The sequence below is a fragment of the Acomys russatus genome, chromosome X (assembly GCF_903995435.1).
Source record: "Acomys russatus chromosome X, mAcoRus1.1, whole genome shotgun sequence".
NCBI lineage: Eukaryota > Metazoa > Chordata > Mammalia > Rodentia > Muridae > Acomys > Acomys russatus.
The window spans coordinates 67,546,959-67,619,047 of record NC_067169.1 but is presented as its reverse complement, the minus strand read 5'-3'; the positions used below and the strand labels follow the sequence as shown (position 1 = coordinate 67,619,047).

Sequence of the window (72,089 nt, the reverse complement as noted above, 5' to 3'; positions counted from 1 at the left end):
TAATATAAAATGAGATTTTATTATAATGTTGAAGTAACTTTGTGCAATCAGTGAATTTAATAAACTGCCAATAATTTCTTTTTCTTACTGTTTGTTATTTGTTTTGACAACATACTTGCCATGAATTCACTATGCATCCAACACGAATCTTGAATGACTCATCTCCTTTCCTCTAACTCAAAGTGTTGGATTTACTGACTTACGCCACTAAATCTACTTGAAATTGCAAAATAGGACTTAAGAGATTGTTTAATAGCTAAAATCATGTACTCAAGTCCTGAGTTCAGTTCCAGTCACTTGCATAAGGTCATTGATAGCCCTCTGTTGCATCATATGTCACTCCGTTTTCTGGCTTCCATGAGCAGCAAATAAAAATTGTCATGCACGCTCATAGGCACAGATACACAAAGATTAAAAACTAATAAAATAAAATAGACTTGTAAGTTCATGGTTTGAGACAATGAACATGGATATGTGTTTTTTAACACTTTTATTATTTACTACAAAGCACACAAAGAAAGCAGATTTGTTTAATTTAATATATTGTTATAAAACTATATCTTATAGCTATAATTATGGTAAGAATATAAGGCATCTCCATTTCTAAGAATTTAGGACATGAATACACTGTGCTATTATTATATTTTACCTCTCATTTTACCTCTCTAATTTTCTGATACCTACAACAGGCTTTCCTATCAACTTCATAGTCCCCAATTAATGAAACTAAGAAATACTAAGAGGTATGACCTTGTTGATTACAATTGTTTCAGGGATGCAGGCTTTAAATTTTCAAAAGAGTCATGTAATTCCTATAGTGTTCTCTCTCCCTTCCCTACTTGAAGATCAAAATCTGAGTTCTGATATTTTCCATCTGCCATTCCTGAAACCATAGCACAATTAAAGGCTTTTGTTTATATTACTTTCTCAGTCATCATGTTTTGTCACAGCAGTGCAAAAGTAAATCAGACAAAAGTTGATTCCAGGATATTGCTGTGACTGATCTAACAAGGCTGTTCTTTGGAGGAATGTAGAAAACATTAGGACTTTGGTCTAAAGAAGTCGTTGAACTATGCAAGCAGAATTTAATGGGCCATCCTAATAGAATCCTGGAAGACAATGATACTGAAAGCTATACAGATTAGGCCAGTTACTGGATGTTTCAGAGGAAAAATAATTTTAGCAACCTAGAAATAATTTCTTTATTTTGGTAATGATTGTGGTACCTTTTGTCATTGTCCTAAGAATTTTCTGAGACTGAACTGTAAAGTGATGGAGTGATTTCCACAATGCAGATTTCCAAACAGCATAATGTTGATGCTGTTGTATGATTATTATTACATATTAAAGCTTACAACAAAAACTAGCAAGCAGAGCAAAGAGAAATATAAAATGTAGGTTAGGAAAAAATGGCACCAGGACATTTAATATTCGATTTAAGCTTTTTGCTGAAAGAGATAAGGAGATTAGGAACAGGCCTAACCCAATTTGGGCCAAAGATAAGGGTGCCCTCAGGAAAACACCTCACCCAGATAACAAAAAAAGAAAAAGGAAAAAAACAAAAAAGGGGTAAATAAATTTCTGCCTGTAAAATGCAACAACACAGTAATAGCTCTGCAATTGTAATTCAATGAGGCTGGGCTCCACTTCACTTGGGCAGATGAGTTTGGCAATGTTTTTGGAGTTATTCTGGATTTGTTGTAATTAGATATATATAGTCATATTTTAATATAGTGTATGTAGTTATATTTTATATATCTAGTTATATTATGTATATATACATATATTATATAGTTAGTTTTAATATGTGTACTTATATGTTGAAATAGCATTATTAAGGAAGTTCTGATTCTTAATGAAAATTTTATGTCTCATGCTTCTCTAAATAATAGTTTTATCAAGTATAGCCTTTTAAGAAGTGATTATATCATGGGAGTAGAAACTTCATAAATGAGGTTAGGCCCTCCTAATAATAAAGGGATTTAATTTCACTATTTCACATATGAAAATGGAATGAAAGGACAGAGATCATAGACTATGCCCTCATCAAACACTTATTTTTATCAGAACCTTGATTTTATAGTCTCGCACCTATAGAGCTGAGAGGAATATTAATTTTTGTTAATAAACTCTCCTGGGTATATTCTTTAATATAGCAACATGAATGTACCAAGACTAACTTTCCAACAAGTGTTTCTAGATCAGAGGTTGGAAATTTGCAATTTATAAGCCAATACTCTGTTGCTATTTCCACTTGGCTTTTCTATAAATACAAGCTTTATAATGTGTTCCTTTTTTTATAATTTGAAAATATTTGTAACCAATTTGATGACTGAAACACTAAACTTGAAGACTTGTTAAGTGAATTGTAACCTCTCAAAATAAAATTTTATTACAAATGATTTTTACTGCTATTATTGTCAATGTGTATGTTATCTAATCAAAACTTATCTAAAGAAGAATGGTTGGCTAGTAAACTATCTGTATAATATGTTTGAGGCTCCCCAAAACTGCTTTAAATATATGCTATCAGGTACATTAGCAAGATATTTGTTAACTTCTTTTATAGCTATTAATATAAATGATCATAAGAATCTCCTGGAGATTAGAAAAATATAGATTTTGTCTTCACTCATCCATCAGTGTGGCAAGATTGATTATGGTTCAGTAATCTGTAGATGAGTTCTAGTAAGGTCAATTTTTTCAGAAAGAGCGAAGGCTAACATTTTGAAATAGTTCAACACTGCCTTTAAATTAGAGTCACATTTATTTATCAAGAAATTACCTCCAAGGAGATTCATATTTCTGTGAGTTGTGTGGATGTGTGAGCATTATAGACTAAGCTTATGCATGCTAAGATTGGTAATAATTTAGTAAAAATATACAGTGTTGCTATAGTATACAATGTTAATGATTGAGAAAAATATTGCTATACAGCTCATAACTTTGCATGGGAGCCAGTGATTCCCAAACAAGACCATGTAAATAATCATTTTAAAGCCTTCTATGATTAATTGAAAAGGGGATTCAACTTATCTAGGGTTCTTTTCAGTATTCATTTCATTAATCACCTTTCTTTGGACCACAACTTTTTGTAAAAAACAAAGATTTATTTTAAGTTTGAGAAACTGATGATTACTCATTTGCAACATTATGATAAAGAATAAATTATTCTTGTGTTTCATGTATTTGTTCTTTAGTTTATTTTTATGTCCTCTTTATTATGATTTATCTATCATATAAAGGTATGCATTTCAAGTATGTGTCTGCCAACTGGTACACTCTTCAATTTATATGCCCACCTATTTTTTAAATGTATCTTAAATATACTATACTGTCTTTGATTCCAAATATCATATAAATTTCAAATTGCTATAGGCATAAGATACAATTTTTGCCATCATATATTTAGACATTTACCAATGTACCTTGGAAAAAGCAAGTAAGATTTATCCGGTTACAAAAAAAACAAAACATTAGAGTATTCTTAATTTAAAAAATAATATGATAGCACATTTCAGAATTATCATTAGAAATCACGTGCAGACCAATTCAATAATAATTCCAGGCAGCATCGGATGAAGAAATAATCCTTTTTCTAAGGAAAGTTCTAACATAAAATATTGGTTTTCTTTAGTGAAGTTTCAAATGGCAGTCTTATGTTTATGTTTTTAACGACCTAATATTTATATTTTTCTATAATTTTCTACATGTTTTCACCATTACATCTATACTGATGTTACAACAAATTCAAATAATATTTTCTTAGAGTTATGAAATATTTTTTGTGAAATATTCTATGAGTGCTCTCCATATGGAGGCAATATATCAACTATTATTTTACAAAGGTATGTTTTACATTTTCTAAACTGCTAAAATTATGCTTTGGGATTTCAAAATATGTATATTAAATTTATCTAGGATGCCTCTCTTTTTATTAATACATCAATATATTGATTTAAGTCACTTATATGGTGTACTTAGTAAAGCAACTGTTTTTTTTTTTTTGTTTGTTTGTTTTTTTTTTACTTTTAGAGACAGATTCCATTCGTTTTGTGTATTTAATAGCATTTTCAATTCCTTTTGGAAACCTGCATGAAACATACAGTTCACATATTATGAAAGATAAACATCTTTAACAAAGATTAAAACACCTAATATAGTTCAAGTTCACTTATAGTATTAATAACAACTCCAAGTTCTTGGCCCAATTATTAAAATAAGATTTCAACTAACCAATTACTTGTCTCTTGTAAACTCAGTCTAAATTATCTTTGTGATTCAATCTGCTTTTAGAGAGTTATGTTACTCTTCTTCAACTTATATGAACTATTAAAAGTAGTATGGAGAAATATTTCCATGTCAGCATTAAAATAGATAACATATAGGTAAGCATCAGAACTCATAATTAGTGGACATGACCCAGTGTTCTATGGAAGTTGTACAATCTAAAGTAAAAATATTTTATTTTGGATATTCAATGAAGAGACATACGTATTGTGTATGTGGCTTTCTTTCCTTTTAGGTATTCTTAAATTAAAACAAAATGAAATAGAAGTTTCAAAATAATATCTCCCATATGCATTTTTATTCTTTGACTGTGTGGATCACATTAGTATGCTATGCCATTATAAAACAAATAAAGCATAGGTAGGTAAGTCCATTGTCTAGTTATTACATCAGAAAACTTGAATACTTTGTTAGTAGTAGTATATAGTCTTTGGTATTCAGGTATCCTATCCCATGTGTGCATTATGAAAACACAATACTAAGCAGATCCCTTAAATTAAGTGTTTCTTTAATTAGCATTACTATTAAGTATACATCCTTCAAAAGTACATCTTTAGTTCAATACATTCATTCACATAAAACAGTAGACATGTTTCCCACCATCTACTGTTTCTTAACATGCAAATCTTAAAACATCATCTCAGCAAAGTTGCACTGTATCACATTCATGCTACAAGGTAAAAAATGAGATCATGTTTAAAAAAACTGCAGAAACTGGAAAATTTCTATATAATCTCGAGAATTTTCAAGAGTTGACTAAGGTTAGGTAAATAGAGGTAAAGAGGGTAGAGACAAGTAGATTAGCACCAGTCATTTTAAAAGGAACATTCATTTAGAAAAGAATACTCCTGAAGTTGGAAATCACTGTTAGTAGTCACATGAAGAATAGCTAAAGAAATTGAATGGAAGCTCTTCTTGATGTTTGACTTTCAATGTCAAACAAGGCAGAATTTAAATGTCTTTACAATATCCATTTACATTTATAACATTCGAATGACTCTTTATGCCTTTTATTTATTGTCAGTTAGCAAATCTCTCATTTGTCCTCTATATAAAGTAAAGAAACACATTACTGGGCTTTCTTTCTTTTCTTGTTTGGAAACAAGTTATCTTGACTTACATTGAATATTTGAATATTCTTACAACAATGTATTTAGCCCAACCTTAGTCTTAATTACAACAATAAAGTATTTTTTTAAATAACACTAAAATACAACATTGAATAATATATCTATTAATTTAAATACATGGGTTTTTTTGTAACAAAGAAGAGAAAATTATTAAATTCCTCAGTGCTTTATTCAAGGATTTCAAATGTGCAAATTTCTCAAAGATAGTTGACTTTAATGTGTTTCTTGCCACTCTATATATATTTACTTAAAATTTATTTTATATAGTATCAGATATTGATTTGTTAACTCCTTTATTTCTCAAAAGCAAAATATTCCCTTTGGAAATATAAAGTTATTCCCTAAAGGTGTAATTTTTTAAAAATATTTTATTAAATGATTAGTTCTACATAAAAAACTAGTATGATAATTAAGAAAATAATGCCAGATAATATCAGCAATCACTCTGTTTTACTAGAGATCCAATAAAAATTAAGTACATTTTTTAAAAAGGCTCCAAATTTCATATTGGAAATTTAATGAGAAAAACTTTTCTCTATCAAGTAAGACATATATTAAAATTGACTGTGATTTTTGAGAGTCAAAGTACATGAAGTCATGTTTTCACTCTATAAGAACTGGAAGGCCAGTTATGGTGGTGCATACCTCTAATCTTAGCACCCAGGAGACAGAGGCAGGTGGATCTATGTGAGTTCAAGGCCAACCTGCTATACAAAAGCCGTTCAGAAATATGAGATACTAACAAAACAAAACAAAACAAACAGACAATAACAACAACAATAACAAAACAAAACAAACTGGAGGCCTGGAGAGATAGGTCAGTACATAATACCAATTGCTGTTCTTGAGGAGGACTTGGGTTCAGTTAATAGCACCCATATAATGGTTTATAACCATATATAATTAAGGTCCCAGAGGATCCAATGTCCTCTTCTGACCCATACAGGCACTAGTGATATAAAGGGTGCACATATACCTATGCAGAAAAAGCATTCATATATATAAATTAAAAGTAAATCTTTGAAAAGCAAGAATCATTAGTATTAGTACATTGATTGCATTAGGTCCTTTTATTTTCATATTTGCTTTCATAGATAGAGTATTTCAAAATATTGATGACAAAAGGTTGTTTTTTTAATGTGGTAGTTATCATGTTTGCCTAACACATCAAAGATAAAGGACCTAGATGTGACAAGAGCTCCACAAGAAGACCAACAGAGCCAACTAACCACGGTCAGAGGGGCTTGTGGAGACTTAAGTACTAACGAAGTACTATGCATAGACTGGAACTTGGGCCCCTACATAGATGTAATCCTTGGGTGGCTCAGTCTTCATGTGGGTCCCCTAGTAAGTGGAGCAAGGGCAGCCTCTGAAATGGAATCTGTTGCCTGTCTTTTGATCACTTCCTCCACAGGCTACAGAGGAAAGAGGAAGAACTCAATCCTGATGTGACTTCAAGAGCTGGTGTGAATGGGTAGAGGGGATCCACTTTTCTGAAGAATAGGAGAGGAAGGAGGAGGAAGGTAGAGTGGGACCGAGAGGAGAGGAGGGAGAGGACTATGCTTGGGATGAAAATGAATCAATAAATTAATTAAATTAAAAATATTGATGATGATCTACTGAAGCTATATGGGATATATTAACTTTCCTGAGTGTCTAAGAAACCATTTGTTCGGGCATGTTTCAGAGTAGTAAACAATACTCATATTTTAAATGCAAAATATCCCCTTGGGAAATCTAAAGGTTAATTCATAAAGGTGTAAATTTTTTATTATACATTATATTTAATTGAGTGATTAATTCTACATAAAAAATTAGTCTGACTACTAAGAAAATAATTCCATATAGTATCTGCACTCACTGTTTTACTAGAGATACCAAAAGAGCTAAGTACATTTTTAAAAGGCCCTAAATTTCATATTAGAAATTTAATTACTGTATACGAATCAAATAATTTCAGATGAGCAAGCATTATTTACTCAGGAATTACTGTGATTATACACTTCAACACAGAAGTAAGACTTTGTGGCGTCTGGTTGGTCTTCATTATAAAAAAAAGTCACTGCTCTACAAATTTTTTAAGTTATGCCAGTTATTACAGGCTTTGTATTCAGGATATGTTTATCAGTCAAATGGTAAATAATCATGGAAATATTGTAAGATGATTGAGATTATTAATAAAACCTTAACCCTAAAAAATTTTTCAACATCAAATCCACTATTAATCAAAGTAGTGTTTTTGTCAGTTCTCAATAACGTTTCCATATGCTACTAAAAATTTCATTTATTTCATTAAAACTGAAGAATAACTGAAAAGTAACCAAATGGATGATATGTCTTGTTTACTAATGTATTCATTAACTGTTTATGGCATACTGTACTTTAGATATTATTATAGAAGTTAAACACTTCTATCATCTATAATCAGCCATGTATTGACACATTTCTAATTGTTCTCTTATATTTAGGCAATTTACTGGTAAGGAAAATGGTATTAACCCATTTTCAACTTTCTAATTTAAAAGTATCTATTATTGCTCTGTCAGCCAAAGCTAAAAAATTTTACTTTCATGTATAACATTTTTTCTTTTTCTTTAATCCTTGGTAATACATAAACAAGAGTATGTGTAAAATATCTTGTACAAAAGATTATTGTCCCTCCCACAAATTTTCATGATGATAGCTTGTAATCAGAAAGGATTATTCTTAATTTCCTTTTCCATGAGCATATATAAAATTTGCAAAAATGACTACTTTGAAACCATAAGCACAGCAAAACTTGAATTAGAATGTCAATTATTAACCAAACTTTAACAGTATACTTTTTACTAATTATATTTTCTTCACAGATTCTAGACAATAAGCTTTACAAAATTCTTTACCACTGATTTAAATTACTTCCTTTTATTGTTCCTTTTTGGAAATCTCTTATAATTTGCTAAAATATAAGCACAAGATTGAAAAACTACTCAAATGAGTTTATTCAATTAGAGATTTACTTTAATTTTTTATTTTCCTCAAGTGTTTCAGCTATTGAATTTTTAATTTTTCAAATGGTTAGCTAGATCCCTAAGATGTGTATTTTACCTTTGCCTGGGAATTTTTATTTTACCTGAAATTAAAGGCTGATCTTTAGAATATAGTAACCTGTAAATATGAAGTTCCAAAATCATGCATTGAATGGCTGTAGTTGATATATTTTTACTTTCTTAAACTATTCTTAGAATCCAATTTGAACTTAAAAGTCATATTTAATCCTTATAACTATAATTTTAAAATTATGGTATTTAAAATGAATATAGTAAATGATATGTAATTGTCATTTTATCTATTTTATCTATTTTATAGTTTTAATAATATAAAGTAGGTTAATCAAACATGAAGGTTATTTTCTGTTGATTTTTGTTTTCTATATAAATTTTTATGCAGAACACATGTTCAAAGGTTTCCAATATTTGGAACATATCTAACTATTGTGTGTTTTAATGTTTCCAGGAAAAGATATCAAGCACAGTATAGTTTACAAAATTTTAAAATATGCAATAAAAATCTTATTCAATATGTACATCCATATTAAGGAAAATTATGAAGTCTCTAAAATCATGATATATCAACATCAATATTGATTGGTATAAAAGGATAGCTATGGTTCAATTCAAAACAAAAATATGAAACTATACATAATGTATTTTTGTAAATATGTGTGTATACCTAAGGCAAAGATATAGAAGTATACACACATACTAAAATTAAGAATGAGTTCCTTCCATAGTGTTTACAAATTTTATGATTATGAATATGTATTTTAATTGTAACCAACCAATCAGTGATTTTCATTTTGAAAATACTTGACTATGTATATATACAAAATTGAAGATAATTACATAGAAATACCGTATTTCAATTTTATGGTCAAAGAGCAAACAGAAGTTGTAACATTGTATAATTACTTTGTATTATCTATAAAAAGATTTCTCTGTAAAGTAATAAAAAGTAATCAACTGATAAGAGATACCAAACCTGTTATTTTAATGGGATCCACCTATGAGCGAATCATATATTCTAAGAATGTTATTCAAGTTTCCAAAATTTACTTTTTAAGTTTCAAATATGTTTGTGCTGGTGTTAAGTGTTACATGAATTGACACTAAAAAGTGTTTACTGTATGTGAAACATGGAGAAATTACAGTTTAAAAATTACATGGTAGATGGAATAGCTGCAAAACAATTTGTTCCTTCGTGTTCTGAAACAGCATATTTTCTTTACGTGTTCTAAGTTAGCAAAGGAGAATTATTTTGCAGTTAATAATTCTCATATAAGAAATGGAAGAGTATGACATAATTAAGGGATAACCTGTTCCTTTTAAAACACCTGTCAATGTTTGCACATGATTATGCTCTAGGTTGACAAGAAAGTTTTTAATCAGCAGTGAATAAGATATTTAAAGGTAAAACTGAGTTACTTCATTATTAAACATTTTTGTTACATTAACATAGTTTACTTTATGTATACACTATATAAATTTCAAAAACAAGTGTTCAGAATGGCTCTTAGAGTACCTTCAAATATCAAATCTTTTGGGGAAGGATTTTAAAGACACCTTTACATTTTAAATAGCCATTTATCAGTGCAGCAGTTTCCTAAAAGCACTGATTGTGAAACAAAACATGACGTTAATAAAGATAAACCCCAATACTTGGTCAAAGCTACTAACAAATCACTAGTATGCACCCAATATAGTCATAAACGAAAATTGATACAAAAAATAAAGGAAAGAAGCCTCATGTATTTATAAAACATATTCATTTTATATCATAATTTAAAATTAAATTATGCAGCAATTTTAAGTGGCTCATATGCATTTATCTTCTTTGATGATTTCTCAAAATAGCAAATGGTGACTTTTTATTATGTCAGAATCAGAAATAAGGACCATGCCAAGAATATTTGTATAGAAGAAATCAAATTAGTATTATGACATAAAGAAGGAAATATAATCAATTGCCTCACTTAGGATACTCAGAAAAAACGATGATAAATTTTATTCTACATGTTCCTAAGGATAGAGATAATATAAAAATCATACAAAATGATAATTTTACCTTTAGAAAGTAGGTTCTCCACTAAAATGAACAAAATTTTCTATGTACATCTAATTTCCAAAATAAAGTTTTTACTAAAAGGAAAACGAAGGAAAGAAAAGAAAGAAAGAAAGAAAGAAAGAAAGAAAGAAAGAAAGAAAGAAAGAAAACCTAGGAATTGACAGAAATAAGCCCCTATCACAGAGGAGCCCAAGCTAAGTAGGTATCTGCTAAGGCTGAACAAACGGATCATTGTGCTTCTTACCACCTGTGCCTGGCTTGGCCCAGAGTGACATACAGTGGTTTGGAACCTACTACACGACCATTCATCTCATCCACTGCTTTGATAGCCTCTTCAAAAGAAGAGAAGCAGATGACACCAAACCCTTTGCCTTGCCCCACTTCCATCATCACTTTTGCTCGACTAATTGATCCAAATGAAGAAAATTCCTCCTTCAGTTTTTCATCATTGATGGTCTCATCCAAGTTCTTAATATAGATAGGCACTCCTGGAGGCCTACTTTTTTCTTTTAATTTCAGCCGTTCAAATCTCCGCCTTAACTCAGCCAGGCGTTCAATTTTCTTCTGTGCTCTCCCTACATATAGGACTTTCCCACTTATTGACTTGCCATGCAGATCTAGCACAGCCTTTTGGGCAGCTTCATGTGTCTCATATCTTACAAAGCCAAAGCCTTTAGATTTCCCAGTGGCATCTCTTATTACTTTTACACTCTCAATTGGCCCATATTCACTGAAAAGTTCATTTAGTTTTTTGTCATCCATGTCATCTCCAAAGTTTTTCACAAAAACATTGGTAAATGTTGCTCTATCCCTGGTTCTGACTTCCGCAGCTCTCTCTTCAGGAAATTTGAATCGGCCAACATACACCAGGCGGTTGTTGAGCTGGACCCCATTCATGTGCCAGATAGCTCTATTAGCAGCAGCAAGGCTATCGAAGTGAACATAGGCATAACCCTTAGAGCCATTGTCATCACATACGACTTTACAGGAAAGAATGTTCCCAAACGCAGAAAATAAATAAAATAGGGCCCTATTGTCTATGGATTTATCCAGGTTTTTGATGAAAATATTTCCAACCCCAGACTTTCTTAAGCGGTCATCTGGCTGTGACCACATGAGACGAAATGGTTTACCGTTAATTAAATCAAAATTCATGGTGTTCAAGGCCCACTCAGCATCTGCAGGAAAGCGAAAGTTAACATAACCATAACCCAGGGGGCTGCGGGTCACCGGGTCACGGCAGATTCTAGTGAAGCGCAGTGGGCCAGCAGGTCTGAACTTCTTATAGAGCATGTCCTCTGTGACGTCAGGGTCCAAGTCACCTACATACAGAGCAGCCTTGAGGTACTTCTTTTTCTTGCCAGCAGTATTAGGTTCCCCACTCCCCATCTCTGAGCACTTAGAAGAGGCTTTCTTGGGACAGAGGGTAAGAGGAGGCCCTTTTCTCTAATCTATGGGCCAAACAGCTATTCTTGAACAGAACCAAGCCAAGGCAGGCGAAGGGAAGTTAAAAGCAGACTCAGATCACTGTTGAGGCTGAAGCTGAGAAAATGAAGTTCAGAAACAGCTGGTCAGCAGGCTCAAAACAAATGCATCAGACAAAAAGGCAATCCAATAAGCAATCTGTTCTCCCTTATAGGATTTACAGTTTTTTCACCCCTTCAGATTTCAAATCAGTTTCAAAAGTCTGTATTAAGAGCACAATATCCCCTTCCCCATTAAAACTAATGAAATCATCAATTATCTGGCTGGCTCCCCTCATCTAGCTTTGCCAACAGAGGCCTTAAGACTAAGGACTGGCTTTCTGAGAAAACATAGGCCTTGAGTTCTTGTAGCTTTAAAAACGCCAGCCATTCAAAGCAGGGGGCCAAGTGTGTGAATTCCTCCCCTAGCCAGTGTTGAGCAGGCTTGGCACTCAGAAGGCCGCTCTGCACTCAGTGTCAGTGAAAGCTCACTCAAGACACTTGGTGCGCTGGAACCCGCAGACAGGCTGCTGGGAGCGGATCACACAGAGAGACAGACACACAGACACACGCGTGGGTAACCGGAGACCGCCCAGATCCCCAAGATGACCACCGGGTACGGACCGAGTGAGGCGCGATGATTTCTGCAGCCTGAGTCTCTCAGCAGTTCCGGAGGGACTGACTGGCAGCTGCGCTGTGGGTCAGCTCTGACGCGAGGCGGGTCTGGACAGATGCAGGGCGGAGTCAGGAGAAGAAGGCAGATGTGCCAAGGGCCGGCCTAGTGGGGACTTACAAACCGGACAGGGTTTGCTTCCTGCAAAATAGAGTTACAAAGGTATCAAGGGACTATGAGCTTGTAGCTGTCCTAGGCAGGGCGGGAGGGGCGCTAGGAAATCCAGAATCTTGCTCTAAGCTGAGAAAACAGGGGAGGGGGAGAGGGAAGGGGAGAGAGAGAGAGAAAGAGAGAGAGAGAGGAGGGAGATTGAGGGAGGGGAAGAGGGAGAGGATCAGATTTGTTTTAATCAAAGTTTACCTCTTTATTATATTAATCGTGGTGATGACTTTAACATGACAAAAAGTGGTTATGACCAGAGTAGAAAGAATTCACAACTGTTTTTTGACAAGTTCTTTTTTGTGTGTCTGGGGGGGGGGGGGAGAGTGGAAAGAAGGCACATATTACACACTTACTTCAGTGTATTGCAAACTCATGTGCAGTGCTAACTTATCACTGGGTCAGAAAGAACACAGAGATGAGTTTGGCTTTTATCCTTACTCCATTAATTCTCCATAATGATAGAGTTATCCCCAGAGTGTAGGCAGTATTTTTCTTTGTTCCAGTGATAATAAGGTTTTAATGATTGGAGAGCCATAAACACACGCGTGCGTGAGTGTGTACACAAACACACACACACACAGAAACACACACATATGCACCCCCACACACACAATTTTAGAAATTAGTTCTGTTTAGTTTAGTAGATGTTTGTTGGACATCTAGAAGGCACCAATTTTAAAATAGAATGGATTTGATCAAATGACTCTACAAGATAGTTTACTAAAACTCTTTTGGGATTTTTTTTTTTTTGACTACTTATACAAAAAAGTCTTTTGATGCTACTTCATGCCAGAAAACTCTGAAAATTTTGATTTGCATTCTGGTTCATTAGTTACAAAATTTCAATATAAAAGTAAAAAAACTATGAAAACTGAAAACATATTAACATCCTAAGGTGAAGTAAGGATCTTAAGACATGTGGACTTTCTAAAACGAATTATATATCTCAGCATGAGTTATCGACTTTAAAATATTTCAGAAAAGAAAGTTACTGTATATTCCTATCTACCTATCTATAATCTCTATATCTAGAGGTATATATTAGTGGGTAGTTTTGTTTGTAGGACTGATGGTGAAATCTAGACCCTAAAGCATTGTAAGCAATCTTTAGAATTTTAAACAAGCTTTTTTGGAGGGAAAGTGTGATAGGGTTTGGTGACTTTCTTTAAATGTGCAAAATTCCCTCCAAAACAGGGAGTGGAAACCTTTGAACCATCTTTTCTCCATGAAAGAAAGCCAAAATAAAGAATCAGTATTCTTAAGTTGGAAAAAAATCTCAGGTTAAGAAGAAAAATGATTCTTATCAAGAAATTCTTATAATAGCAGGCTAAATTTAAGTTCTCTTTAACTGTTTGGCATTTGTATACTTGATTACATGAAATTTGCCCTCAGTAATTAGTAAAACAGTGACTCTATTGAGTCCCTGTTCTTGTTTTCATTGGTTCTTGCTTAACCATGGCACAGAAGTCGTGTATAAAGGAAAGTCAAAGTAACAAACAAGCTATGCTATTACTATATAGCAAGCAAAAGTGGAAAGATTTGTAGTGTTGTAAAATGCTTACCTTGCACAAACTCTATAGCACCTCTGTTGAGACCTACTTACATGCCTTTAATCCCAGCACTTGAGAGGCAAAGGCAGGACGATCCCTGTGAGTTCTAGGCCAGCGTCAAATACAAAGCCAGTCCAGGACAGCCAAGGCTACACAGAGAAACTCTATTGAAAAACCAACCCCCCTCAAAAAAAAAAAAAAAAAAAAGAAAATGAACCAAACAAACAAAAACAATAGATGATAAATACATATTCTACTTGGGTTAACGATAAACAATGTCCTATTAGAGTTAAGGCTGCAAATTCCTTCTATGTCCCTTACTCCCAGAGAGCTGGAAAGCCCCCAAGAGCTCTCCTTCCCTAAGTTCCATCCAGTCAGCTTAAAATGCTTTGTCTAGCTCATAGATATTGTGCTCAAAACAAAATAAATTGTCTTCTGTTTAACTGGTCAAAATGATGTAATACTACCCTCCCCCTTGCTTACCTCTTGGATACTGGGTTACATTTTTTTCTTATAAAAACCCTGCCTTAGAAGCAGACCAATGTCTAGGTCTGATTCTGGAGTTCCAACTTTGGCCCTGACTGGCCACTTCTTGTTACCAATGTCACAATGTTAATTTACAGGCTGTGGCCCTGACTGCTCAGTACTTGCTCAGTGTCCAAATAAACTTCCATCAATCTAAGTCTGGTGTTTGAATGGTCAGTATGTTTCTAATCCTGAATCCTAATAGTAAATATCTCATTCATTATGCTTTTGCATTTACAAAAACTTTTAATAGTCTTTCAGAGTCAGAGAGTACAAATCATCAATGAGTGAATTATTACAATGCATGAATCCTTAGGTTTGATCCACAGAACCACTCAAAACAAAAATACATATAGTAATAATAGAATATCTATTATAGATGTGATAATGGATTGGTATTATTTTTCTTATAAAATATACATTTATTAAAGATGCTATGAAAGACAACAATATATAACACAATATCATTACTAATAAAAAATTTAAATTTGTTTGTATAGCTATCTAAAATGTTCATGATATAATTCATTGATCTAGGTTTTTTCTAAGATTAGAAGCAGAATTTGATTGTTAACATATCTAGTTTATAAATTATTACTTTTTCCACATTTAACAATTCTATGGAGTGTATTGACATGTAGGGAATTTTGGGCAGTAAAGATTAGATTTCACAAACTCCTGAACAACTTCGAAATAAATGAACTTTATTTGAGTACATTTATCTGGGAAGAAATTAAATGGAGGAATGGAAAGCATTTTGAGCCATAACTTATTCAATCATGTTAACATTTAGATTGAAATGTCTCTGTCATTCAAATATCAAATACATTAGCAAACTGTCAAATGCAAAACATTGTTTCTGTAATGTTTGTTATATAAAAAACAAATTTATATCACATATAATTATCATTCTTTTGTTAAAGCCCATTAAACATCCTCACCCAGATTCCTAAAGAAGTTGCTTAAGGCATGGCTATATGTTCCTTTCTAAATATGAGATATAGTCTACAGAAGGGAAGTATTTTGACTGACTGGCATTCAAACTGCATTCCACTAAACACATTATTGTTTACAGTTCATAGGAATATGTCAGTATGAATGGAGGAAGACAGGAATTTGGATTTATTTTTGTCCCTTATATTAACAGACATTTAATATTGTACTTTTAAGTAAATAACTCAACACTATATGTGGTTGAGGATTTATTATTAAAAACAAATTTTGCGTTCTGTTTAATAAAGACCTATAATGAGAGAATAAAATATCATAAAATAAGTTTATCACCTAAAGCTTGACATAGGTTTTTGAAAAAAGAAGAAAACAATTTGGGTATATGTATCAAATTTTTACATAGTAGCCTATAATAAGAAGATCAGTTATTTAATATAAATAAAAAATTAAAACTTGAATAAGTGAAAACATGAAATATGACTTTTTTATATATACCATCAAGGCCATAGCAAATATTTAAAAATTGTATATTATTCTTATTTAAAATACTGCACAAACTAGGTATAGGAGAAGCTTAATGCAACATAAAAAGACTGCTTTTGAAAGCCTATCATTTATGATTTTGAACATTGAAAATCTGATGTTTATCAAGGACAATACAATAGTAAACATTCAACCCCTAATCTGATCTACCCAATGGACAGGACATTCTCCACAGTTATGTGGACAGTGGGGACTGACTCTGACATGAACTTTGGTACCCCATATTTGACCATCTCCCCTTGGTGGGGAGGCCTGGTGACACTCGAAGTAAGAATAAGCAGGCTACCAAGATGAGACTTGATAGCCTATGACTACATAGTGAGGGAGGAGGTCCCCCCTTGGTCATAGACCTAGGGGAGCAGAATAGTGTCAAAGGGGGAGGGAGGGAGGAATGGGAGTATGCAAGAGATAGGATAACAATTGAGTTGTAATCTGAATAAATTAATAAAAATTTCAAAGAATCTGATATTTTTCCCCTTAAATAGGGATAAGGTAAGAATGTCTCTTGATGCCATTGATTCTCACATATGTTAATCATAACAAAAAGAATGAAATATTTGCAGTAAAATATTTCGAAGGAAAAAGAAAACCTATAATGTAGAAATTCAGATTATTAAACTGAAAGAGAAATAAAATAATACACACAGATATAAAGGATAAACTATGTTCATTTATTGGAAAATTTAACATTATGAAAATAACTGTAATATCCAGAGATGTTTGTAGATTTAGCTAACTCCTATAAAATTACAATGATAATTTTATTGAAATAAAATCAAAGTAGCTTAAAACAAACATTAAGCCAGAAAAAAGAAAAACAAACAAACAAACAAACAACTGAAATAACCAACAATCTCAATGAAGAACAAATTCTGGAGGGCTCATACTTCATGATTTCTAAATGTATATTCCAAAATTTTAGCAATTAACACTGTTGGAATTATTATAAACCCAGATACATATTTTTGTATACACAATGTAGTGTATAGAAATAAACTCACATGTATACATGAAACAGTTCCTGATTCACAGCATACTAAGTGTGGAAAATGGGAAATATTTATTTGGCAATGACTCTAATAAGATTCTTCACAGCCCAATATATAATAAACAGAATCAAAAGTCAATCAATGAAATTGGAGAAATATTTACAAAGACTATAACAGATGAAAAGGTAATATTGAACTGACATTGTAAAAGGAATTCCCATATCTAACCATTAAGACAAAATAAAATATATAAAAAATACTCACGAATCTCCAAAATACAAATAGAAAAGATTGAAGTCCATTAAAGAATCATAAATGGCACATAATTATATGAAATGACATTCATCAACACTAAGCTACAGAAGTATAAAAGTGAAAGCAACAATGAGCTGTCACTGCATACTTTTGGGTATTATTATGATGAAAAAATTTAAAAGTTCACAAGGATTGGACAAAGATGTTGCAAAACTATTGATGGGAATGTACAGTGTTAAAGCTGAAATACAAAACACTATGGAAGAACCTTAAAACCTTATGTGATCTAGTAACCTCACATATTAATATACATCTCAAATAATTTCAATGTCTTAAAAATATATTGTCATTTATGTTTTCATTATGGTATTGTATAATACAATAAGTAAAATGTGTAAACAAGCCTACATGTCTGTTGTTGAAAGACTATATATGGATCAGCTAATATTTATATACAATGGATGATTATTTATTTGTAAGACCACAGAATTTTTAAAAATGTGGCAACATGTTCAGAATTTGAGAACTTTATTTCAAGCAAAATAAATCAATTACTGTAGGATAAATATTGCATCACACTGCTCCTATAAAGTATTTAGAAGACTCTCATTAGTTGAAGCAGAAAACATAGTGATGGTGTCAATGATTGTCTAAGGAGGGAACATGTAAATGTGGGGGAAATTGGCTATGCAGAATAAATATGTTTTAGAAATCTGCAGTGAAACATTGCAGCTATCATTCAAATTTACTGTATTTTAATCTTTATCAATAATTAAATGTTACCTATACGCTAAGTGTTCTTATCTCAAAATAAACATGTAGTCAACTAAGAAAAAGTCTTTGTATTAAATATATATTAAATAAAATCAGTAAAGACTGGAAGATGTCTCAGTTAGAAATGTACCTGCTGGACAAGCAATGGCACATGATTTCACATTCCTGTTACTTACGTGATAGCTCCCGCACCAGGAGAAGTAGTGCTGTGATAGCAGAAGACCTCAAATTCACTGGTCAGGCAGTGTGGCTAAATCAATAACCTCCAGATTTAATGAGAGACACTGTTTCCGAAAAATAAGTTGGGGAGGGATGAAAGAACACATCTAATGAAGACATTTGGCTGTAATGGGCACTCACATATGTGTATACAAATACTGAGTGCACATGTGGACCCACATACACATTACACATTCACAAATCTCTCTCTCTCTCTCTCTCTCTCTCACACACACACACACACACACACACAAACACACACACACACACTACCTCCTCAACCACTAAACCAACCAACATTTTTTCTGTAATGACAAAACTTGGAAGTGTATCATGAGTTGAAGGATAGTTTGATCCTCCTGTCAAGACACTGTGTCAACCCACAAATAAATGTAGTGTGCACATCACATCAAGGAAATGGTTCTTTGCAACAGAGACCACCACAGGAAACCACAACCTAACAAAATGCAGAGTTGGGGAGACAAATTTGAATATATTCATCTATAAAACATTACTGCACGTAAGACCCTAGGAACTTTGCAGAAGACAGGATGGACAGATAGTAAAAGAAAGTTCATCATAGTGTTTACTGTCACAGTGTGTATCTTAGTAGTATCAGAAGGTTCACTCAAATTCTAACCAACATAACCAATAAGAATTTCCATCTTGTATTACCAAACTGTTTCTGATCCTGTTATTATGGTGCGTTTTTTCTTTTTCAGGCTTGTTTATCAGGGTTGTCGATCTAAGGCATCCCAGTTTCTGTGTAGGCCTGTACATGCTTGCTTGCTGTGTGTGTTCCTGTGTGTGGGTAAGCATGTACCTGCCTGTGTGCTGTCATGTGCCTGGTATCTCCCTTCATCCACTTGTTTAATGGCAAAGTGTGTCTTACCTGCCCACGGTTCCTCAACATCTCCTCATGAGATCTTCACTCTCTCCATGTATCAGAGCACATGTGGAAGAATTTAGCTTATCTTGGACTCCAGAGGGATAGACAATAATGAAGCAGGCATGCTTGTAGACAGCAAGAGCTGGAAACTGAGAACTCATGTCTTTAACCACGTGCTTCTAAGCAGAGAGAGAACAAGAAATGGGGTAAAGCCATATATCCTCAAACTTCCCCAATCCAGTAGTGTACTTCCTCCAGCAAGGCTCTACCTCCTAAAGTGCCATAACCTTAAAAACAGCTCTATCTGTTGGAAGCCAAGTGTTCACACATCTAAGCCTATGGGGGGGGGGCATTTCTCGTTCAAATGACTACCTCCTTTATAATGTCTTTTTTCTGAAATGTCTAACTTTTACCTTGTTTCAAACCTTGCTCCTGGTTGTTCTTCAAAACATTTTAAGAATGCCTGCTTTAAGATCTATGTCTGATCATTTTAATACTTTCACACTGTTGCTGTTTTCATGTGGTTCTTATCTTTTCTCACTCCAATTATGCTATTCCCAGTCCTGATATGGCAGATGATTGACAAATAAAAACCTGACAATTCAATTATTGTGGTAATGATCTTCCTTAATTCTTCTGTTTTTGTCTGACTTCATGTGACACTCCTTCTTATGAGAGTTGGTATTGGTACACTGTGGCTAACAAATAGAGAAGGAAATCCAGTATTCTCACACAGCCTTATTATTGTTGGACTAGGACATGTGTTCAAAAGTCCCACTACGTTTCTACTGATAAAGCCCTTGATTAGCAAGGCAAAGATAGTGATCCACAGTGGTGTTGTGATGGGTAAGAAAGCTCATATTCCTAGCTCAATGGAGGCACACTGAGAGTGGACACCATGAGTGTGGAAAACACTTATTATCCCTGAGAAGAGTATAGCTCTTGGTTGATGCTCATCCTTCTGTTATGGAGCCACAACCAAGAGTGTTTGGCCACTGTCTCATGTTTCAGTGAAGCACAAATAAAGACTCCCAATTTACTATTTGCTAGAAGGAATACAATGCTCAGCAAGGTGGATTTCATCTCCAACACACTCCAGCTCAACTGCATCCAAAACCAATACATGTGCTGGATAGAAATGATGGAGCTACTTGAGATAAACAAGATGACTGGGGGTCTTCCCCTCTCTAAGATTCTTCTAGAGCCTCTTGCTCTTCCAAGCCATACAAAATGAGATGTCTTTTCCCCATTTTCAAGCCCACTCAGACAGCATGCAAGAGGCTGAATCACAGAAAGATTTGACAAAATGAGTCAGAGATAGGGTACTCTTAACTCTCACAAAAACATATAGAAAAAAAAAGCTACTTAGAAGTAGCAGAGAGAAAGTACAGAGAGTATAGTATGAGAGTTTATGGAGACAGTGTATTAGACTTCAAGAGTAAAATACAATTTTGTACAGTTTGGTGCAGTTCAGTTGAGGGTAGTTGAATTCATGCAGTTTGTTTTGTGGAGTTCAGAGGAAGTTTTTCCAAGCAGAGCAATTAGTGAGAAGCAGAGTGAAACCAGTGTGAATCAGTCTGCTTGAAGTTGAATTTTGAGCCAGAACAGTTGAACTAGACAGATGGAATTCATAATGAAAAAAAGGGTGAGCTTATTTATCAGTAAGTCTCAGAGGCTGCAAACAATCTAAGCCTAGGTTAGTTGATAGAGGCTCGAAGCTAAATCTTTCAAGGTCTGGGTTTGAAGATTAGATTATATGAATGATAGAAGTTTCCAGGCCTAGGCCAAGGGATAGTTAAATAGAAATGTTCTAGTCTTAGACTAAGCCAAGTATTCATAAAGCTTGCATAGGGTTGTCATCTTATCCCATCATCTGAGGAAGTAACAACATTTATAAGTCTCAAAATATGTCTTAGTGTTCTCAGAACATGGAAGGCAACTTTCTTATAGGGTAATTAATATAAAACATAACATCTATTTAAATGATTATGAAGAAGTTAGTATTCATTCACTTGACCTAGTAGAAGTAATGAAATCATGAATTCATAGAATGCAACATTATATTTGGATTTATTTTTAATTATTCTAATCCACAATACAAAACTTATTATCTAAACAAATTAAGTGTGCATCCCATGAAAGTACACATCGTTGTTTAGTCATTATCATAATCTCTGAAACTCTTTCTTCTTTCCAAACTAAACATAATGGGTAGGCTTCAAGCCAAGCAGTTCAGTACTCCGTTCTGCCTTCCCTACTAAGATATTTCTGAGAGAAAATTCTCTCTCTCTCTCTCTCTCTCTCTCTCTCTCTCTCTCTCTCTCTCTCTCTCTCTCTCTCTCTCCCTCTCTCTTTCCCTCTCTCTCTCTCCCTTTCATAATTGAACTTTTCTTGGGCTTTCTTATATTAGTCCCTATGTGTATAATGTATAAAGTTGAAAAGATATAGTCCTGAATATTTTGTTCCTTTAGATGTTAACAAATATTTCAATAACTATTTAAAATGCTTTGTCTCAGAAGACCTAGAAGAGAGCATTTTAGTTCCATTCTCTCACGTAAGGTTGTGAACCCTTTTCAGTGAGAGAACCAAGTTTCCTGAACAACTAATTACTATTTAAAGAAAAATTTTCTTTCCTTCTCCAAGGGTCATGTGTTTCACATTTTCAGTGCCATTTGAGGGAGTCACTGCAAGTGTTGAGAGGGAATTGAACCACCCAAAGAGACAAGAATAGACTTCTACAAAATAGATCGTCTTTAGGGAGTCTAAAGCCAGGTGGTTTATTATAGACATATTTAAACACATTAGAAGTTGGAAAAGGATCTCCAGACAACATACCTCAATTCCAGGTGTTCAATGAAGCTTAATTTATGATTACATAGAAAAAGCTTTTATTTATATATTTTAAGTAATTTATTGAGATTACATGCCCTCACTTGTATCTTCCTCTTCTCCTCTCTCTCCTTCTTTCACTCTATTCCCCTCCCCTAGACCTGTGACAGAAGGGGGCCTCCTCTCCCACCATATGATCACAGTATAAGGTCTCATTCAGATAGACTGTTTCCCATCCTCTTAGTGTCACCAGGCCTCCCGACCAAGGGCACCAGTGTTCGTGTCCTAGGCAGTCCCCGCTCTCCTGAAAACTATGGAGACTGTGCTCTTCATTGACAAGATCTGAATAGGGGTCTAGGTTTAATGTATGCATTATCCTTGCAGCCCTCCTGGGTCCCGATGTTCCAGTTTTGATCATCTTCTTGTAGGGTTCTTGTACCCTCTGGTTCCTTCTATCTCTCCATTTTTCCATACCACTCTCACCTGGAGTCCCAATAGGGAGTCGCAGCATCTGTCCCTATCCCTCACCGAATGAAGATTCTTTGAGGACATTCATGTTAGGCTAATATCCAATTATAAGTGAGTATATACTAAGTGTGTTTTTCTGGGTCTGGGCTAACTGACTCAGGATGATCATTTCTACCTCCATCCATTTGCCTTCAAATCTCAAGACTTCCTTTTTTTAATAGCTGAATAGTAGTGCATATTGTAAATGTACCACTGTTTCTGGCAGCACCGACCATGCACTGAACCTAGAAAAGCTTTTCTTTAATTAAACATTTTTTTAAATTTTTTACATATACATCTAAATTATTTCACATAGGTACAATAGACTATCCATAGTAAGAAGAACCATAACACAATCATGAATTACATAAATGTTACATTTTTAGTGTTTTGGCTGTTTTTATTTGATAGCTTTGAAGAAAACATCTTTCCTATCTTGGTGCATCTCAAATTCTGAAGGTAATCAGTCTCCATTACATCTTGTCATTATCAAATTAAAACATCTATCTAGACCTAAAAACATCTTAACCCTTAACAACTAAGCTTCGTTGTAAAACTAAGCTAACTGGTCTTCAACTCCATCAGAGACTTGAGAAGGGACAAACTTCATTACCTGAGTACACAGGAAGTTCAGGTTAGTAGCTTTCCAAATGAGAAGATGAAAGAGACAGTTTGGTACCTGAATAGTCACCACAACTCTCCATAACATTGGAGCATCTTCTTCTGCCTTCTAGCCCAATATGTATGACAGACATATTCATGAGGCAGGAACTATTGAGGACTTGCTCACCCTGTCTAGGCAGAGCTTGGCCGTTGACTCTGCATCCATGCTTTTAAGGCACATTGCAGCAATTCGTGCAACTGCGGCTAGGCAGCACAAATCTGTGACTCATTTTGCATTGCACAGTTCTGTCTCCCACCTCACAAGTGCATGATGTCTAAGAGCAAGGTTAGTAGGGATGGAATGGTGAAGTCAGCCCAAGCACTTCTCGGCGAGGCTGTAGACCAAGCCTACCCCTGCAAATGTGGACTAAAAATCCACAGGTAAGTATAAATCATCAGACAAAATAATTTCAAGCAAAAAGAAAGCGGGGAGAAAAGGCATACAGGCTGAAGTGGTTAACCTTGGTAGGGACAGGCTTGGCCTATGCCTGTGCTCTGTTTTCACCACTCCATTCATACTAACCTTCCTCTTGGGCATCCTGGCCAGGGTGAGAGACAGACTTGTGTGATGGTGACCAGCAACTACAGATCTTCCTGCTGAAAATAGAGAGGCAGAAAACCAGAGTCCAACCTCTCAAGTATTAGAGAAAAAAGTCAAGTCCAACTAACCATCCATTGCATCTGACGGTGATCACTGCCTCTCTTCTGTACAATCCAAAGGAATATTTTTTTATCAAGTATTATGTAAATGTGAGTTTTTTAGTAGCCCTATAAACATCTTTAAGAAGTTGGGGAATCTTACCTCATCCCATTTTTTTTTTTTTAAGTGTAAATGTTGTTTTTTTCTTAAAGAGGTTAAATCATTTGCTGATTTTCTATTTTTTGGTACAACCAGAAAACATCAGGATACCGAATCAGGAGAGAGGCTGTGATTTGTCTGGGGATTCTTTTATGTAATATATCTATCTATGTATCTATCTATCTATCTATCTATCTATCTATCTATCTCTCTATCTATCTATTACAGATATATATATTTGTATAATATATGTATAAGATAATGATATATGCAAGGTACCAAATATTATATTATATGAAGATTATTAAATGAGAATGGAGAGAGAAGGAAAGGGGGAAGGGGTACCCAAGAGACAGAGACAGGGAGAGTAAAAAGAGAGAGAGAAAAGAGGGGAGAGAGAAGAAAAGGAAGAGAAAGAGAGGGGGAGCCTCATGGACAGTTTATCATTTTATATGGTCCTGGGCAGGGCCATGCCCTAGAGGCAGGTAAGCAATGATATCACAAGGAGAAGGACTGAGGCAGAATCATAACAAGGTCACCATAACATTCCATAGAGGGTACTAGTTCTTTACAATAAAAAACAATTAAATGGCAATTTGGAGACTCAGTCGTGCATTCATGTCTGGAATATTTTCAGTTAAATCTGGTCTCTTCTTTCTACTAGAACCTTTTCCTAAGAAAGCCACTCTTTGGTTCTTGCCTTCTCATAACTGTAACATCTTGGTCATGGCAACCCATTTTTCTAGAAGTTGTGATAATGTGCTTTGAAAGGTAGAAATTTTGAGTATGTACTGTTTGTTGCATAAACCTATAAGTCAGTGGAATTGAGGATTATGAGCATTTGGTTTTTATGTGAGGTTTTAAGGACAATTTGTGAAATTTGAGGCTGGAACATGACTGGAATAAGTTCAAAGAGAGACAACACATGGCTTTTCATTTGGGTATGTGGACACAACATGTGAACTTCAGAGTCTGGGTACTTGTGTTAAGAATTGAAATGTATGTGTATTCTGCCCCTCAGCCAATAAAATATCAGTTGTGAAAAAATTAAAAAAATAGTTGTTAGAAATTGTATGTGATGAGGAGGGTGGGTTTTTATAGCTAAATGGTCCAGAATCTAATGTGGTCTCTGATGAATAACAGAGGTCAGTAAACCATAAAAGATATGTGACATCTCCCTTAAGGAGAAAAGAGAAAGAGTCTAGACAAATCGTACAATCATTCTCAGGATTTCGAGTGAGGTCTGTCCTTATAGATATCAAAAAGCACACCAGTTCATTAGTCATCTCCACTCTCAACTTTCTGGATGTGATGCATGTATTTGATTTTATCTCCCCCATTTATCAGACAACCCTGTGTGATTAATATTCTTGGTTCTCTTATTGCTTTTTGGTGTGTAGACAACCCTTGTGCACGCTAAAATAAACCCCTAATCATATTAAATAGAAGGCGCACGAGAGAGAAAAAATTAAAATTAGAGATGAGAAAAGGACAACACAGCAGACACCTAGCAAATACAGGAACAATTTAAAATACACTTTAAAATGTAAATCTGTGCTTCACCAAAACATAAAACCCAGAGAAAGTGGTTAACATTTTTGAAATATGTAAGCAACCAAAGTTAAATGAAAAACAGAAAAGCAAATTAAGTAGACCCATAATCCATAATGAAATAGAAGCAGTAATTAAAGGACCTCCCCAACCCCCACATAGAAAGCTTAGAATTCTATCACAACTTGGAGGAAAAATTAACACCAATTCTCATTAAATTATGTGACAAAAGAGAAACAGAAGGAACATTGCCTACTTATTTTTACAATACCACAATTACCATGATATCCAAGACACAAAAAAATGCAACAAAGAAAATTATAAATAACTTCCCTTATAAACATAGATACAAAAATTCTCACTAAAAATCATGAAAACCAAATATGAGAACATTAAATAATATTGTCCATCATGATTAACCGGTATTCAACCTGTGATTCTAGGATGGTTTAACAGATCTAAATTGATTAATGAAATTTACCATATATTTAGGCTGAAAAACCAAAACCTCATGGTCATCTCATTAGAAGCAGAGAAATCCTGTAACAATATGCAATACCCCTTCATAAAAAGTGGTATAGTGAGTGGGGATACAAAGGACATACCTTTACATAATAGAAGTGATTCACAGCAAGCCCACAGCCAACATCAAATTATATGGAGAGAAACTCAGCAACATTTTCACTAAAATCAGGACCAAAAAAATGGCTGTCCATTCTATTCAGTATCTCCTTACCTACTCAATATATCACTTGAAGTCTTAGCTGCAAAATTGGAGGAAGTCCAGATGGTACAAATAGGAAAAGAAGAAACATGGTATAGGGTTTTGAAGACAATAAGATTTTATATAAACTTGCCCCAAAACTCCACCATAAAACTTTTCTAGTTAAAAGCACTTTCAGCAAAATAGGAAAATACAAAAATAACACACAAAAATCACCAACCTTTCCATATACAAATGTAAGGAGAAAAAAAACAGGGAAATAATACCTTTCACAATAGCCTCAATATGAAATATCTTGGCAATGCTTGCCAAGCGAACAACTTGTATATCAACTTGTATATAAAATATTTACAATATTGTAGAAAGAATTTGAAGAAGATATCAGATTAAATAAAAACCTATGATCACAAGTCATGGTTTAATATAGTAAAAATGTCCATCCTATTGAAAGCAATCTACAGATTCAATGTAATCTCTGTAAATTGTCCAACACAGTTCATCATAGAACTGGAAATGGTAGTTTTCAGATTCATAGTGTAACACATACACACACACAAACACACACACACACACACACACACACTAAAAATAGCTAAAACAATACTGAATAATGAAAGAACTGCTGGATGTATCATTATTCTTGATACATAGTTACATTGCAGAGCCATGGTAATAAAATTACATGGTACTGACATAAAAGTAGACACATTGATCAAAAGAATCAAACTGATATAATCAAATTGTAGACACAGAAATAAGTCCATCCATATTTGCACACCTGAGTTCTTAAATGGGATACATAAATGTAAATTGGAAAAGAGACAGAATCTTTAACAAATGGTATTGGTTAAATTGGATAGCTGAATGTAGAAGAATGCAAAAAGATCCATATTTATCACCCTGCACAAAACTGAAGTACAAATAAATAAAAAACCTCAACATAAGGCCAGATTACTTAATCTAATAGAAGAGAAAATGGGAGATAATCTTGAATGCATTGGCTAAGGAAATGGCTTTCTGAATACAACACTTATAGCATAGGCACTAAGATCAAATATTAGTAAATGGGACCTCATGAAATTAAAATGTTTCTGTATGGCAAAGGACAACTTTATCTAGACAAAGTGTCAGGATACAGAATGGGAAAATACCTTCACCAACTCTACATCTGATATAAGGCTAATATCTAATATATATAAAGACCTAAAACAATAACATCAACCTCCCCCAAATAATTTATTTAAGAAAATGGGGTAGAGAAATAAGGAGAGATTCACAAAAGTGGGTAGGGAACCCTTACAGAATTGTTCAAAATCTTTAGTCATCAGGAAAATGCAAAGCAAAACTACTTTTGGATTTCAACTTATACCACTCAATATTGTCCATATCAATAAAACAAATGACAAGTCTTGCTGGTGAAGACATGGAATAATGGAAACACACATCCACTGCTGATGGCAAAGCCAACTTGTACAGTCACTATGGAAATCTGTGTGAGGGTTCTTCAGAAATCTGTGAACATATTTATTTTAAACCAAAAGCACTCTATAACCTACAGACACACTTACTAAAACATGTTCATTGATCCTATAGTCATAATAGCCAGAAACTAGAAACAGCCTAGATATCTATCAATAATGAATGCTTCAGAAAAATGTGGTACATTTATACAATGAGACACAACTCACATATAAAAACAAACAACAACCACAAGAGCAAAAACAAACTCAAGACTCACAAGTCAAATGGATAGAACTAGAAAGAAAAACTTTACTGAGTGAGGAAACTCAGACACAGAAAAACAAGACAAAATATATTATTCTGCTAAAGTAAAGTATAAATAAAAGTACTTTTAATGACATTATGATACATCGTCATATCAGTATCTCAATCAGCCTTTATTAGAGAAACTTCTTCCTGCAGTACTGAGGGACACTTAGGCTGTTTCCATGATCTGGCTATTATGAATAAGGCTGCTATGAACATGGTTGAGCAAATTTTCCTGTTGTGTGCTGGAGCATCTTCTGGGTATATTCCAAGGAGTGGGATAGCTGGGTCTTGAGGTAGCCCTATTCCCATTTTTCTGAGATAGCACCAGAGAGATTTCCAAAGTGGCTTTACTAGTTTGCATTCCCACCAGCAATGAAGGAGTGTTCTTCTCTCCCCACATCCTCACCAGCATGTGGTGTCACTTGAATTTTTGATCTTAGCCATTCTGATGGGTGTAAGATGGAATCTCAGAGTTGTTTTGATTTCCATTTCCTTGATGACTAAGGAGGTTGAAAGCAACAGCCTATAGACTGGGAAAAGATCTTCACCAACCCTACATCTGACAAAGGTCTAATATCCAAAATATGTAAAGAACTCAAGAATCTAAACACCACCAAACCAAATAACCCAATTGAGAAATGGGGCTTGGAACTAAACAGAGAATTCTCAACAGAGGAATATCAAATGGCTGACAAATACTTATTTTCATTGTGATGTGGTTATAAGTTATTATTGGTCTTATACAGAGAGAAAACTAGACTGGACTCAGGAACATCTCTCTCTTCCTTTATCTTTCTTCCATAGGTAAGGATATAGCAGATGAAAAAGAAAGAAAGGAGGATATAGAAATATAGGGAGAATAGAACAAAAGGTAGATGATTGAACCTACTCCTTAACTCAAGACCTTAATTGTTACTCCCAATGAAGCTTATTTATAAGCCATTGGTATAGAATTTTGTATATCGATGCAAAGCATTGGTATGTCAAATAGTAGTCAGATTTTAGCACAAGGATACATATCCTAAATCTAGCAGATAGATATGATTCTATAGATATATGAGTTAAAATAGTTAAATAATGTTTTCAAAAGCCTCAGAGACCCACAGAATATGACACTTAAAGATGTTTTTATTATTTTAAAGTTTCTTTGGCAACAAGACAAGTCAAAGCCTCACAACACCCAGCTGATCTCAAAGAAGATGATGAGCATCAAAGAACCTCCTTATGGAGTTGGCTTCAAATGTGGCAAACCGGCCACTGGGAAAAATGCCCCTGTTTCTGGAACAAACAGAATTCTGCCTAAAAATGGGCAGATTAGATGCAGGCAGAATCAATGGCTAAACTCTGACAAGACAGGGTAAGCAAGCCCTTAATAGTTCCTGCCTTGCTAATAAGTCTGGCAAAGTTATTGTGCTATAAGTCTGAAGATGAGGCTCCAATGTTATATAGAGTGTTGGGTGATTGTTCAGGTAGTAAACTTTCTCAGTCTTTTTTTCTTTCATTTTATAAACTCGCAACCTATACTACTGTTTCACTCATGCATTTAAGTGTTATTCCTTGTCAAGTCTCTGAGGGGGTTTGAAGACCAGATAGTTTAGTTTCAGAATCAACTTTAGTTGGTTAGAGGATAAGATCATTTTAGATCAAGAGAAAGGATTTAATTCAATAGAGGTGAGATATGACAAATACTAGATTTCATTCAGAAATTTAGACCCAATAAGATAGGAAAGATGTTTATTTCATGTTTCACAAGTACAAATAACCAAATCACTATGAATGTAACATTTATATAGCCCATGATTATCACATGGTTCTCCCTGCTGCATGTATTTTGTTTTAAGCATAAGTAATAAAAATACCTCAGCACAATGAAAATAAGCCAAACTCAAAATTAGTAGATAGAAAGGCATAATAAAAATACTTTTCCAATAATTAAGGTCAATAATTGATAAGCTATATTTCATAAGACTTATAAACTTATGTAAAGATAAAGGAATGATTAACTGAGTTAAGAAGAAGACAAGAGAACTGAAAAGATTTTTTGACAGTTATGAATGTAACAGAAGATTACTGCCCAACAAATAGAAGGAACTCAATAATCAAAACACAAATAACCCATTCAAAAGTGATCATGAGATCTAACAAAATAGATAAAATGTTCATCATCCATGATAATTAGAAAAATAAAAATCAAAGCAATTTTGATATTTCATCCCAGAATGAATAGCAATATTGAAACAAACAAACTTTAGTATCAACTCTCTTAGAGATTGCTAACAAGAAATACTGTATTACATTTATGAAGAACATCTTTTGTAAGCTACGTACACCTGGGAAATGTTAGTTTCTGTTACTGTTTGAGTTAATACTTTGTTTATTCTATATCTGCCTTTTTTTCCACACACAGAATTTCTCTAGTGTACATAAATCAAAGTACACATGATTGTTTTTGCAGTTCTGGTAAATAATGAGTTAGAATCTAAAACAGAATACAAGCTGCAACTGAAATTCAGAGAGGAAAATATGAAATCAGAAAATCATGAGTAATATGCAATGTCCAATTTAATATTAATCATGGTTTTAAAGAAAATTGAAAATTGAGAAAAGCCTACACTTAACTGACTACAGCTGAAGCTTTTGCAGATATTCTGAATACATCTCACTCATAGTTTTTAGCATCCCAGTGAACTCACAGTTATTCAGCATTGTGAAAACCCAGAGTTTCCAAGACAAATCTATAACAAAAGTTATGTGAATTATCTCAAAGAGACATAATTTAAGACTATTTTATTTTTCATCAATAATAATAGACCCCTGTAAATACAGGAAGACTTTCCCAATTTTGAAAAAAAATTTTTTCAAGAAAATGAAAGCTCATTGTCAGTAACTGATAATTAAATCATACTGCAAAGTATAGCCTTTATTCATAAACAAACTGTTCCCAAACTATGGGTCTCAAATTTGAGGAGCAATGAACACACAAGAAAATTAATATATGGGTATAATTGAAATTCAGTAATTGTATTCATACTAAAAAATTGTTAGATTCCAGACAGATACTTCAAATAAGAGAGAAAATAAAATAGTTAATTCTTCAAAAAACTTTGTACAATCTCATAGGACAGAAGAGATAATTAATACTTGTTATATTCTGCCATTTAAATGTCAGGTAATGACCTAAACATTGTAGGTGAAGAAAATAAATAGAATAATATAAACATAGAATGAGTCCAAAGTGAGGATAATAAGAAGACAAAATGTGGATAGGGAAATTGAATGCAGAACACAAAATACAGTGGTAAATAGACAAAATATATTGAAGATATAAAAACAATCAAGATGAATACAAAATATTAACAAAATGAAAATTACATTTGAAAACAAGGACTAGATTGGTATTACTTTGTAGGGAGCCAGATTAGAGATGAAAGTAAGAGTAAGTGTCTGTTACTCATTGTAAATTCTTTTTTCTTTTTTTAACATTTTATTAATTTTTGCATATTACATCTCAGTTGTTATCCCATCCCTTGTATCCTCCCATTCCTCCCTCCCCTCCCATTTTTCCTTACTCCCCTCCCCTATGTCTGTCATTGTAAATTCTTAACATCATTCAAAGTTTGTTGATTCTAAAATGTTTACCTTAGTTTTAACCTTTTTAAAAATCATACTAATATAGCTTATGCAGATTATTAAGATTTTTGTTTTCATCTTAAAATTTGATCTCAGAGCCTCTCTAAAATTCCTGATTTGCTGAAACCAAATTTCTAGACATCAAAGACTTGTATTAAGTCTATATCACTCTGATTGGAAGCATAAAGAACAGAATAAGAAGAAAAAAATTCTCCTTTGTCTACATCCAAATATTACATCAGTGTGTCTGCTTGGCTGAATCTAAATTCAGTTCAGAGGATTTTTAAGGAAGTCTCACAAATGCATGATTTTACTTTCTAGGATCTGCTCAGGAGTAAGACACCCCAGAGAGAAGGCAGAATATATACTGACTTCTAATATACTATATCAGATACAAATAATTTAGTATTTTATGCTTTCTTTCATATCTGCCCTGTATTTCTTCTCTGTATTGAACCCTATTATAGTTTGTTAAAATATGTGTTAAAGCATATTTAACTTTAATTTTAAGTATCTTGATTACATTAATTTTCTTATTATTTTCTATTGAGTTATTTTTATCGGTAATGTTCTTTCAAATTTTTATTAAAATTAAATTTACTTTAGAAATACATATATGCACACACACACACATATATATATACACCTACAGATGTATCTACACATTTATGTATGCGCGCATATTATGTGGCATTTCTGATTACCTAAAGTAATCAGAGTTAATAAAATGAGCTCATTATTCTTGTGATTACATGAGTAATTGATTAGCTCTTTTGCTTGGAGAGACTGGGAAAGATGAAATATGTATGTCATGATAGAGACCATGGTAGGAAAATTAAAAAACGGATTGAGTGAATGAGAGGGAGGGAAGGAGGGAGAGAGAGAGAGAGAGAGAGAGAGAGAGAGAGAGAGAGAGAGAGAGAGAGAGAGAGAAGAGGGAGGGAGGGAGAGGAGAATGAATTATGCTTACCATCCTTTATAAGAGTATCCTCTGAATAATATAAAACTACTCGCTGGGCCCATCCTAAAGACTATATTCCATATGTCAATACCAAGCTGAGTACCTTTTTAGAATATGTGAATCTTTGAGACCCAATAAAGATCTAGAACTACAGAATCATGTACCTGACCCCCACAGAATTTCTCTTTTATACATGACTCAAAACAAATATGGCCCATATTTACATGCTCCCCAAATTTTATTCATTTCAATATTCAATCTATTCTGGGTCCCAAGGTGAGCACACTCATAATTTGTAAAAATAATAACAAGTTACTTGATTCTAAGATACAATGACACTGCATAAACATTTCTATTCCACAATGCAGAATTAGGAAAAGAGACCCAAATGAACAGTTCAAATCAAGATTAAAGCCATCAGTCAAAATGTTATATCCTAACTGTTCACGTTTAGTATCTTGGGTACAATATAGCAGAATGTTGGCTTCTAAGGACTCATGAAGTTCTCACATTGTATATTTGCTGGTTCCAGTCCACATAGCCACTTTAAAATGGTACGATGCCTCCAGTTGTTGTTTAAAACTCTACTTTGAAAATATTTTACAATTTTGACATCTCTAATTTTTATAGGTCCCAATTTAAACTTTGAACTTATTTTTACAGATTTACATTTAATGATCTTCCAGAAATGTCTTGGTGCTTTCCTACTGTGATAAATATCAGTGACCAAATGCAGCATAGGGAAAAGAAAGTGCTTATTTGCTATATATTTTATAATCACAGTCCATCACCAAAGTACATTAAGGCAAGAAATCAAGGAAGAAACTTGGAGGCAGAAAATAAAGTAGAGACAGTAGAGGCCTGTTGTTTTACTGACTTACTCCTACAGTTTGTTCACTCTGTGTTAATAGCAAACCAATATATTCTGCTCAGAAGTAACAATGCTCACTGTGATATGGGCCCTCCTACAATAATTATTCATCAAGATTATGCTTCCACAGACTTCCTATAAGCGAATCTGAAATATATATTATCTCAGTTGAGGTTATATAATCCCAGTTGACCCTAGCTTATGTCATGTTAGAAAACAACAATAGCAATAAGAAAAAAAAAAAAAACCCTCTAATAAGCGCAAAAACTTCATTCCCATCACACACTTCCTGTATTATGCAATTTTTCCTTTGAAATCTAAATATAAGCCTATAGGACCACATAACATGCAACTCTACAAAACTTATGTAGGCGTATAAAAAGTTTTTTTTTTTCCCGTCGGGCGTGGTGGCGCACGCCAATGTGAGCTCAAGGCCAGCCTGGTCTACAAAGCGAGTCCAGGACAGCCAAGGCTACACAGAGAAACTCTGTCATGAAAAACCAAAAAAAAAAAAAGTTTTTTTCCCTTGCTGTAGTGACCTCCTTACAGCTTGAAATATATCCAAGAGGAATGATATTTTAAGTGCTCTTAATATGGGAAGGATTTTCCACATCATTCCCCAAAAGACTATGTCTTGAAAAGTCTTTAAAACAAATTTTGCCTTTACCATCTTGAGATAATTTTAGGTAGGTCATGCCAATTTTTGAGTTATCTTTGAGTCATATTTGCTGTTTTGTATAAACCACTTAGCTTTTCATTAAGGTCCCCAGATTAACATCCTTCTTGATAACACTTGTAATACTATTGACAAACATTAATCCAGCAACATTTCTGCTTTGATCATACCCAAAGACCTTCTATTTCTATGGGCTATGGCTGAAATGCGACATGCCCCTAGTACACACCTTTAATCCCAAACAAAGAAGGTAAAGTTAGTTAATAAAAGGAAGCATGCACATTTGAAAATGGGAGGGAGAGAAAGATTTGACAGATGAAAGTATGCTCAACTCTCAGGAGCACAAAGAGGAAAGAAAAGTTATTTCAGAGAGCAGCAAGCACAGATCTGTGCACCCAAACACACACACACACACACACACACACACACACACACACACACACACACACACGGAGAGAGAGAGAGAGAGAGAGAGAGAGAGAGAGAGAGAGAGAGAGAGAGAGAGAGAAACAGACAGACAGACAGACAGACACAGACATAGAGAGATACAGAGAGACAGAGACAGGGACAGATACAGACAAAGAAAGTAGGGGAGGCAGTTTTACCAGGAGAATTTTAGAAACAGGTTGAAGAGAGGACAAGCTAGACACAAATGAAGGCAGAATGACACAGAGAAGGAGAAGGATTCAGAAGATTAGAACAGATGTTAGAATTATTTTGAGGTCAAGCACAGCAATCAATTCAGAATGTGAGAGAAGCCAGTTTAAATCCTTCAGTTTGCAGAAGAGTTTTGAGCCAGAACAGCTCAATTGAACCAGCTAGTGAGAGATTAGAAAGAACTAGAAAACATGAGTTTATTCAGCAGTAAGTCTCAGAGTTTGAAAACAATGCAGGCCTGGAATAAATTGTATGGAGGCTAGAAGCTTCCAGGACTAAGCCTACATTAGCAGACAGAGGCAGTAAGCCCCAGAGATGATGATTACATCAGGTGGATAAAAGATACTTTTACAAGAAAAAAAAACATAATTGGAGAAGAAAGCTTAACAATTTTACAGAGAACAGAACATATCTGATATAAACATCAGAGAAAAAGGAGACAGCTGACAGAAAGCCAGAGAGGAGAAATTTACTTTGTATTGTTTGCAGAGGAAGCATCAGTCCTCAAGTTTGGCTGGATGTCCAGAGAGATTCTGGTGACTCTGAAGCCACAGGAGCTTCAAGGCCAGATCAAGGAACAATACAGGAGCATCTGAGACAGCAAAAACAATAGACAATACTAGTTATATAGACAGAATTTTCTTCCATTAAAAAAGAAGTGGAAATCATCATTTTGGATCCCTTAATCCATGGATAGGAGTTGAGGGGATAGAAATGTTACTTGAAAAAGCCATAGTCCTGGTGGCACTCAGAGGAAGGATAGCAGGCTACCAAGAAGAGACTTGATACCCTATGAGCATATAAAGGGGGAGCAAGTCCCCCTCAGTCACAGTCATAGGGGAGAGGAGTAAGGGGAAAATGGGAGGGAGGAATGGGAGGATATAAGGGATGGGATAACCATTGAGATGTAATAAGAATAAATTAATAAAATAAAATTTAAAAAAAAAAAAAAAAAAAAAAAGAAAAAGCTATTGCAGTATTCATTATAATTGTGACCACCAGAGTGAATTACTTCCTACTTTCAACATCCATCTTTATATACTTCCTCTCAAAAAAAGGTTGGAAAATGTAGCTATACAAGAAAAAATAGGTATGATAATATAAAGGCTTGAGAGACTAAAGACAGAGGAAGTAAGCAAACAGGAAATTCTTAATTGTCTAAGGACCAAATAGCCCATTTACAATGGGTAGAAACCTGGCTTCTTGGGGTGGAGCCTGCCTATTTGCTGGCATGAAGCCAAGAATGGAATGTGTGTGCCTAAAGGTCTAGTTTATATGTGGATTAAAAAAAGATCTAATTGCAGTTTAATAAAAAGAAAAGGGAAATAAGAATTCTCAGAAATAGACTGAAAACACTTTATTTATTTTATATTCTTTCCAATGCCAATGAAACAAGAACAACAGCTTTTGAAAGACAGTGGATAGTAGAAAAACTGCTGACTTGGATCAACCTGTATACACTTAAAATGTTTCAACATCACCAGAGTTTCTGTGAGAGTCAGATCTCACTCTCCAGTCAACGGTGGAGAATATCATGTTCGTCGGTTAGGTCTTGGTAGGGGTTCGAAGCTTACTGCCTATATTCTCCTTGGCTGGTGCCTTAGTTTGAGGAGGACCCCAGGACCCAGATCTGCCTGTCATAAAGTTCTTCTTGTAGGTTTCCAGGATCCTGTGGGTCCTACTATTTCCTTATTCTTCTATGTTACTCTCGCCTAAAGTCTCAGTGGGATGTCCTCTCCTCTGACCCACACTCTGGTGCCCCTTTTCTGACCACGTCCCCTGGATGGGGAGGCCTGGCGGCACTCAGAGGAAGGATAGCAAGTTACCAAGAAGAGACTCGATATTCTAAGAGCATATATAGGGAGAAGAGGTCTCTCTCAATCACAGACATGGGGGAGGGGAGAAGGGGGGAAGTGGGAGGGAGGGAAGAATGGGAGGAAACAGGGGAAGGGCTAACAATTGAGATGTAATATGAATAAAATAATAAAATGGGGAAAAATGTTTTAACTTCACAATGGAACTCAGGGAATGTGTTAAATTGGGAAAGAGGTGTTGCTGATATTTCCACAGGTGATGAAAACTATGGGTTCCATCAAAAGATATTATCAAGCCGAGCGTGTTGGCTCATGCCTTTAATCCCAGCACTCAGGAGGCAGAGGCAGGCAGATTGCTGTGAGTTCGAGGCCAGCCTAGTCTACAAAGGGAGTCCAGGACAGCCAAGACTACACAGAGAAACCCTGTCTCAAAAAGCAAAAAAAAAAAAGATATTATCAAGTTCTACATGAAAGGATTGACTCAAGAAAGGGACAGAGAAAATTGATCTCCCCTGTAAATAGAGAACTCATCAAACCAGATGAAGGACAGATTAGACTGTCAGATTAGAAATGCTGAAATGTACTGTTACTGAAGACAGAGGATCTGGACTGCAGTTATGAAGGACTATCACGTCAACTGATCTCCATAAAGACATTCAGTCAATTATATTTTGGAAATTGTGTTTTTGTAATATAACAGTTAAACTGTGTACAATTTTTTGCTTAAACTGAAAGGGGGAAGATGTTGAGAAATCTTAATCCAGAGACAGAGCTGCTCTAATCACATCCAATGATCTTTTAGGTCTGTGTGATCCAGCTGGAATGCAACACACCATTAATACACATTTTTAATCCAAAACAATAAATGTAAAGTTAGTTTACCAATAATTACATCAGGTGAATAAAAGATACCTTTATATAATAGTTTTCTTTTATTTGCAATTGTTTTGGTTCTTGTTTTCAGAGATGACAGTCCATAGCAACTTGGTTACATTGTTTCTTGGCCTTTGGTACCACAGAAAATCATGGAGAAAGGATATCAGAAAAGGCAAAATAGAGGCTTTTTACTTAATAGAAGCCCAGAAGAAAAACAAAAATTAGAAGGAGTGATAGGTGGTTTCCTTCACAAGCACATTACCAGTGACTCATTTCCTCAAGTCAGGTTCAACTTCACAAATTCCTGTGATTTCTTAGAAGTCTAACTTTTACATTTAATTTATTTTTATTTTTTATCAAGTCTTTATGTTTGGTATGGAAAATAGAATATGTGCCTGTGAGTGTATATGACTTCAAAGGATGAAGCATTGTGTACCCCTGGAGTTGAGGTTACAAGTTAGGTAATTCACATGGGTACTGGGAACCATACTAAATTCTTCTTAAGATGGACCCATCTCTGTAGCCCCTTGCTCAAATTTTTAATCAATCAGGGCTTAATGCATTAATGAAAGTAAATATCTTATAAAATATTTTTTTCCAAATTTTTCCTCTAAGCACTATTTTTATCTATGATGTAGCACTCAGTACATGGGAATTTGAAAGGTGGGTCAACATTTCATATAAAAATCCTAATATTATGTTCCTGACTTGTAAAGGATCAACATATGTCTCACCATGCAACATTAATTTAATTAGCCCTCAATATGCTATATGATTTTTAAAAGTTCAAACTTGCTCAAAATATTGAATCCAGTGACATCTCTGAAACTTATGGAAACTCTCAGCTCTGACATAACTCTCTCCCCCCACCCTCTCCATATATATATATGTGTGTGTGTGTGTGTGTGTGTGTGTGTGTGTGTGTGTGTGTGTGTGTGTGTGTATTTCAAATACTTTCTTGGTTATGGGCAGGATTTTGTGTCCACGTCTCCTCCTTCTCAGTGCTGGTATTTTTCTATTTTGAACCTGTGTAGGTCTTACTTATACTGTCACAGTCTCTGTGACTTAATATGTATATCAGACATATTTTGCCTGGAAGACACTGTTTTCCTGGAGTCATTCACCATCTTTGGTTCTTTTAATAGTTCCACTATCTCTTTCACATGTATATTTAATCATTGGGGGGAGTAGTTCTGGTAATAAGAAAATCAGTTTTATCCAATGGAGTGTCATTGGGTTTCTTCAACCACACTCCAGAGCAAACTCCATGTTCCCGCATAGTTGGCCAACACAAAATTGACTCAATCATTGTTGTGTACCTTTTGTTTTATGTGCATAATATTTGCCTTGTTTGTTTCATTTCCTTTTGTTTGTTTGTTCATTAACTTTGATTTTTCTTCTTTCTCTTGAGATACTGAACAAGAATGAACATGAAGTTATGGAGGTATGGATCTAGGAAGGGTAAGGGAAGGGGAAAATACAAATAAAAAGAAATTTGAATTTCTTACATTCTTTCAATATATAATAGCAGAGAGTAAATATTCTCACTATTAAAAAGATGAATGAATGAAAAGAAAGGAATGACTGGATAGAATCAAAGGTAAAATCCATCAGAAAAAGATAACTAAACACTCTAAGTCCACTTTTAGTACCCAGAAAGCATGGTGCTATGATATAAATTCTAGCGCAGAAAGAAAACCCCACACCTACCCCTATATCCTACATGACAAGTCACTCCAGCTGGTTTTACTTATGTTTTGCTTACCTTGGTAGATGTTGCTTTTTCTTGGCAAGTCTAATGTGCCAGGGGTACCATTAAATTTTTAGATACACTGTCTCCACTTCCTTGGGACCAATCAAGTGAATTTAACTTTCTTACATAATGAGTAGCTTTTTATGCTTTTGCATAAAATATGCATGAAAGTCTTCATAATCTCAAATTTCTTATGTCTTGCCTTTATACATCACTAAATGTATAACATCTAGTTATGCTACTAGCAAGAAAAGATGCCATGAAACATGAAACTTTGAATCTGTCTTTAATGAGCAAATGAAATGAAACATGTTTTTTATGACAGGAAAACACAGAACACTCCAGATCTGTCTCCTCCAAAAAGAGTATTGAAAAGGAATTACTTTTTATAACATTGTACTTAAAATGCATTGGTTCTAGACAACTCCAAAAATATCATCACAGGATCTTTCCTATTGTTCTGGTGCAAAGTAAGCGGCCTGTCTGTAGTGTTGCTAATCTTGTCTGGAACCATGCATTCATTAGATTCACTTTCATACAGTTTTTTTTCCTGGCCTACAGAAAGTTACTCCAACATCCATTCTATGTTTATGACACAGGATTATCACCATAAACCTGAGTAAATGATGACAGCAATATTCATATCATAACCTGAATAATAAGCTGCCTTAGCATTCTTTCCACAAAAGTAATTGTTCATTGAGACTTAACTTGCATCACTCACTAAGTTTTAAAGTTGTGTCAAAATACACATTCTGCCACAGTGTTTTGATAATGGATTCTATTTCAGTTCCCATAAAATCCTTAGTTTTATTTTATCTCCCAGTCTGCATTCTAATCAGTGTTCTAATCTTTAGAGTAGCTACACATATAGACTATAAATCTCTTCTTGTACAATTCTAGGATTGTTCACTCATGAATTGCACAACCTTCCAATACATATGACTTACATATTCACAGCAATGATAGAAACTTAGAATAATTATTTTAGTATTATTCATATTTTTCCTGTGATAAATTATCTGATGAAAACATTATATGGTTTAAAATTTTATTTTGGTTCATAGTTCATAAGACATCAGTCCACTACCTAATTGCATATACTGTTTCTGTGCAGGCAGAGTATCACAGTTGAAAGGATGTTGGCCACAAAATTGATGCCACAATATGAAAGTATGATAGTGCTTTGTTTAAGTAACTTATTTACTTAATTAATGCGTTAAAGTATGAGTAGTGGGGCTGCTAATTTTGTTATATATTAAAAATATGCTGTTTATTACATTTTAATTATTCACAACTTAAATTTTATTATGGATATGTATGGGTGGTGGTTAGTGTGAATTGTTAGCTTAATAACATCTAGAAAAATGTGGGGGAGGTCTCTCAATGAGGTATTGTCGTGATTATGTATGCCAGTGGTCATTTCTATGAGATATTATATTGAGGATACTAGTTGAAGAAGAGAGAAAAGTCCACAATTCATGGTACCATTCCATTCCTCAATGTATAAGAATAGAGAAAGTTAGCTAAGCACCAGACTTTATTCATTAATTTATTATTTTCTGTTCTTGGCTGTGAACATAAGGTTGTCAGTTATCTTAAGCTTCTACTGCTGTGATTTCTCTGCCATGTTTCAGTGTCACCTGGAACTGTAAGTCAAATAAACTCATTTTTTTATAAGTTACATTTGTTAAAGCATTTTATAAAATCATTGGAAAAACAAACTAGGACAATATTGAGATCATAACTATAATAAACTTGTGTAGGACAAGTTTGAGGTCATAGCTATAACAAACTTGACCAAATGCAGACAATAATAAATGTCATTATGATTCTCAGTCATAAATGGGCCATGTTTATCATATAAACACTCATCCCAAAGCTCAAGGATCACTTTAGAAAAGGGTCAGAAATATTAAAAGTGCCATCACCTGAGGGTGACCATAATTAAACAATGTCTTCCAAATATGACAGAACTATTACACTCATAAACTTAAAGCAGATACAAGCACCTACACAAAACCTATACAATATAAATACTATCAACTTTCCAGCTTGGAATTAAGAAGGGCTCAGTTCTTAACTGAAGAACTGTTAACAGTTGGTGGCTTCTATAGTGATTTGAAAGAAAGTGGCCCACATAAGTTCATAGAGAGTAAGTGGTGTGACCTTGTTGGGGTAAGTGCAGCTTTGATGGAAGAAGTGTGTCACTAGTGGGTGGGATTTCAGGTCTCAGAAACTCAAAACCAGGCTTAGTAGATAAACAGTTTTGTTCCTGCTGCCTGTGGATCAAAATGTAGAACTCTCTGCTCCTTCTCCAATACCATGTTTGCATGCAAGATGCCATGTTTCCTCCCTCCCATGATGAAAATGAACTACATCTGACTTTTAAGTCAACCCCAATTAAATGTTTTCCTTTAGAAGTGGTGCCATGGTCATGCTGTCGCTTCATAGCAATATAAACCCTAATACAGAAGTTTGTGCTAGGGACTAGGGTATTGGTGTGATAGGCCTGACAATGCTTTGAAGAAATGTGAGATTTGGGATTTTGTATTAGAAAAAGAGTAAAGTGCTTTATGTGGGGCTTAATGGCCGTTCTAGTGGAAACATGGAAGAGAGTGGTACTGAGGATGATTTGAACTATCGAGGTCCCAACTCAAGAGGTTTCAGAGGAGCGGAATCTTAGTATGTAGCTTTAAGACTGTTATGGTGATATATTGGCTATTAATGGCTTCTTTTTCTCCTAGTCTGAAAAGTCTGCCTGAGGCCAAAGTGAAGACTTTGGGATTAATTGCATTAGCAGAGGAAATCTCATAACAGCCTAGTATTCAGTCTGTCCTGTAATTATTCGTGTTCTCTCTTTTGAAGATTTATAATAAAAGGGAGAGAGCTGACCAAGAAAAAATACAAGATGCACAATTCAGGTAGAAAGGGGTAATCTAGACATAAAGTAGAGCAAAGTCTGTGTTCAAGGATATCAACACATTGCAGAAAAATGAAAAGGAATTAAATAAAAGCTTAGGGCCACACATGGTGATGCACACTTTTAATATCAGAACTCTTAACACAGAGGCTGGGGTGTATCTGAGTTCCAGTCCATCCTGGTCAACAGGGCAAATTCCAGGACACTCAAGATTTTGCAGTGAAGGAAAATATTGAGAACAGAAAGCTTGTGAATATATACTTGAAAACAGGGTCCATGTTCCAGCCCCAGTAAGCAGAAGAACTTGGGGTCTTTGGCCATTTACTTCTGGCTTTTGAGTCAATAATAGAAGAAATGGTTTATGGAATCACCATTTGTGACTAAGTACACTACTGAGGCCAAGAATATGTTGGGGTATCTCTTCATGGAACTCTGAGAAGATCATTGTATGAAGTTGTACAAGTGAAGACTGAGTTGACTTGAAGACACCAAGATGTCAATGCCAGAGTTGTGGGATAGCTGCTGAGGAAAGCAGCTAAAACAGAGAATGTAAACACATAAAGAGAAAGTAATGTGTTAGAGTCAGCAAAGCTGAAAGGAGTTGGAGATTTGAAGTGTAATTTGACATCAGACATGGTGACCCAGAGATTAGAGTTTTTCCATTTGGGTTCAGGCTTCCTTGTTCCAGTACTTATTCAGTTTGCTCCCTTTCCTCTCATTTGGAATGGTAATATACATTCTGTGCATATATGTTGGAAATATGTGATTTGCTTTTTTAATTTGATTATACAGGGTATCAAAGTTTAGAGATTGCATGAGTCTCAGAAAAGACTAGAACTTGAGCTTTTAGACTATAATAGGCTATGGGAAGGTTTTTAATTATTTTTTACTTTTTTATAACTAATTTATTTATTTTGTATATATTTTTACATTCTTTTAATTTAAAATTTTTACATATTTCAGGAGGAATCTCCATACCTGATCTCAAGCTGTACTATAGAGCAACAGTAATTAAAACAGCATGGTACTGGCACTACAATAGGCTAGTGGTTCAATGGAATCGAACTGAAGACCCAGAGATGAATCCACACACATTTGGTCACTTGATTTTTGACAAAGAAGCCAAATCCATTCAATGGAAAAACGACAGGATCTTCATCAAATGTTGCTGGTCTAACTGGATGTCTACATGTAGAAAAATGCAATTAGACCCCTATTTGTCACCATGCACAAAACTCAAGTCCAAGTGGATTAAGACCTCAACCTAAAAACAGAGACATTAATCCAGTTAGAGGAAAAAGTGGGGAAGACTCTGGAACACATAGGCACAGGAGACAACTTCCTGAACAGAACACCAACAGCCCAGTCCTTAACGTCAACAATTAATAAATGGGACCTCATGAGGCTCAGAAGCTTCTGTAAGGCAGGAGACACTGTCAAGAGAACAAAGCGACAGCCTACAGACTGGGAAAAGATCTTCACTAACCCATCTTCTGACAAAGGTCTAATATCCAAAATATATAAAGAGCCCAAAAAATTAAGTTCCTCCAAACCAAAGAGCCCAATAGAGAAATGGGGCTCAGAATTAAACAGAGAATTCACAACAGAGGGATATCAAATGGCTGAGAAACACTTAAAGAAATGCTCGACCTCATTAGTCATCAGAGGAATGCAAAGCAAAACGACACTGAGATTCCATCTTACACCCATCGTAATTGCTAAGATCAATAACTCAACTGACACCGCATGTTGGCGAGGATGTGGAGAAAGAGGAACACTCCTTCATTGCTGGTGGGAATGCAAACTAGTACAACCACTTTGGAAATCTATCTGGCGCTTTCTCAGAAAAATGGGAATTGGGTTTCCTCAAGACCCAGCCTTTCCACTCCTTGGAAAATACACAGAAGATGCACTATCACACAACAGGGACATATGCCCAACCATGTTCATAGCTGCCTTATTCATAATAGCCTAAGTTTCCCTCAGTAGAAGAATGGATAAAGAAACTCTGGTACATTTACACTATGGAATACTACTCAGCTATTAAAAACAAGGAATTTCCGAAATTTGTGGACAAATGGATTGAACTAGAAATTATCATAATGAGTGAGTTCACCCAGAAGTAAAAAGAGTTAAACGGTATATACTCACTTATATCGAGACACTAGTCCAAGGGGTATGTCCCCATGGAAAACTTTACCCACCAGGAAAGTGGGTCAGAGGGGAGGACATCCTATTGAGACTTTAGGTGTGAGAAGCCTGGGAGAATGAAGAAATAGAAGGATCCAGAGGGTCCTGGAAAACTACAGGCAGGTCTGGGCCCTGGGGTCCTCCTCAAACTGTGACGCCAGTCAAGGAAAATATAGGCAGTAAACTTTGAACCCCTACCCAGACTAGTCGATGGACAGGACATTTTCCACCGTTAAGTGGAGAAGGAGACCTGACTTTCACACAAACTCTGATGCCCCATATTTGACCATGTCCCTTGAATGGAGATGACTTGTGGCACTCAGAGGAAGGATAATAGGTCATCAAGAAGAGACTCGATACCCTATGAGCATATACAGGGGGAGGAGGTCTCCCTCAGTCACAGACATACGGGAGGGGAATGGGGGAGAAAGCGGGAGGGAGGGAGGAATGGGAGAATACAAGGGATGGGCTAACAATTGAGATGTAATTTTAATAAATTAATAATAAAAAATAAAAAAATAAAATATTTACATATTCATTTATATTTTTATGCATATAAGAAATAAACTACGTACCGCAAGAAGAACCATGAAACAATCAAGAATTACATAAATGTTAAATTCATAGTGTTTTGGCTACATGTATTTGGAAAACTTAAGGAAACATCTTTCCAATCTTGGTGAGTTTAACATTCTGAATGTAAATCAATATCTATCATATCTCATCTCAATCAACTTAAAATATGTATCTTGACCTAAAAATCTTAACCACTAACAAGTAGGCTTAATTGTAAAACTAATCTATCTGGTCTTCAACCCTATCAGGGACTTGAGAAGGAATAAAACTTAATTACCTGAGTATACAGGTAGTGCAGGTTAGCAGCTTCCAAAATGATAACGTAACAGATACCTTTTGCTGCCTGTTTAGTCACCCAAAACTCTTCACAATGTTGGAACATCATCTTCAGCTTTATATCCCAATATACCTGACAAACATATTTGTAAGGAAGGAACTACTGAGGACTCGCTTACCCTGTCTTGGCAGAGGTGGGACATTGACTCTGCTTGCATCCAAGCTTGCCCTTTTTTAGGCTGAATTCTGTCTGCAGTATAAATGAGGGCATTTTGTCCAATGGCTTGTTTGTCACATTTGAAACCATCTCCATAAGGAGGTTCTTTGATACTCATCATCTTCTTTGAGATAGGCTAGGTGTTGCCAGGCATTAACCTGTCTTATTGTCAATGAATTTTTAATATAATGAAAACATCTTTAAATGTCATATTCCATATGTCTCTGAGGTTTTTGAAGACCTTATCTAACTATTTTATCTTGCCTTTCCATCGAATCATAGCTATTTATTACATCTATGATCGATAATCTTGTGATTAAAATATACTAGTAATTGATATGAGCATGATTTGATCAGCTAACAAGTAATTTCTATAACTTCTACTAAACAGCCTGTAATAGCACTTTCAAAGTATTGGAAGTAAGCCTTATATTATAATTGAGTTGTATGGGTATAATACCACTTAATAGAGTAGAAATATATATAATGTTTGTGAAAAATAATATTAAGTTTGAATTCTATAACAATATATCAAATTTAAACTTATTTTGAATCTATATACAAATTCTATACCAGTGACTTGAAAATAACCTAGTTAGTAACAGTTAAGGCATTGAGTTGAAGAGGAGATGCACTAATATACTTTTTGTTCTATCTTCCCTATATATTTCTATATTCCCCTTTCTTTCATTTCAACCCCTATCTCCAAACATAAAAATGAAAGATAAAGAAAATAGAAACATCCCTGAGTTCAACCTTGTTTTCTCTCTAAGTAAGACCAGTAATAAATTATAACCAACCCCCATTGAAAATATACATTTATCACCGAAGAAAGCAACCAAAAACCTACCCAACACCCCTTAATGGAAACAGGGCATCATTCTCTTAAGGTTTCTTCCTTTGAAAGTCATGGATGCATCCTTTTCTCTGAATTTTTATTTTGTTTCTTTGATAAGCTATAATTATAAATATTCTGGAAATCAGTGAAAAATGTAGTTCATACAAATGTTTCCAAATTTTGAGTATTTTGTAATATTTTATTATACTTATTATTCTACTAAGTGCTCTTTTTGACTTTCTAAGTTAATACATGATTTTGTATGAGGTACTCTTTTATTTCTTTCTTAGAAATTTCCAAGTACTTTCTCAAATATATCAAGTACATTGTCTTTTATTTCAATGTTGCTTTAACATCATGCTAATTTGTCCAATTAAGAACATTCCCTGAAGTGTTGTACTATCATGAATAGAATATTTCCATTGACCTATGTTAGAATCTAAATTCTGGATCCTTACTACGTGCAGTAGAATAAGGTTTGATTTACATTCTATCTTTACATTTTGTGGAATTTTGTCAGTGGGTTTTCTTTTCATTATAGTATATATAAAGATCTTAGGGAAAGAAACATGTAAGATAAAGGGGCATGAAATATGTAAAATCAGTGTAATGATTAGATTTACTAAATCCCATCTGAACCAAAGCCAATGAATTTTACATTAGACATTCCTTTGTGTTGAAAATATACGTAAGGGGATGTCTGACTTCTTTTTATTGCCAGTCTTAATTTCAGTGTTCCAATTGCACCAATATGTATTCATTAAAATGACAGTTTATTCTGACTTCAAAAGCATATTACATCATGCATTAAATTGGTAAGTAAAACTCTTATCTACCAACTGATCTGAAATTATTCATTCAAAGTATAAATGTTTTGCATTATAAAATTTAACCAATAAATTCATTTAATATATATTTGTTTATATTAATCATAATAATTAGGTATTTATTAAAATATTCCCTCAACATTCATATATTCTAATAGAATTTACAAACATAACCTATTTAAGTATTAAACTTTACCAATTCACAGGAGATAAAAGAGGAATAATTTTTGAAAGTATAGACTTAGAAATGTGCATGTTAAAAAATACCAACATTATTATTTTGAACATTTAGTAAAATAAAAATTAAACTATTAATAAAAAGGAATCCAAAACTATGAAAATTTGGTACTAATAGTCATTATGCTCTTTATTATCAATATGTATTAAACAGAAAAATGCCAACATTTTAACCACACATGTTTAGTAACTTTTATTGTTTTGCTATAGTTAACTTTTAATACAGTAGAATGTTCATTTAGAAACTGAATAAGCTTGATAAACTTTCAAAAATTAAAAATTTCTCAAAAATAATCTATGCTAGTATTAACATTAGCTTCCAGCAAACCCCTTATTACTTGATCCTTACTTGCTTAAAATTGTTATTTCTCCTTACTCTTTATACCCAAAATAGTAACCAATATAACGTCTTTTCTTTATATACATCATTTGCACCTGTTAGAGCTTACTACTATCTTGTACTTGTACATAGCCTCTATGCACATGCATATTTGGTCATGTGTATACTCTATATTACATATATACATTTGTATTTGAAGCTTAGTAAACAGAATGCTTTAGTTTACCTAAAGAACTAAACATTATAGTAAACTATAAATTTTGAGCTGTCTACTCTTGTTGAGCACATGATTTTGTGCTACTTTCCAGGTTCATGTAGAATTAGCATATTGAATATCACTACCAAGAAATATTTTCGAAATCAAAATTAGAGGTGTGATGCTATCAAATACACATTGCTTATAATAATTGTAAAAAAGGCAGTAGAACCTTCCTATCCTGAAGAATATTTTCATTTATGCACTTGTATCTATTCTTTTACTTAATGTTAATTTGTGTTATTCATCAGCATTACTGTGTGCAGCTGTAGAACACTTTCCTTACACATTGTTTTAGACTGCTTACCTTGATAAATGAGTTGCAGTAATTGTTTCCCTTACACTCCTCATACATTGAACTTGGTGTTTATCTAATTGGTAGCCTTTTTATCATTTTTTCTGAGTATCACCAGGCCTCCCTACAAAGAGGAAATGGATAATGTCCCATCCATTGGCTAGGTCTGAGTAGGGGTTCAGTGTTTATGGCATGTATAGTCCTTGGTTGGTGCAGTAGTTTGAGCAGCAATGGAGGAGTGTTCCCCTCTCTCCACATTCTTGCCAGCATGTGTTGTCACTTGAGTTTCTGATTTTAGCCATTCTTATGGCTCTAAGCTGGATTCTCAGAGTCCTTTTGATTTGCATTTCTCTGATGACTAAGGATGTTGAACCTTTCTTTAAGTGTTTCTCAGCCATTTGATATTCTTCTCTTGATAATTCCCTTAAATTCTGATCCCCATTTCTTTTTTCTTATATTTTATAATTTATTCTTATTACATCTCAATTGTTATCCCATCCCTTGCATCTTCACATTCCTTCTTCCCTTACATTTTCCCCTTACTCCCCTCCCCTATGACTGTGACTGACAGGGACCGACTCTCACTGTATGTGCTCATAGGGTATCAAGACTCCTCTTGGTACCCTGTTAACCTTCCTCTAAGTGACAGAAGGCCTCATCATCCAGGAGACATGGTCAAACATGGGGCACCAGAGTTCATGTTAAAGTCAGTCCCCACTCTCCACTCTAGTGTGGAGAATGTCCTGTCCATTGGGTATATATGGGTAGGGGTTCGAAGTTTACTGCACATATTGTCCTTGGATGGGGCCATAGTTTTAGCAGAATCCCTGAACCCAGATCTGCCCGTCATAATTTTCTACTTGTAGGTTTGTAGTACACTCTGAGTCCTTCTATTTCCCTGTTCTCCCTTGGTTCTCTCACCCAGAATCCCAATAGGAAGTCTTCCTGTCTGTCCCACATTCCTGGTAAGTGAAGACTTTCATGGGACATGCTTCTTGGGCTAGTGTCCAGATATAAGTGAGTATATACCATGTGAGTTTTTCTGCTTCTGGGTTAACTGACTCATTATGATCATTTCTAGTTCTATCCTTGTTCTTAATAGCCGAGTAGTATTTCCTAGTGTAAATGTACCACAGTTTTTTAAACCATTTTTCTATTGAGGGACACTTAGGCTGTTTCCATGATCTGGCTATTATGAATAAGGCTGCTATGAACATGGTTGAGCAAATATTCATGTTGTGTGATGGAGCATCTTCTGGGTATATTCCAATGAGTGGAATAGCTGAGTCTTGTGGAAGCCTTAGTCTCAGTTTTATGAGATAGTGCCAGAGAGATTGTCAAAGTGGTTGTACTAGTTTGCATTCCCACCAGCAATGAAGGAGTGTTCCTCTCTCTCCACATCCTCACCAGCATGTGCTGTCGCTTGAGTTTTTGATCATAGCCATTCTGATGGGTATAAGACGGAATCTCAGAGTTGTTTTGATTTGCATTTCCCTGATGATTAAGAAGGTTGATCACTTCTTTAAATGTTTTTCAGCCATATTTTAAGGGACTTAACAGTTACCGGTCATTAATATCTCTTAGCATCAATGTACTAAATTCTCCAATAAAAAGACACAGAGTAACTGAATGGATGAATAAACAAGATCATAGGGGAAGGGAATAATGGGAAAATGGGTGGGATGGGAGGGATGAGTGGGAGGATACAAGTGATGGGATAACCATTGAGATGTAATAGAAATATTCGAAAAACTAGAATTCACTGCCCTAGTATTATAACATGTTTTAAAGGCATGCATGTTTAATTCATCTTAAAATTTATTAAAATAATATAAAACAAAAAAATCCAACATATTTCTGCATTTAAGAAACATACCTCAGTCACAAGCATAGATATTACCTCAGGGTAAAAGGTTCGAAAATACATTCCAAGCAGTCAGAAGAAGCAAGCTGGTATAGCTATTTTATTCCCAATAAAATAGACTTTCAAACAAAATTAATCAAAAGGGAAGAGGAAAGACACTTCATACTCATCAAAGCTAAAGCCAACCCAGATGACATCACGATTCTGCCCAATACAAGGTCACCCCCATTTGTAAAAGAACTATTAACAAAGTTTAAACCGCACATAAATCCCCACACATTAATAGTGGGAGATTTCAACGCCCCACTTACTTCGAAGGATACATCATTGAAACAGAAACTAAGCCAAGAAATGACAACATTAACCAAAGTCATGAATCAAATGGACCCAGCAGATATCTACAGAACATTTCACCCAAACACAAAGGATTATACCATCTTCTCAGCACACTATGGAACCTTTTCTAAAATTGATGACATAGTAGGTCACAAAGCATGCTTCAACAGATACAAGAAGATTGAAGTAATACCTGTATCCTATCAGATCACCATGGCCTAAGGCTGGACTTCAACAACAACTGAAATAAGAAAAAGCCTACACACACATGGAAACTAAACAACTCTCTACTTAATGACACCTGGATCAGGGAAGAGATGAAGAAAAAAATTAAGGACTTCCTGAAATTCAATGAAAATGAATAAACAACATACCCAAACTTGTGGGACACACTGAAAGCAGTGCTAAGAGGAAAATTCATAGCATTAAGTGCCTTTATAAAGAAATTGGAAGCATCCCACATAAGCAAGTTAACGACATAGCTGGAAGCCCTGGAAAAAAAAGAAGCAGAAACACCCAAGAAGAGTAGACATCTGGAAATAATCAAACTTGGGGCTGAAATCAATAAATTGAAAACAAAAAGAACAATTCTAAGAATCAACAAAATCATGAGCTGGTTCTTCCAGAAAATCAACAAGATAGACAAACCATTAGCCAAACTAACTAAAAGGCAGAGAGACACTATCCAAATCAACAAAATCAGAAATGAAAAGGGAGACATAACAACAGACACTGAAGAAATACAAAGAATCATAAGATTCTACTTTAAAGGCATATATGCTACAAAATATTAAAATCTAAGGGAAATGGATAATTTTCTTGATCGATTCCACTTGCCAAAATTGAAACAAGATCAGATAAACAAATTAAATAATTCTATTTCTCATATAGAAATAGAAGCAATCATTGATAGTCTCCAAACCAAAAAACAGCCCAGGACCAGGTGGTTTTAGGATAGAATTCTACCAGACCTTCAAGGAAGAGCTAGTACTGATATTTTTCAAGCTATTCCAAAAGATAGAAATGGAAGGAACATAACAAAATTCATTCCAAAAGGCCACAGTCACATTTGTACCTAAACCCCATTAAGACCGAACAAAAAAAAAAAAGAGAATTTCAGACCAATTTCTCTTATGAACATCGATGTAAAAATACTCAATAAAATTCTCACAAACCAAATACAAGAACATATCAAAGATATCATTCACCATGACCAGATAGGCTTCATTCCAGGAATGCAGGGATGGTTTACTATATGGAAATACATTAATGCAATCCACCATATGAACAAACTGAAAGAAGAAACTTCATGATCACCTCCTTAGATGCAGAAAGAGCATTTGACAATATCCAACACCCATTCATGTTTAAAGTTTTGGAAAGATCAGGGATACAAGGCACATATGTCAATATAATAAAGGCTATATACAGAATGCCAATAGCCAAAATTAAATTAAATGGAGAGATAATCAAGGAAATTCCTCTAAAATTGGGAATGAGGCAAGGATGTCCACTCTTTACATATCTCTTCAATACAGTACTTGAAGATCTTGCCAGAGCAATAAGACAACAAAGGGAGATTAAGGGTATCCAAATGGGAAAGGAGGAAGTCAAATTATCCTTATTTGCAGAAGATATAATAGTGCACATAAGTGACCCCCAAAATTCCCCCAGAGAACTACTACAGCTGATGAACACCTTCAGGAATTGGTTGGATACAAAATTAACTCAAAAAAGTCCATAGCCTTCCTATATACAAATGACAACCATGCAGACAAAGAGATTAGGGAAACTATACCCTTCACGATAACCATAAGCAATATAAAATATCTAGGAGTAACTCTAACCAAGCAAGTAAAGGACTTGCTTGAAAAAAACTTCAAATATCTTGATAAAGAGATTGAAGATGACATCAGAAGATGGAAAGATCTCCATTGTTCATGGATTGGGAGAGTTAACATAGTAAAAATGGCCTTTAGTCCCCACAGAAATGGGCACAGAGCCACCAAAGGCTACTTTCACACACCAGGCTGGTGAGGAGCTCTATGTACTCCCTAGTGCACAGAACTACCTAGAAACTGATGAACCACAAGCATCTGTGGGTCCTAGCACCTGGAAGATCTCACAGTTGAGATTACAAATCGATCTGATCTCAGGTCACCCAGAAAAGCCACAGAGAGAGCTCCTGGGTTCCTATGTAGCCAGCCGTCACATACCTACTTGCCCACATGCCCAGCATGCAGGCAGCTATTGAACTTCCTACTGCCACAGTACTAGCTTGAGCCTGTAAAATCACCAGTACCTGTGGGGTGTAGCACACAGTAGACCCAACAGTCATGATCACAAGTGTATTTTATCTCAGGTCTCTCAGAATAACCAGAGAAAGTTCCAACATCCAAGCAGGCCCTGGTCATATACTCCAACCAGAGACATCACAATGGGAAGAGGTCAGCATAAGAATCAAAGCAAAAATCCCCAGGGCAATTTGATACCACCAGAAACCAAAATCCCCAGTCCCACCACCACAACAAGCCCTGAAGATAGTATCCCAGCTGACACACAAGAGAAGGATTTCAAATCTGAGGTTATGAAAGCAATAGAGGCCTTAAAGGGGGAAAATAAATCTCTCAAACTAGAGCTGGATTACACAAAGAAAGAACTGAAAAAATCACTTGAAGAAACTATGATCAAACAAGAGAAAGAAATGAATAAAAAGTTTCAAGACCTAAAACTGGAGATACAAGCAATGTAAAAAATATAAACTGAGATAATCAAGGAGGTGGAAACCTGAGAGTAAAGAACAGGATCTACAGACAAAAGCATGACCAGATTCAAGAGATAGAACAAGAATATCAGCGATAGAAGATATGACGGAATAAATGGATACATGAGTCAAATAAAATATAAATCTAAAAAACTCATGACAAAGAATATCCAAGAAATCTGGGACACTATGAAAAGACCAAATCTAAGTATCATAGGGACAGAAGAAAAGGAAGACTTCCAACTGCAAGTCCTAGAAAACATTTTTAATATTATGGAAGAAAACTTAACCTAACCCAAAGAAAGAAATGCCCATGAATATTCAAGAAGCCTACAGAACTCCAAATAGAATGGATATTAGATCTCTGTCAGATGAAGGTTGGTTAAAATCTTTTCCCAGTCTCTAAGCTGCATTTAATATTTTTCTAGAGCTAGTTCAGTCTCTTTTCTTGTTTTTTGAGGGAGGACCTAACTGTTGTTTTAACTGTTGTGCTGATGCCCACTATGTAGACCAGGCTGGCCTCAAAGTCATAGAAATACACTTGCTTCAGGTTCCCTAGCACTGCAATGAAAGGCCTATGCCGTTCCACGTAGTTGAGAAAGAGTTAATTTTTGTCATTTTTGTTGTTGTTAATATTTTGTGGAGGGCCAATTTCAAGAGTGTTCAAGATTTTAAAATTTGTTACCATCTCAAAATGTTTGTCATGTAGCTTTGCAGGGTATTTTTATTATGATCTGTCCTTGGGTTATTAAATAACTTATTTAAGAAAATTACAAGAATTACCTCATATGAATGTTTTATTCAAAACTCCTAAGTTTGATTTTAGAGATCTGATGCTCAACATGGTGCCTACAGTTCATAGTACCACATTGTAACACCTCAATTTCATTTTTCTTACTAAAATAAGAAATGAAAGCAAAACTAATGAATTAATAATCTAACCACTGTATTACATTAAAGTATTGGTGTTATAGATGAAAATTACATAAAGCCTATTGTAGCAATATATTTTCATACTGCAAATAAGTGCCAAAACAAGATGCAATATAAAAAATTTTAATCGATAAACATGATTTTCTGAATATGTAGATGACAAAATATGTTTACTTGTTACTTTTGCAAATATAAAATATTTGTCTTTTAGCAGTAAGTTAAAAATTGTTTTATTCTATTAATGCCTCTTTTTTTGTATCAGATCCTGATACATTTGTGAATAGTTATTTGTCAAATTTCTTTGTAAAATAGGACATAGGAAAGTCAGACTAATTAAGTATAATATTAATTCTTCATGTGAAAGGGCAGTTTGCTTGATATATCAATGATATAAATGCACACCGAATAACCATTTTCTCATAATCCACAACCCTAAGACAAAGAGCTACTTTATCAATTTGAAAAATGACTTAAATTTATGGCTGAGATTTATATTTTTTTACCTTAAATTTTCTTATTCAGACTACAAAATATTTTACTTTCCTAAATTCCAGGAATAATAATTAAATGCTCACAGTATAATAATTATTTCCCAAATAAAGACATATAAATTTCATTTTATGAAAGGCCTTCTTTTACATGCTATGTAAATAAAAAGTCTTATTGAACAATAGCATGGTATTGACAATACCACTATAGAATATTTTCCCAAACTATGTGGTTATTTGATTTAATTTTGTTCTGTGAAAATTAGGAAAACAGGTCTCAATCATATAACTTGAAAATATTGAGATAATATAAATTATTTTGTTTACTTTCATTCACATATATAAAATACATAAATGCTATAATTATATCTAGAAGATAGTTGAAAAACAGAAATACCTCTTATTTTCCTGATACTTTCCTTAAAATTATATAATATTTAAGTGTAATTTAGTTCTTGTTTAAATAGTGAAATAAATATGATGGACTTTGATTCTAAAATTTAATATTATAGCTTATAAATGAAATGCTTTAGGTGAAAATGGAATGTTTACAATATAACTGGGTGAAAGTCAATGGATTAGTTTGAAGTTTTTGAGTTTTTAGGGTTGCTGATTAGTACTTCATTCCTAAATATTCAATAAGAAAAATAATTCAGTAGAAACAGCAGTGGTATGGAGCTCTTCTGTGGCTTAAATTAGGAGAAAGTTTGACTAATATGAAAACCATTTACACCACAGCTCAGTGAGTCAAAAGAGAAAGAATTAAGAGATAAAGCAATTCAATAGTTTAGAAAATAGCCTGCCACTGCTCTTCACCTAGATGCATTAATATGACTTGTGAAAGGTTGCGAATATACCTAGTGAGGATTTTGAGTTAATCTTTAATCCTTTAAGCTTACAGAGCTTTAAAACTAAGATTTGGGAAAATCCCCCAAACACAACAAAATTAACAACATTAATTTTCTTTTTCCTTTTTTTTTTTTTTTTTTTTTTTTTTGGTTTTCAAGACAGGGTTTCTCTGTTACACAAAATTCCCTGGCTGTATTGGGCTCTCTTTGAAGCCCAGACTGGCCTAGAACTCACAGAGTTCCCCCTGCCTCTGCCTTCTAAGTGCTGAGATTAAAGGTATTTGCCACAACAACTGGCTAACATTAATGTTATTTTTCAAGAAAATCTTAACTTTACCATTTTTTACTTTTCAAAGTTTGAAGAAAATAGTTTTATAGCAACTTTTAAATTAATGTTGACAACTGCACTGTATTATAATATATTTTTTGTAAAATTCTTATTTTACCTATTATACAGTAGCACATTAGCAGTAAGTATTAAATCTCATTTTATATATTTAATTGACTATAATTTGTAATTTAACAATTAAATATTTTATAATTATGTTATAATCTCTTATACTGTATATATTTTCCCATAACTTTTTGTAGTTGGCCAACATAATTAGAAATTTTCTATTGAGTTATTTCTAATTTGGAAGCTTCTGATAAAATGCATGTAAGATTGTACCCATGGACTATAACCCAAAGTTCAGTAAAGGTTACAGTGTAATTAATAATTAAATGGCAATATAATAACTGAAAAAATTACTTCTTGTAGTAAACTATCCTGCAAACTAACTTGCAACAACTATCCTAGTTGTAAATTTGATAGAAGGTAATTATAATAACTAAAATTATTTTTCTATTTTGATGCAATAAATATTATTATTAATAGAAATGGGCTCAATATAATCATATATGTTATTCTCATTCATACAGATTCATCTGGTTCACAAAATTCTATTAGCTTAATTAACTCAACATAGTATAATCTTGTTTCATTTACATTGTCATGGGTTAACAAAGTTATTTTTTATAACTTGCCTATACCAGTATTCTTTGATTTATTATAAATTGATTTCTATATATGCAATAATAGAGGATGTTGTACTAGTTGTGTTTTGCATTACTGAGACCAAAAATCTGACAAAACACCACATATGGAAGAGATAATTTATATCAGCTCATAATTAAAATGATATAGCAAAAGTGATTCACAGCTGGCATTGGGATACGTGATATTAGAAGTGGTTCATAGCTATGGTGGCAACATGCTCACATTTGAGGATATCAGAAAGCAGAGATGAGAGGACACTAGCATTCAGGTAACTTTCTTTTTTATGCTGTTGACTGAATTCAGGATGTAAGTTTAAATTATGGTGCCATCCCTAAACAGGAAGAATCATCTCAACGAAGTATTTCCTGGAACTATTTTATAGACATACCAAATGTATTCTTTACCAATGTCCTAGAAATTTCTTTACCAAGTTGGAAGTAAGATAAAGTATCAGATCAACTTATAGTTTGTTGCATGTGAATATCACCCTTTCCAATGATCCATTTTAGTGATTGGTTTGTAGTCTGCTTTTTCCATGAATATATCTATTTCATTAATTTGATATAAGCCAAACACAGAAAGATAAACACCACATGATCTCTTTCACATGCAGACTCTAAACTCATAGAAAGAAAAAGTAAAATATTTCTAAAAGATTCTAGTAGAGGAGTGGAGAGAGTGAGATGAATAAATGCTGAACAATACACATAAAGCTAGTTCTGGTTCTGTATTTCAAGATAGGATGATTATGGCAGGGATTCTGTATTAAACAATTCTAAGTATTTAGCAAAGACAATTTGAGTCCTCTCTTAAAGAAATCATACATTTTGGGTGCAGTATGTGCTAGCTGCTCTGATTTTATCAAAACACAATAAATAAATGTATTGCCATATTTCCATTCACTCCATAAACTAGTATTGTTCTTCCATGAAAACTAAAAATATTTCAATAAAACATTTGAAATTTTATTTGACTGTATTATTATGTATAAATCTGTCTAAATACACAATTCACAGTAACATATTCAAACAGATAGACAGACAGATATATGGACATACATATACAGCACTTTGATGAAAAGTATATGTGTATGTTAAGTAGCTTCACACAAACTATCTTCTCTTTATAGGTGGAATGATGGCACAAATTTGATGATCAATGCAAGTCTTCCATGGTCAAGCTTATTTATTTTGCAAAATCTGTATGATCTAGAAAGCTAAAAGAAATATAAAAAGAAGCAAGGCTTTAGTTTAAAAGTAAATTAAATGATACAAATTCTACTGGTTACTAATATTAGAATTTAATTTAAAGAAGTGTTTCTTCCTATTTCTTTGAGGCATTTAATTATATAGTAAATTTATCATGTAAAATATATTCTTGATTTTATAACAAATATTCTGCCAATTATGAAAAAATTCAGATAGGAAAAATTAATGAAGGAGAATTTATTTAAAATTTGCAATGAACCCATTTTATTCAGTTGGGATATTTAAATGATTCTAGTCCCCTTAGCCTTTAGTTTAAGGGCAGGGCCCAAATGAAGCTTTCCTCTTTTGGTGTAATTTCCGAGTAATGAAAAGTTAATGTATTTCTAAAGGACTGCAGCTAAAATCTTATCTGCCATAATTATCTAAGTCATACCTGTCTTGTGTTTGAATATCATCTTCTCTGTTGTGTGGACTCATAGCAGATCTACTGAGGGCTACAGTGCAAAGTTAACTAAGTTCTCTCTCCAAGGCATGCCGTGTGTTCTGATGGGCTGTATTCCCACTAATCAACAAATGAGCATTGGGAAAAATACAATCAGACTCTCTTATAGATCATTAGTTATTATTTTCTTAAACTGAAAATATAGTTATACTAAATATATGTTTAAATATAAACTAAATTTTTATGAGAAATATAATTTAGAAAATTATAACTGAATATGGAGCTATAAACAGATGAAAGCATATAAGGAATTTGTAAAAATGTTATTATACTTTAATTATACATTAGATAGTAAAAAGATATTAATGTAAGACATAGGATGTAGTTTATTTCCAGCTTTTCATGTCTTCCTTAATTTTTTTTGAAACACAGGAAACTAAAACAAAAAGGATGCTGGTTTTTAATCAATAAATTATGTATTGCTACTTAAAAATAAGATAATCACTGGACTAAATGAAAAAACAGCATACAAGGAGAAAAGAAGAAATTTAATGTGGTGTGGGAAGGGATGTAACAGAATATATGACGGAATATACCCAAAGAATTATATAAACTTTGTTAAAACAAAGTAGGTTATCAGCTCCTGCAACTGGATGCAAAACCACCAGTTCCCAGAAGTCAAAGCTCAGCTCATGACCTACCAGAGCCTGTTCACCCTTCGGAATTCGGTTTAGTGTTCCACATACTGCCACACTACTCTCAGTGAACAAGATTATTCCATTGTTACACAAACATAAATCATCTGATAAGACATACTGAAGATTATCTGTGCCATCTTGCAACACCAAAAATATCAAAGTCTTTCTTTACCTATGTAACCTGTGAACCCAGCCAAATTCCTTCACTCTAAACATTTTAAATGCAGAAATCTTTATATTTTATGGCTCTGGCAGGCTTGGCTCATTTCTAACGATAACTTTGTTTGATTGTGTCCTTCAGGTTCTTTTCCCTTAGTAAGTTATCTTATTCGTCTTCCTTCTGAGAATCATTTGTCATCTGTTCTTATTGATACATATTTTTAATGTTCTTCATCTGTGACTTGCACATGACATCCTATCTCTCATTTTCTTTTTGTGTATCCACATCAAATGTGGGAAATGGCTCTTTTCCAACCATCGTTGGGGCCTTTAGATCTATTTAAATGGTTTCTACTTGATTCCATCTCCTGCTCTGTCATTTCCTTTTCAATCAAAGATATATAGCTCTGCTAGTACCATGCTCTGCACTACAACTGCCTGGTCACCCCAGTGCACAGTGATCTGATGATATTTTGAAGGAAGATAAGAACACAGAGAAGATACTCACAGTTCTTTCTGTAAAGGAATATATAATAAGTATTTTCAAAAGGGTCTATAATAATCTGTCACAGCAACTCAACACTAGTATTCTAATAGGAAATCAACAATATTCAGTAGAAAAATAAATAAATTTGGTTATATGTTAATAAAACTTTATATAAACTAGAAAATGATTTGTGGACACTTTTCTGTCTAGCTACCTGCTTTATTATAATGTGAACTGTACTTAATAGTGTAGTTTTCATGGATTCATAGGCAGCCCTCTTAAGAACTCAAATACTTTTCTTTCATTGTAAATTGAAATGCCTAATGCTTTTTTAAGAGCAAGTTAAATGAGAATTACAAATCCCATTCCTTGCCTTTTTTTTCTTGTAGTTCCTCCTTGAAATCTCTGGAAGGCCAAAGAAGATATTTAAAGGAAGATTTCTCTATCACTCTAGAATAAATACACTTTTATAATTAATATGGGTCAAGTTTACTCTGTGAAACATATCAAATAATTTACAAAGATGAATATTGTCTAGTGTTAATGAAGACACACTATCATCTCTTTTTGTCTCCTTACATAACTCTCAAAAATGTTCCTAGTTTTGTACTTTTGTTTTTTTGAAAACACTCAGTTAAAGACTTAGATCATTATTCAACTGAAAATAAATGGACACATAATATCAACAGACATGCTGCAAATATATAATGATTGCTGGATATTAGAATTAGGACTAGTAGTATAGATCAGTTGGTATAATGCTTATCTAACATACAAAAAGTTCTAGGTTTGTTCGTCAGCATGGCATAAAGCAAGCAGATGATATATGTTGTAAGATTAGGAAAATAAGATCATCTTAAGTTACGTAGAACATTTGAGGATACCCTGTGCTACATGAAATTATATTCCAAGAAACAAAGAAGTCAAACTACATGATTTACTTGGAAAAGATACTTTGTATCAGGAATGATAATGTGAGTTTTATCCCTATGATCTACGTGGTGGAAAGAGAGCCAATTCCTTTAAAATAGTGTTCTGATTTATCTTTGTAAATTTAAACATACCTATACATATTTGGAAAGAGGCAAACTTAAATGAGAAATTGTCGCTAAATCTGGCTTGTAGGCAAGCTTCTTCAGCACTTTCTTAATTAGTGATTTATGTAGGACGACCCACCCATTATAGACACTGTTACCTTTATACAGTTTGTCTGGATGTGTGAAATAAATCAGGTTGAACAACCCAGGAGGAGCAAGCCAATATGTGGCACTTTTTCATTACTTTTGTAACAGTTCCTGGCTCCAGGTTCTTGTCTGGACTTCTTTGAATTAGTAAGATGAAATAAACTCTTTCTCTTACAAGTTGCTTTTGGTTATGGTTCTTTTTTTTTTTTTTTTTCACAACAAAAAGAACCTTAACTAAGATAGATACACTCTAACTGCTACATGCATGGGGTACTGAAAAACTTCCCAATATAACAAATATAAATGTATCAAAAATGAAAACCAAATATGATAATCTAATACTTTGTGATTTGTTGATATTTACTAATTTGTGTTTACAATTTTAAATTAGTAAATTAATATTTACTAAGTTTATGATAAATATATTGTTAATACTATAACCACTTTCATGTAATAAAATGATGTGCTCAGTTTCTAGACATAAATTATAAAAGCTGTAGCTTTCTTATATATTAGGTTATTTCTTTCCAATAGAATACTGAATTTGAATTCACATTTAGTGAAATAAAATTCACTGTATATCATAGTGCAAGTCAAAGCTAGAAGACAGTATGGAATTCATTGAAGCTCAAGTTACAGGCAAATGTGGGTTGCCCACGTAAGTGCTGGGAAGCAAATTTGACTCCTCAGCAAAAATATCAAGAGACCACTTTACTGTTGAGCATTTATCCAGCCCCATATTGAGGGTGTTTAAATATAAATTGACTTTTAGTTAAAATTTTTGTCTCTAGAAGTGTATACTATCACTTTCTCTTTTTCACCTTTGTTACCATGAAAATTCCCCCATTTCTTCTATTTCTGGTTATTAATATGCACTTCATTCTCTCTTTTTTAAACAAATATTATGAGTAAAGCTGATAGAATAGTTATATTTGTGTTGGATCTTATCTAGTGCTCAAACTTCTAGGACAGTAATAATGAATGAAGATTGTGTCTATTTATTAGCCTGTGTTTTATATTTATCTCCAAACTAGTGGTCCCAATATTATACTCAAATGTTATTATATTAACATTGCTAATTTTATGGCAATATTCTAAAACTCTGCATGTGTCAGAAGAAATAGGTAACCTATGCCTTTGTTTGTAATTTGTAAATATTAATAAAATGCAAAGACATTAGTGTTTTATCAACTGCTTACCTCTATTCTAATGTTAAATATATTTTATAAGTTTATTTGAATACAATCACTGTATAACACATACACAGTATTTTAAAATTTCTTATTAAATTTATTTATTCATTTTGTATGGCAATCTCAGCTCCCTTCCTCCTCTCTCATGTTCTCACCCTCCTATCCTCTTCCCACTTCCCCCCTTCTCTTCAGAAAAATGGAACACACCACTTCTGCCAGTACAAATTTACCATAGCACATCAAGTCACATCAGAATGAAGTATATCCTCTTCCTCTTAGGCCAGACAAGGCAGCTCAGCTAGGGAAAAGGGATCTAAAAGCAGGCAACAGACTTTCTTTCAGAGACAACCTCACTCCACTTGCTAGGGGACCCATAAAAGACCAAGTTGCTCATCAGTTATGCATTTGTCAGGGGCGTAGATCTAGTCCATGTCCGCTGTTTGGTTGGTGCTTCAGTCTCTGTAATCCTGTATGGGCCTAGGTTAGTTTATTTTTTGGTCTTCTTGAGGAAGTCTTGTCCCATCTAGGATCTTCTATCCTCCCCCTGATTTTCCACAAGATTTTCCAAGCTCTGCTTAATGTTTAGCTGTGGATCTCAGCATTTGTTTTGATCCATTGCTAGGTGGAACCTCTGAGGACAGTTATGTTAGGCTCCTTTCTGCAATCATAGAAGAGTATCATCAATAGTGTCAGGGCTCTGCTCTTTCCTATGGAGTGAGTTTCAGGTTGGTCTAGTAACTGGTTGGCCATACTCTCAATCACTGATCCATCTTTATCCCTGAACATCGTGCAGGTACAGTAAATTTTTGGTTGAAGAGTTTATTGGTAGGTTTGTGTCCCCCTCCCTCCACATGAAGTCCTTTCTGGCTAGGAGGTGGCTACTTCAGTCTTCATGTCCCACACAGCAGCTAAGAGTCTCAGCTAGAATCACACCCATATCCTCCCAGGAGCATAGCCTGTCTCACTCCTCAGGTTATCTCAGAGATACCTTCCCCTCTCGGCTTCTCTTCTCTCTCTCAGCTCTCTCACCTCCCACCCCCTAAAGTTCTCTTTTCATATAGATAGTACTAAAAAACAGACATCATGCAAATAAAAGGATTGAAAAACAATGTATTTAGTCATGTACAATGTACATAAATGAAGATTGGGTTTGCTAACATATACTAAAATAAATTTTATAAACATGTTAATATTAGAAAATAAAAAAAACATAAATAATGCAAAATTTCCATTACTGCATGACAGAATCAAATAATGTTCAGAAGAGTTCCAAAGACACATATGGGAAGGAGTCCTTCCTTGAAAGTGCTATAGACATATTTATTAACAAAGGCTAGATAATACAAGATATTTTAAAACATTGTAAGTAAAATAACCTTGGAGAAACTCTAATAAGCAAGCGACCAAGATGATTATCAGCATACTAAATCATATGTGATAATTGCTGATGCAATGAGAATGACACGCAGTCTCTGCAACCTTTCTCCAAAGAAAAATTGAAGACCTTAGTATAATCCTTAGTCAAATATCAGAACTTAAAGGGTATTCTTTCAAACAGATGATGAGTAAATTTTCAATGTTACAAGAAATGAGGAAATGTTGATTAAGATTCATATACTGGAGGACATTAAAAAGACACAGTGACTACCTCAGTTTTACCTGATTATGTACTAAAAAGTGAAAGAGCTCATTTGCAGAGATACTTGGGAAATGTGAAAAAAATTACAGTTTAATTAAGACAGTTAAATCAATGCTATACTTTTTAGTTTTGAAAAGGTAAGTTACATTGGGAAGTTAAACGAATTAGTGAGATGGTAAAACGTAAACTTAGATAACAATTTTTTGAATATAAGTACTACCTTCACAGTTTCTTCATAAATGTAAAATATTTTCAAAAGAGAAGTATGCAAGTGAGTTCAACTACATGAATGATTTTTCATGTATAACATATAAAAGTTTACTTTTATACATTGAATTATATAAAAGTATTTGAATTACAATGAACTATTTGAAAGAACATTGTATGGCCAGGGAGCAGTGGAGTTGGTCTGGAGCAGGAATGAGTTCAGGTCATGTCCAACCCTGGACATCTTGTCTCCAGGGTGATAGGAGTGAGGACTGCTCTCTCCTCTGCCCTGGGCTTCCATGTCCTACTATACATAGTCCTGTGTCTCCCACCTTTGTCCACACCACTAGAGGTGGCCATAACCAAGTTAAACTTCCTCTCTCTTTATAAGGTTATGTCCAGCAAGCCTCTGGAATTCCTCTTCATTCAAATAGGGCATTCATAGCACCTTAGCTCCAGCCAATGAAATACACTCATCTCAAAAGCCTCTATCTATTCCCCAAAGGTTTAAATTGCCTTTGTTCCCCAATATTAAGCAAGATTCTCAATGTAGCTTGTCCCCCAAGAGTCTGTTTTCATCCCATTCACCCACTGTCTGTGGTCTTCATCATCCCCAAGCTATTCTTGTCTTGCTTTCCCTCTCAGGCCACTGATCTGATTGCAGCCAGTCACCCAATTAAGGGGGGCTGTGATTAGAATGGGAATGACATAACATTTTTATTTCAATGTTTATTTTTTTTTAGGATTCCATAAATGAGTGCTATGTTCACATCATTTCTAACCATTTCTCCTCTGCCTTGTCTCCTCATGTGTTCCACTATACTCAGTATCAACTTGTCACCTTCTCTTTTTTAATTATTTACTGAAAATATTGATGTTGCCCATAGGTTTGTACATATGATTAGGTCTAACCACTTTTTATAAGATTACCTATCTTGGTTGATTATTGCCTTGTCAATGGCCTTTGATTTCTCTAGTGGTAGGATATTAGGAAATTTCACAACTCCCTTTCTAAATTAACATGTTGTCTGATATTTTCATGATTCAGTTCTTGTTTAAGTAATGATGTTATTGATATTTCATGGGTATGGCTTCCTTGCCTTGCATAGAAAATACTATCCTATAAAAGACATCTTGGTTCTCTGTCTCATAGTCTTTCTGCTCTATAATTTTCTGTGAATTTTCTTGAGATTTATATACTGGGGTGGCATTTTATGTTTACCAAGTATATCTGAGTACCCTGTTGTCACTTATTTTCTGCATTTTACAAGTCTTAACTCTCTTTTATAATCTTCATATGTTACAGAAATACGCATCCTTGATGAGCAACATAAGCTATAGGTATTTGTGAGTATAAGAATATATAGAATATAGCTGGAAATTATATTAGCTTAGGAAAGTAGCAGCAGTAAGTTATTTAGGATCTGTGCCTTCTTAGGCTAGGCTTATAGCACTAGGCAGAGATTCCCTCCTATTTGGGGGGCCTTAAGTCCTGCTGGAGAGCTATGTATTACTTCCAATGTATCAGTGTCATTACTTCAAAATTGAGTACTGTGGTAGTTAAATGAGGTATGTTCCCCATGGTCTCAGATATTTGAATATTTTGTCACTTACTGGTGGCTTCATATGGAGAAGCTTTAAGTGGCACAAACTTGATGGAGGAAATATATCACTGTGGGCTGGAGTTTGAGAGTTCACTACCTTGTACCATTCACATTTTTACTTTCTACACCATGTTTGTGGTTGAAGTTCTGATGTCTCCATGTTCCTTTCCTAATGTCTACTACTTCTTGCAGTGCTTTCCTGTCTCTGGAACCACATTCAGAAATAAATTCTTTATTTCATAAAATTTGGGGTGGCATAATGCTTTAGCATATAAATGAAAAAGTAATTAATGCAGAAGTTGGCATCAGAGAGTGAGATATTGCTTTCAATAGCTTAGTCATGTTGTTTTCAGGGAAAATGTGGAAGACTCTGAAAATTTGGGCTGGGAAAGCTCTTTAGTACTATAAGCAGAACTCAAGGGTCCATTTTTCAGAAATCTAAAATATAATAGTTCCTGGAGCAAGAAGGGCTTTGGAGACCCAGGTCAAAATTATATAGAAGGGTTCAATATTAATAATTGCGATAGAAGTGGTCCCTGTGATATTTTAGTGAAGAATCTGTCTTCTGCCTATCTTTTAAGATATTGCCTGAGGATAAATTGAAAAGTAATGGACATATTTCACTAGTAGAGGAAATTTCCAGATTGCATAATATTAAATCCGAGGCATGATTATTATTAATGGTGATTATATAGATACACAGTGAAAAAGAACAAGCAGAGCAGAAAGTAATATAAAACATACTATTTGAAGAGAAAAGGACAACTAGAAAGCTTAGTATTATAGCCAAAGTATATATTAGAAAAGAGGTTAAAATTAGAGAAATAGAAAACATTTAAAAAGCATGCAAGTGCTATGTGCAGACCATTCAGCTTTGCTGCAGGCTGACTGTGGAGTTCCTACACTACATCATTGCTGCCAGAGCCCTGTACAAGTTCATCCTGTCCACCAACAGCATATACTATCAGGCTGAGGTGCTGAGCGAGCCCATCATATGGATTGCACCTTATGCTTTCTCTCATGATCATCCAACATATGTGGACTACAGGGTTATGACCATCTTTACCAAGTTCTATACCACTCTCTTGGGCTTTGTCAACTTCTGTCTCTACCAGTCACTTAACCTTCACTACCCACCGAAGCTTGAAAGTCAAGCCCAAGCAGAAACAAAGTTCAGTGAGGACACACAGGCATTGGACTTTGAGAGCTCTATGAAAAAAATTGACTTCCCTCAGTGGCAGCCTGGTAAGAGTGGTGGTGTCTACTGCAGATGAGGCCTAGGCCATGAATTTCCTACTGATGCAGAGATGACAACACAGGAGGAAGCATGCAGGAAAGAAATGGAGTCATAGGAAAGCACAAGAACCTCTTCAAAGGCCTGAAGTTCTTTATGAACCATGAGGTACTCTGTGAAGCATTAGCCTTCATTATCAGGAGTTTTGGTAGGGAAGTATTTTAGGAGAACTCTTTGTACATACAACCACCTATGATGTCATAGACTCTTGCATCACTCACCAGAATGTTGACGGACATGGGCAACAAACCCCCATCATTGGCAAGTACAGCCCCAACGGGTGTTTGACTGTGTGAGTGTCTGAGTCCTCCTGCCTGTGGCAGAGTACTTTCCCTGCATTCAGCTGCCCCCTTCTACCTTTTTCCCTTCATATATGAGAAGGAAAGTGATTGCATTCCTCCTGCAAAGCTAAAGCTACTTGCTCTATAGCAGGGTGAAGACACAGGAAACTTGAAAGAGGAAGAGGCGAACAAAGATGAGAATGAGAATGACAAAGATGATTATGATGAAGGTGATGATGATGTTATAAGGGAAATGGGGAAGAGAAAGATGTGAAAGCTGATTTGGAGAATAAGACAGAGGTGTATCTGTCAACCTTGGATCAGCAAAGCCTGGAAGGAAAGAAGCCCGAGGCAGTGACCAGCATTGTGAAACTGGAAGACAAGTAGCAGATGGCCCAGGAGGAACAAAAGTGCCTGGCCATCATGGTGATGAAAAAGTAGGAGAAGTATCTATACCAAAACATTATGTTCAGCAGCAGCACAAAACCAGAGGGGCCAACAAGGTATCAGAGGAAAGGAAAGCCCATTAATAAGCTGTGAAGTCTGAGAAAAAGGCCAAAAGGACAAGGCTTGTGTGCTCTTGAAATTCTTCACTGAGATTTGGTCATGAAGAAGCAAACTAGTGAAACATACACATCAGCCAACTCACTCACACTTTTGGTGGTGTGAGGACAGCCCTAGCCTGCCTGGGCAAACAGGCTACTACTCAACCCAGTTCTTACTCTAGAAGTCTCTCATTCTCGTTTTCCTTGGCTTTCCACAGGCTCTTATATAGCTTGTATACACCCTCTGGGATTGTTTTTTAAGTGGCTGGACGTTCCCAGCCAGTTGGGGAAAAAAACAACCTCTATGTTGGAACAAAAAAAAACATGCCATCAGAGCAACATTCTACATAGGGAAGCTTCCAGCTTGGGCAAGATAGCCTAAATGTGTGTGTGTGTGTGTGTGTGTGTGTGTGTGTGTGTGTGTGTGTGTGTGTGTGTTTCTAAAAAACTGATTAAAAGTACCACTGAAATGCTGAAATGTGACTAAAGAGAGTGAGGGTTCATCTTAAGCTGACAGCTAAATTTGGTAGTAGTATCCACATTTTAGTGGCTTTAGAGGACTTAAACAAAACTTAAAGGATTATGGATTCTTGCTCTCAGTTTCAATGTGTTGCTGAGGGCAGAGAACATGTTTTCTGAGAGACTGTGTTAAGGCCTTGAGAGGGTAGGAGGCCTGAGAGGCCATTTGTGAAGAAGTGAAGGTGAAGCTTGATTTGCTGTGGTACCTAAAAAAAGATTTGGATTTTCGAGATGACAAAGCTAGAGAAAGATGACAAAGTTGGGGAGAACAAAGATGTTTTCCTGCCATGGAAAGCTATTTACAAGGAGTGAAACAGACCAAAAGAAAGATGTGTGTTGTTGCTAGCAAAACTAGTGGGACAGAGAACTAAGCCCTTTGATAGGGGACATAGATTTATAAGGTTTGGTGTTTGCTCTCCTGGGGTTCATTCTTACTTTGGCCCATTATTTCCTTACTATGGCCCCATTCTTTCACCTTGAAATGATAATGTATATTATGTGCCATTATTGTAGGAACTAAACAATTTGCTTTTGAAATTTACAATGTGCTACAGTCTTAAGATTAGCTGGAGTGTCAAAAGAAACTTCTAATATTTTTGAAGGTAGAAAACAATATATTACTTTGTTACCAAGATAACAAAAACAGAAAATATCATCAAAACCAAAATGAATATAGTAGATGAGGGGGGCCTTCACAACTAGCTCACAATCAAGAGGTGGCTGGCAATGAGCATGTAAACTTCTACTCTACAATAATGTTTCATTTTCCATGAGAGAGCCAATGTTAAACCATTCTCTTCAGGTGCTATCACTCAAGTGACAAATAAAGTGACCAGATTTTATATTTCACCTTGACCAATTGCATCTTACCTTGCAATCCTTTATCACTGGATGCAACTCCATTTTATGTTTCAGTAGAAGAAAAAAAGTTTTACATGAAAGCGATGCCCTTTAAAGACGATCAACATTCAGCAGGCACAATTACAGCACAAGAATGAAATTGTGGTAAGTGACTTCATTTAAAGCGAGTGTTTTTTCATAAATGCACAAAGGCTAGTAAAGACAGTCACATTTTAAAAATTACATTTATCAATGTGTGTTTATGTGTATGTGTGTGTGGGTGTCCAGTGCAATAACATGTGTGTGAAGGTTGGAGAGTAACTTTGGGGAGGGGAGGACTCTCTCGCTCCATCAAGTGTGTCCCGGGAATTGTGGTTGACAGATTTGACAGTAAGTGCTCCACCTGCTGAATCCTGACCTCACATTTTCCTAAGTGACAAAGCTCATTATCAGTATTAATAGAGACCATTCTTCAGAGCTCCACCTTTTCTGGAGATACTATGGGTGGTTTTATTTTACCTTCTCTCCATTAATAACCCTAAGAGATGAGATGAGAGGAGCAGAAAGACAACCAAGTTCTTAGAATTGGCTTCCTAATAATCATTAACTATCTTAAGGTTTGTTATGTCATCTGCAAGATGAAGGTAACTAGAGGGGGGAGGGGGAGCTTTGGATCAAATTAATTAGCCACTTCAAGTCTCCATTCCCATAGATGCAAATGCCATGTACAAAATGACCGTGGCAGCCTACATGTTTACCTTCCATATCCATCCACTTCACAGCTCGGAGGCTAACCATCCAGGATGCATTTGGCATGGCTCCAGGGGCTCAGATTACAGTCCCTCATGGAGGGAAGTCAAAGCAGGAAGCTGGAGGTAGGAACTAAAATACAGATCATGGAGGATGATCATTAACCTTTCTCCTAGGCTGGAGTTTAGTCAACTATCTTTTTTAACTAGTGCTAAAACTAAGAATGATTATCATTGTACATCATGACATTGTAAAGAACCTATGGGGACCACAGAGTGCAATATGGTGGATTAACTAAAAAAGAATGTTAGGCTCAGATACTGAAATACTTCATTTGCTGTTGGGAGTCTATTTGGAGAAGTTGTAGGAGGTATATTGTTGTTGAAGGAAGTATGTCATTGGTGGCAGGTTTTTATAGTTCATAGACTTACTCCACTTTCTGTTTCCTCTTCCACTTTGTGCTTGTGTTTAAAATTATGATATATACTTTATGTAATTAGAGTGATATTTATAGTATTTATACTTCTCTAATATAGTTAATTTTTAAAATTTTATTTATATTTGAAGTACTAAGCACTGAACTCAGGGCCTCATGCAGATTGGCAAATGATCTACTACTAAATTATTATACCACAGAACACAGTTATTTATAATGAAATCATTATAAACATTTGAGAATAAGTATAACATTTCTATAAATGTATGTGTCTAAATAACTAAAGCATGGTCTTTGGCATAGCAGCCACTTTTTATATCAATTCTTCTTTCTATCATTTTTTTCTTTTTCTTTTCTTTTCTTTTTTTTTTCTTTTTTTTTTTTTTTTTTTTTTTTTTTTTTTTTTTTTTTTTTTTGAGACAAGGTTTCTGTGTGTAGCCTTGGCTGTTCTGGACCCACTTTGTAAAACAGGTTGGCATCAACCTTACAGAAATCCACAGACCTCTGCCTCCATGAGTGCTGGGATTACAGGCACCTACCAAGTAATATGTCTTCCTTTTATTGTTTCCTTTTAGATTATTTATGATTTTAATTTTTATGAAGGCATATAACATGTTTTAATCACATCTTCCCATATTCCTTACTCTTTAAATCTTTCAATATTCTCTTTTCACCATCACTTTATCTTCCAAAATTAATGCAATCATTTTAAATCTATTGAGATTAGTACTGCCAGTACAAACATGGAGGTAGAAGCAGGGCCATTCACTAAATTACTGAAAGCCTATCAGGCTACACAGCTGGAAAGAAAAGAGATACTCTGTCCTCATGGAACCATCAATTGCTATACATCCTCAGCTTTCTGAGTTCTTTTATTATATACACTAGAATTTTTGTCTAGTATGATCTTGTGCATTCATTTAGTAGTCACAAATAATTTGATTTCAAGTGTGGAATGGTTTTGTCATGGATTAAAAATAGTTTGTACATCAATCCTGACTTACTTCAGTTTTTACATTTATTATTACTCAATGGCAGAAAAGAAAATTAAGAATTCTCTCTTATAGTTATTTAAAAATATGCAGTATAATGTCTTTCATTATAACCACCATGCCATATTATAGTCAAATAAGTTTGGCTCATAAGACTAATACATTTCCCAGCATGATCTGCCACTCTAAAATGTTCCCACCATACCAAAAGAAACTCAAATGACAGTTGAATTTACTCCCTAAGGAATTGTTTCAAATTTTGTTTAAGCTCTTCTTATATCTTTTATAGTTTATTAAAAACAATTATCCAATTATTCTTTGGGTCATGTACTATGTATATAATAGAGACTTTCAATAAGAATCTCTGTCTTCATAGAATTTATCAACTACTGGGAAAGATTCTAAATGGACAAAAATTATAACACCATTAATTATAATAAAATCTGAGATTAGATTGAAGGATACTTGGATATTCACAAATATGTCAGAATCATATTGAACGAGAGGCAGTAATCTAGGCAAAGAAGTGTGAAGAAATCTAGATGGTAAAATTTGAATGCCCACAACAGTAAATTGGTTTAAAATACATGCTTAGTGATTTGAATAAATTATTGATAAGATAATATATTGTGGGTTAATGTAGGTAAGAGAAATTATAATTTGGAAAATAAAGACTATGCAAATTTCAATTTGATTTTGGCCCACAATATCTCAAAATTTGTTTTTTTGGAAATCATTACTTTAACACCCTAAAGATAACCATATAA

The 72,089-nt window shown here is 34.4% G+C and overlaps 1 protein-coding gene and 1 pseudogene across 1 annotated transcript; one reads left to right on the top strand and one right to left on the bottom strand.

The window, feature by feature from the left end:
• Nucleotides 1–10,684: 10,684 nt before the first annotated feature.
• On the bottom strand, nt 10,685–12,705 carry Pabpc5 (poly(A) binding protein cytoplasmic 5). The gene is made up of 2 exons (XM_051142067.1): nt 12,611–12,705; nt 10,685–12,065 (listed from the first exon to the last, which is right to left on the bottom strand). Exon 2 carries the CDS (start codon nt 11,910–11,912, stop codon nt 10,764–10,766), a length of 1,149 nt encoding a protein of 382 aa, XP_050998024.1. The 5' UTR covers nt 11,913–12,065; nt 12,611–12,705; the 3' UTR covers nt 10,685–10,763.
• Nucleotides 12,706–23,786: 11,081 nt separating this feature from the next.
• On the top strand, nt 23,787–67,824 carry LOC127185327 (pescadillo homolog; annotated as a pseudogene).
• Nucleotides 67,825–72,089: the final 4,265 nt, after the last annotated feature.

Coding starts and splice junctions, on each gene's coding strand:
- Pabpc5 (XM_051142067.1), bottom strand. CDS start 11,912: ATGGGGAGTGGGGAACCTAATACTGCTGGCAAGAAAAAGAAGTACCTC.